Raw genomic sequence first — 72,089 nt, 5'->3', positions numbered from 1 at the left:
AATGGCTGATGTGGCAGCAAAGTGGTAAATACATGAAGTAAGAGAGCTCCATATTTCCACCCAAATTAATACAACTCCATTTCAATTTCCATAAGTTAACAAAAATTAAATGAGGTTTTAAATTATTATTTAATCTGATAACACTCTTTGTTACTATTCTCATTTACAAGAAAGCAAAACTATACCTATTAAATATTCAGATATCTACTGAATCCACAGAATCAAATATGAATTATAGTCTCTCCTCTGTAAGGCCCTGCATGGAGTGTTCCCTGGTTAACCTCCAGTCTCAAGGCTCACAAATCCTCAGTGCTCTCACACACTCCAGCCACACTCATCCAGTTCTTCCCTCTGAGCCCCTCTGATTCTTGCCCTTGGTGACCTATCATTGACAAGAACCAGCTTCCATGCCTATGATCACTTACTTTTAAATGCTCAATAAAGTACCCCCATTACTCTAAATCCCTTGACCCTCCTACACTTTCTTCATGGCCCCTATAATTACTTACAAATACTTACTCTATTTGATCTTTGTCCATTTATCTCTTTATTGTCTATTCTCCCACTAGCTTTTTCTTTTAAGCTTTCAGTTGTTTCAATAGCTTTTAGTTCCTTTAACAGCATGGGAATATCCTTGGCCGAAGGTGGCTATTCTCTTACCCCCTCTGGTTCCTAGTTCCTTTTAAAATCTCCAACAAAGAGAGATTGTGCAGTTTAAGCTAAGCACTATCTAAATAGATCTTTGCATGAGTTCATGTCCAGGGTACATACCTGTGCACTCCTGTATTTCTTCATGAATTTGAAAACAGGACAGTATTTTCATTTTGTGTCTAGGTTTGTGTGAGTAGCAAGAAATAAACTTGTTTCGTTTTTTAAAAAGGGCAAGAGGGTAGAGTTTTGGGTTTCTTGCACACAACTGTGTTCTTGGCACCTATAATAGTGCAGGCACACTAGGAACTCAATGAATACTCATAGAAAAAAATGAATGAACAGATCAATCTAGTAAGCAATTTGGTACATAAATTCATATGTGAAATACTGTGTGACAGTTTTTTGCTTGTTTGCTTTTGCTGCTATATGTTTGTGTTTTCATGTGTGTTTGTGTGTGTGTGTGTGTGTGTGTGTGTGAGAGAGAGTGAGCGAGTGACAGAGACAGAGAGAGAGAGAGAGAGAGAGAGATTGTAAATAGTTTGAGAGCAGTTAAAAACCAACCCAGCATATTATGAATCTGGGAAATGTGCATATTATGAATCTAGGAAATATGCTACAAAGAATAATGTATCAACCAGAAGGGACAATAAAATGACTTTAGACACAAGTACATGAAATATCACTGGCTCCTGCTCATCTCATAAAATCAGCTGGCAAAACCCACCCTTAATATTTTTCTGTTTTCTTTTAAAACAAATGAAACATAGACATAAACAAACCAAAGTTTTTTCCATGATACCCGGTCCCTTCAACACATTTCACTAACTTGCTTGTTTTTTTAACAACCAAGATTTTGGAAAGAAATTTTTACAATGGTTTCCTATTCTTAGTGTCATTTCTTTTTTCTTCTTCTTGTATTTTTTTAAATAGTCTTGTTAATTTTTTATTGTTTCTTAAGTTATTTGGACATAATAATTATAGTAAATGTCCAAGACCTCTTGCTTCTGTTCCTAAAATAACTCTTAAAAATATCTCTCCCTTTCTATTTGTATCACATCTCCAATAACCTTTTTCCTGGACATGTCAACAATTCCCTTGTCTTTTCACATCTAGTCCTTAAATGAAATAAGTCATCTCTAATAATCTTAAACCAATATATTACACTCTTGTATTACACTGGGGGAAATGTTTGTTAGCTGGTTTTACATGGTCCCTTGGTTTTTTGTCAGTTTATTATTTTTTATTTTATTACTTTACTATTTTATTGTAGTAAGAACACTTAACATGGTGTCTACCCTCTTACTAAACTTTTAAGAGTACAATATATTATTCTTGACTGTAGGAACACTGTTGTACAGAATACAATCTGGAGTTTACTCATTTTGCTTAACTGAAACTATGCCAGTGAATCAGTAATTTTCCATTTCCTCACCTCCACAACTCCTGGAAACCACCATTCCACTATGAATATCATTATTTTAGATACTTGAAGCAGTGTTTGACTGGCTTATTTCACTTAGCATAATGTCCTCAAGTTCATCTACATTGTTGTAAATTGCAGAATTTCCTTTTTTTAGCGTAGAAATGTAGTCCATTGTGTGTCTATACTTATCAATATATATATAAATATATAGATTATATTTTATTTATTCATTAATCTCTCAATGAACATTTAGGTTGTTTCCACATCTTGGCTTTTGGGAATAGGGTTACAATGAACATAGGAATGCTAAAATTTCTCTGAGTTCTTGATTTTTATTCTTTTGGTGAATACTCAGAAGAGGGATTGCTGGACTGTATGGTTGTTCTAGTTTTAGTTTTCTAAAGAATCTCCATACTGTTTTCTACAACGGCTGCACCATTTCACAATCCCATCAACAGTGTGCAAGGATTCCAATTTGGAGAGCATGGGAACATGCTATACATCTTTGCCAAAACTTGGTGGCTTTTGTTTTTTGGGTAATAGCCATCCTGATAGGTACAAGGTGAAATTTCATTGTGGTTTTTATTTGTATTTCCCTGATGAGTGGAGCTGAGCATTTTTTCATATACCTGTTAGCTATTTGTATGTCTTATTTGGAGAATGTCTGTTCAAGTGCTTATCTAATTTTTAATTGGAATATTAGATTTTTGCTACTGAGCTGTAGGGGTTCTTAATATTTTGGAGATTAACCCCTAATCACATATATGGTTCATCAATACTTTCTCCCACTCTGTAGATTGCCTTGTCACTCTGTTGATTATTTCTTTTGCTGTGCAGAAGCTGTTAGTTTTATGTAGTCTCCCTTGTTTATGTTTTGTTCCCGTGCTTTTGGTGTCATAGCCATAAAATCATTGCAAAGATCAGTTGACCATATATGCATGGATTTATTTCTGTACTTTCTATACCGTTACATTGGTCTATAAATTTGTCTTTATGCCAGTACCATACTTTCTTGATTACTGTAGCCTTATAGTATAGCTGGAAATCAGGAATTGTAATGCCTCCAGCTTTGTTCTTCTTTCTCCCTATTGCTTTGGCTATTCCTGGTTTTTGTGGTTTCATATGAATTGCGAATTGTTTGTTCTATTTCTGGAAAAATGCTATAGGGATTCTGACAGGGTTTGCATTGAATCTGTAGATTACTTTGGGCACTATGTACATTTTAGCAATATTATGTCTTCCAATCCATGAATATGGCACATCTTTCCATTTGTTTGGATCTTCTTTCACTTTTTTCATCAATGTTTTGTAGTTTTCAAAACACAATTTGGTAGTTTTCATCTCCATAGTGAAGTTTATTCCTCAGTAGTTTATTGTTTTGGGTGATATTATAAATGGGATTGTTTTCCTAATTTTCTTTTCAAGTAGTTTGTTAGTATACAGAAACACAACCAATTTTTGTATGTTGATTTTGTATTCTGCAACTTTACTGTATTTATTGATTAGTTTTAACAGTTTTTCTATGGAGTCTTTAGGATTTTCTCTATATAAGATCACGTCATCTGGAATGCTACTAAGAGGTTACGATGAGCACATAAAATTGACACTTGGGTTCTGAAAGATCTATACCTTGGTATCATTCTTATGATCATGAAGGCCACTTTTGTGGAGTTGTGGGGATTAAAACCTGATTGGGGAAGGCTTATGGTTAGACAAATATTGCAAGGAACAAAAATGAAATCTAAACTCTGTCAGAAGAGAAATATGAAATTGATATCTTTTCTCAAGATGGTTGTTCTTGTTAATTATTTTTCAGAATATTATACTGTCTCATATATGTATGTTATATATGTACAATATGTATACCAGGCAATATTTGTATTAATATTTATTATCAATAAGTCAATGTAAAAGAGCAAAACAACAGATCATCTTTACATATGCCAAAGAGTTTTTGTGGTATTTAATACATATTTTGTAATATGTAAGTCATTGTAGTAAACTGTTCTAGGAAACGTCTATATGAGTTGTCCACAGATTAATATTTAAATTCATATGTTTTAATTGAAAATCCCAATACCTTGCTGTAGCAGACCAAATGATATTTGAATTCATGTGAGAAAAATTTTCTATCAGAATTGTCAAGAAAATTATAAAGTGAATAGTAATGATGAGGGATTTGTATGATCTGGATATAAAACTATATTACATTGTGAAAAATACATAAGTTGATTTTTAAATAGAATTAAAATCTTCTTAAAAGACTCCGTGCGTGACAGTGTGTGCATGTGTGTGTACATAACTCTGTTTATGTTTGTTTATTTATCTGTACACAAAATGACAGTGTGTCAAGATTGTGTGAAAAGATAGAACACTGACCAAATGATACGTGAACATTTGGTTTGCTGTTTTAAATAAAATGAAATAAAAATTTATCTTTTAGAAACAAATGTTTTAAATGTAAAGGAACAATATCATAACTGGAAAATTAGCCAAAAATATAGGTGTGCATTAATCTTATATGATTAGACAGATATTTTGCATGATGCTTAAAAGAAAATTTTACAATATTTGATCATGTTGATATTTTAACGTGCACAAATACAGTGTATATAGAGATAGAAGGTAAAAGCAGCCATAAACTGAGCATTTACTTCATCTATACATATCTTGCTTAAGACACCTAATGGTAAAGAGAATTATAAATCAAAATGAAAAAGACAAAGAAACCAATAAATTTAGGAATTTGTAAAGTAGATGTATAGATGCCAAGATATTTCCCCAATACAATTTGCAAAAATGAAAACAGTTGTAAGTTCCAGTAACAGCAGGTGCAAGAAGAAATCAACAGTTCCCTACGCTACTGCTGCAAGTGCAGAATGGTATAATATTTCTGTTTTCCTTGAAATAAACTTGGCAGTTTACATCAAGCACAATTAAAGATAAGATTCTTTGTCCCAGCTATACTACATTTAGAAATTTTCTCTTTTATGGTAACCATAAATATACAAACATAATTACTACAAAGTTATTTTAGATAGGACAAGGATTAGATATAATTTAAACCTGAGCAATAGAAAACTGCTAAAATAAATTAGATTCATTTATAAGGTAAATTGCTAAACATAAATGTAAAATGCAGGGGATATCTGATCATGAACATGAAAAAATACCTATGATGGTAAACTTGGCAATTTCTAATTTACATTCACATTCATGTGCACATGTACATACCAGAGACAAACCTCATGTTTGGATTAAAGGCTGATTTTAATTTCTTCTGTGAGGTTTCCTGCATTATTTGAATTTATATCATGAATGTATACTGATTTTATGATCAGAAAACATTAAAAGTCCATATAAAACATTAAAATTAATGATAACTTTAAGAGAGACCTACTTTTCTTTTCTTAGCAAGCAAATCTGGCCTTTCATTACTTCTTTTATTTTCATTCCTTTATATAATATTTATTTCAGCATGTGTTCATGCCTGTGTGTGTGTATCTATATACCTCAAGTTAACTGCTGATGAAGGCAGGAACTGCCCTTCATAATCGATGTCCAGCATCCATGTTTATTGGGAATCATTCTATAGTCTGCAAACCAGCAAGGAGGTCCTTATAACAGCTATTCTCTGAGTATTTTATAATAAGACTTTTTATAATTATTACGTTGTTAAAGATATATAACAGATTTATATTTTTCTTTTATATGGAAATAGAGCTGGAATTTGAGAACATGTGAAGTTGGGCCTTCTCAGCTTCTAGAAGATGAAAGCAACATGTAGTCCATATTTCATGACTTACCTATGTATTGTCAAGTTCCTTGACAAACAACAAATCATTATGAATCCCATGTCCATATTGGCACATGACTAGTTTGAAAATGTTGTTAGAGTTGATTGCATACAACTCTTGCTCTCTCTTTCTTCTCTCTCTCTTTCTAGAAAGCTGGAACTTATAAAATTAGATGAATTTTTCAAGAGTCAATTCAGGGTTTTTCCAGGGAAAACCTCTGGAAATTCGTTCTCTGCTTATCTTAAATTACCTATACAAGAGATAACATAGTTGTATCTAGCAAATGGATTTTTAAAAATGCACTCTAACACCTAAAACTAACTTAAAAAAAAAAAGAAGAGAAAAGAAAAGAAAAGGATGGAAAGAAAACAAAAGATCTTACAGAACATAAAAGAACTACTTTGGATGTAAGCTAGAAATAAAATTTCTCTTATTCCAAGTGTTGTCAAATAAAGTCAAATTAACTCAGGTAGCAATTCAAAATATAGTGCTAAAAAGACCAAAATTAAAAACAAAGGAGAAAAATAATTGATAAAACATTATTAATACTCAAAATAGAAAGTGTTCTCAAACATCATAAAACAAGTTTTGAGGAATATATGCAGCATAGTTATCATTACTTGATATTTTCCATATATTATCTCATTTACTTGAACATTTTTCTATTCTCCCTCAATAGCATGGAAATTCTATGAGTCAGTGAACTTGCCAGACTTTTAGTGATTAGTAAAATTACATTAAATGGTATAATTTCCATATATGTATTCTAACTTGCTTTATTCTCAGTGCAAATTATTTTTTAAGTTTTATTCTTAGAGATTTTAAAAATTGTTTTCTGAGACCCTCTTTCCCTAACCTATAATTTCTTACAAAAGATCTATTTTCTCCTTTATAAATTGCTTGTTCATAGAAATGAAATGGTCAGGTTAAAATTAAACTTTTTAAAGCATGGTCTTAAGTTACTTATTCAAAACACTTTAATATATTAATTAATTATAACTGTTGCCTTACTAATATGCAAACTCCTTGCTGGACTGCAGATTCTGTGGCAAAGGTTCCCAAAAATATTTTTTGTGGACTTCCCATGTACTTCAAAGGAACATATGTCTGCTGGATGCTGTCACCTCAACCCCAGGTGCATCCTGGCACAGCTGCACAACTATTGTCATTTTTACCTGAGTTGAAAAGGTTAGGGAGCACTGGTAAATGACATTCTACTACCCTTATGAAGAAATGAAATAAGGTACATCTAGCATGGGTTTTTCTTAGATATTCCAAGCAGTAACCTTTTGACCATTTTAAAGGTAATTAGTCCCCCAAATCTTTTCTTTGACCAGTTGGGCCCAGGGCTCCTGCCATCGGTTGTGATACAGTAAGCCAATCCAAGGCTCTGAATGAGAAGCCAAAAAGAACCTCAAAATGTGTCTGGGGGGACAACAAAGCCAGGCAAAAAAAAAAAAACATGCAGAAAGTCTGAAGAAGGAGACAGTGTTAAAGGGCAGGAAGGAAAATAAGATTCAGGAGGAATTTGATTTCTAGGTATACCTTAAGCTTGGCTAGTTTTCTTGGAAGATCCTGAGTTTGAGGTCTTCTATTATGGTGGGTACATATCAGTAGCCTAGTTCTGATTCTTCTGACTTTTCCTGCAGGAATATACTCAGAAGGATAAGGAGGATGAAGTCTCTAGAGCTAAGCATTAACTCTAAATTGCATGTGACCAAAAGCAACTGAGGCAGAAATGAAGCAGAAAGAGGTGACAGTACAGCCACAAAGAAGGGGAAGGGGAAGACAGAAGTGCCTGATATAGGCAGAGGTCAGAAATACTTGAACACGCTCAATCTTAGAAAAGATAGAGTTCCATCCAGGGCCCAGGATGGGGCAGACAACGTTCCTCACTGTCTCATTTTGTTAGTGGACAATTTTTATTTTATTTTATTTTTCTATTTCATACTTTGACTGAAAGGATAGAACCTTAGCCTGGGTTAAAAACAGGGCTCAATTCCAACTCTCTTGTTTGTACAGCTGAAAACTTTGTCTCCCCTCCTTTTGTGTTCAGTTTATCACCTTTCATGTTCAATTCGTGTTTTATCCTAGTCAGCTGAGGTCATCTTTCACTTCCTCGCATTTGCAGGCTTTTATTTTAAAATATTATTATTATATTTAATTTCACATGTCTAATTGTCTTGCCTCAGCATTTTTTTTAAGAATTAAATGGGTTCACATTGTTCAAAAATCATAGATTCCATATAACTCATTATGAGAGAATCGTCTGGGCAAAATCCAGAGCAGAATGTTAGACAAATAAATGGCTTAGAAAGAAGGGAAAGAAAAATTTCAAAGAAGAAAGGCAAACAGTTCCAGCAAACAATACTGGATCTACATGTGGTAGAGAAGGAAAGGACTCAACTTGAAACAAAGGTAGTTGTTTAAAAAACTCAACTCAGCCTTCCTGAAAGTATAGGGGAATGCCAGAGACAAATTAAATACTAGAGGTATATCTTGTTAGAAAAAATATATATACATATAGCAGAAACAAATCCCTCTCAAAATCTGGAACCTTTAATATCTGAGGGAAGATAATCAATGTTTTGAGGGCAAATGGCAGATGCGTTGGTCTTCACCAGGCCAGTAGGACCACAGGGTGCAGGATCATCAGTAATAGATTAACTTTGGAGACCTGTCCAGGACAATTCTCCACTGGGAAAAAAAAGAGATGGTACTTTCCCAGGAGATGGGTTTCTCAGGCCTAAGCAATTCTACAGCAGGAGCTAATAGAAGGAATAAATATGTCCTGGGACCGAAAATGCCTATTCACAAGGACTAGTGGTGGCTATGCCATTAATATTGCCTGCTTTAAAGAACTGTAGAAGAAAAACAATAACAGGAAAAACAACAACAGCAGCTACCTGTTAGGCACGATATTTATATTTGATCCTTTTAACAACCTGATAAGTAGATGATATTACTAATACACTTGAAGAAGAAGAGAGTGACACAGAGGTTAAATAGTATGCCCCAGATCATAGCTAGTGAGGGAGAGTTGGTATGTAATCCCATACAGTCTGACTCCAGAATTAAGTCCTTAATGCAATGTATGGAGTGATATGCTATTAAGTCAACTACTGAGTGTGTATTTATATGAATCCACTTATCACCTTAAAGTTCAATTTAGTTACTTTAGTTAACTTAGATTAATTCTGTCTACACCAATCCTGACCTTCTTGTCTGACTTCATAGATTTATTTAAAATAAAAACATACAGAATGAACTATGCTTCCAGTAAATGCAAAGGCACTTCACAGGCAACACGATTAGTGTCAACTGCTCTTAATGCTTTTGACAAATGGCAAATTACTTGCAGACAAGCAAGCAGATGCTTCAAAATGGACCTGCGATAAATGAAAAGAAAGCTAAGTTCAAAGCATGCCGAATTTTACACCTGCTGTTGAGTCAGCCCTGAGTGAGTGAAGTTTTACAGAAAGCAAACAGAAGGCCAGTTCTCTGTCACTGTGTCACTCTATCAGTTTATCAATGGACACTGATTTGTGAATTCTCCTCACTTTCACCTACTTCTTCTAGGTTCCCTGGAAAAATATAATTAAGAGCAAACAAACAAACAAAAAACAGAACTCAATTCAATTGATTAGTGCACTAAACGTCCATTTGCTTCACTAAACTTCATCATTCTTTTCTGTAACCTGATACTTCTTCAATGCCTCTCTTCCTCACTATGGTTTTAAACTCCACAGCGGTAGAGACTATGTCTGTTTTTTAATTGCTTTCTTTTTTATGCCTAACACAACACTTAGCACATAGCAGGAGATCAATAAATGTTTGCCAAATGAAAGAATACATGACTCACAGGAGCACAATAAATATTTGCTGAATGACACATAAATATTTAGACAGAAAAGTTTCCACTACAAGTCAGAAAGATTTCCAATATTTTATAAAAATATTCTATTCATCATGAATTTATCTAAAATATGAATAACTGAAATAAGGGCTCATCATTATTAGTGTCTCTGGCCATTCTTCCAACCCATCATTTTCTTATTAGAGATGGTCTAGTTTCTTGTCCTCACACCTGGGGTAAACTGCTATTTCCCAGTTGCTCTGTGACTTGGCACTTGAAGACTTGTTTAGAATGCTTGTACTTGTTTTTGAGGCTAACCACAGTCTCATGAATGTGCTACGGTTACTGCAATAATAAGCAATTAAGTACACAAATATATAAAATGTCTAAAGTAACTCTTTTGGTGTTATACACAGCAAAGGAGCAACACAAAATTTCTGGTATAATTTGTTTTAGAGTGAAATAATGCATAGGAATTTTCTACATAAACTTTAATATAAGTGAATATATGTAAGAATTAATGAATGATTAAAAAAATAATTGATTATCTACCAGTACAGGACACTTGGTTGTAATTAAACGCTCTGCTCACACTCCTTTACAGCTTTACTGATCCCAGCTTTTAGAGCTTCCATTAAAGGAAAGTCATAGGAAATCAGAGGAAAAGATTAAAATAGAGAAGTATATAAATGAACTAGCAGCAATGAAATTGCAATCTGCATACATTTTTTGTCTAGAGATGCATAATATTTAAAATCATGTTAAATAATAGATCCTATAGACATATTCTCTCAAGAAATTGAGTAAATTAACTTCCCTAAATCTCAGTCTTCTTATCTGTAGAATGGGAACTATAATAAATATTTTACGTTTTGGGGGGGGTGGGGAGAGGATACTAGCATTATGGAATTTATCTGCCCCAAATTTTCAGCAGACTTCTGTGAATAGTTGTTTGAATTTGCCATTCCATTTTTTCTTCTATTTAGAATCATTCTAATGTTTTAGTTTTGTCAATTTTCACTATTTTTCTACTTTTATTTAATTGATTTCCACTCTAACCTTGATTATTTCCTTTCTTCTGCTTGCTTCAGAGTGGCTTTTTCAGTGAATTAAGGTGAAAACTTGTTATTTATTTAAGATGATTCCACACATTTAATATAGCTCTTACAGCTATAGATTTCCTTCTAAGCACTGTCTTTTGTTGCATCCCATAAATTTGTCTGCATTTTCATTCATCTCAAAGTAGTTCCTAATTTCCTTAGCAATTTCTTCTTTGACTCATTAGTTATTTATGTGTGGGTTGTTTATTTCCACATATTTGTTCATTTCCCACATTTCTGTATTGATTTCTAATTTTGTTTTCATTCTGTTCAAAGGACATAATTTGTATGATCTTAATAATTTAAAATTTATTGAAAGGTGCTTCATGGCCTTGCATATGGTCTATCCTGGAGAACGATTCATGCACAAGTATCCCTGGGAGATTGGTTCCAGGATGCACTTCATATACCAAAATGTGCAAATGCTCATGTTTCATCTATAAAATGGTGTAGTATTTGCATATAACCTACTCACATCCTCCAGTATACTTTAAATCATCTCTAGATTACTTATAATACCTAACACAATGTGATTGCCATGTAAATACAATATAACAATGACATGGCAAGAGACTCTGCAGATATGACTAAGCTAAAGATTTTGACATGAATACATTACTCTGGATTATCTGAATGATGTCAGTGTATTCCTAGGGATTCTCATAAAAGAAAGGAGAGAAGAGACATAGTCTGATAAAGATGTGATGATGAAAGCAGAGGTCTGAGGGATATGATTGTCTCTCAGAATCTAGCAGGATTCTCTAGAATCTGAAAAAGACAAGGAAACAGATTCTCTTGTAGTTCCTTCAGCCCAGCTAACACGTTGACTTTTGTCCCAAAAGACTCATTTTGGACTTCTAACCTTGAAAAATGTAAAATTATACATTTATATAAATATTTTTAAATCACTAACTTTGTGGTGATTTCTTACAGCTGCAATAGAAAACTTACACAGTGCATTTTTCTCTCTCCTCCCTTACAGGTACTCCTATTATGTGTATGTTAGTCTGCTTAATGACACACACAGTTCTCTGAGACTCCGTTCATTTTCCTTCATTTTTTTTTACCTCTTCCTTCTTTGGATTGTATATTCTCTATTAATCTGTCTTAAACTATGCTATTTTTTTTTGTTGATAGTGAAATCTACTGTTGAGTCTCTCTAGAGAATTTTTCCGTTTTAATGATTGTACAGTTGACCCTTAAACAACATGGGTTTGACCTGTGAGAATCCACTTATATGTGGATTTTTTTCATTAAATATGTACTACAGTACTACGTGATCCATGGTTGGTTGAAACTGCAGATGTGGAACTGTGAATATGGATGTCTAACTGTAGAGTTATACATAGATTTTCGACTAGGGAGACGGTCGGCACCCCAACCGCTGCATTGTTCAAGGTTCAATTATACTTGTAAAATCAAGAATTTCCATTTGGTTCTTTATGATAATTTCTGTCTCTTTGTTAATATCTTGTATTTGGATCAGACTTTGTCATTATATGTTCCTTTTCTTCTTTATGCATGGTTTATTTTCATTCTTTGAAGGTATTTCTCATGGCTACTTTTAAGATTCTTTTCTATTAAGTCAAACAGCAGTGCCATAGGTCAGTTCTGTTGGCTGCTTATTTTCCTGCGAATGCATCACATTTTCTTGTTTCTTTGCTTGTCTTGTCATCTTTCATGAAAACTAAAATTTTAGATAACATACTCTTTCAACTCTGGATAATGACCCACCGCCCCTTCCTGGGATTTTCATTGTTGTTTGCTTGTCTATTTCTTTAGTGATTTGGCTGGACTATTTTAATGAAATCTACCTCCCTTGCAGTGTAAATCCTCTATCATTGCTCCTCAGAAGGCGCAGCCTTAGGTATGCATTCAATCACCGTGGGATGACAACAGTTTCAGCAGGGCTCTTCTTGACTGTCTCTAATCTCTCTCAACATGTCTACCTCATCAGGTTTTACATCCAGCTGTTAGCCTCTGATACTTTTCTGCCAACCGTTCTATTGGTTTCAAAAATATCTTGGGACATAGGTTCATCCACAGTCCAATATACAGTCCGATACGAATTTTTTTTTTCATTCTTTTTTTTGTTTGTTTTTCAGGAGTAGCTTTCGACGACAGGCTTTGAAATTTGTTAGGACCCAAGAAGGGCTTTTCCTACCTGTCTCTTTCCCTGGTTTTCTCTGGTAAACTACCAAGCTTATGGCTTTCTTTATAGCTGTCATGGAGCTACTAGCCTCATCTCAATAGTTCACCACCCAAATCTCCATTGTTTTTGAGAACTCCCTTACTCTTGAATTCCTGCACACTCAGTTCCAAATAAAGTCAGTTTCCATGAGGAGAGCTTCAGATATCTCTATTCATATAGGCTGTCTCTTTCCCTTGGCAGCATCTCTGGAGCTGGTGGCTGAGACAGTGGCTTGCTTATCTCAGAGTGACACTTGCTTTATGAGCAGAGCACTGGGCAGGGGCAGTGGTCTCTGGTTTTCTTGGCTTTCATATCCCTATGTGTGAGTGTGATAAGGACAGTAGGGTCCCCAGTGTTCTTGGCTTGGCATCTCTGGGATAAAGTGTCTATACTATGACTGTGGACTGGGTAAAAGAGGGACCTCCTGATATCTTGAGATATTTGCCTGAAATTTAGCTTCTGCTCTGATGAGCTGGGGTGGGAGAAAGTATAAAAAATGCTGGTGACTCCCCATCTCAGAAGCTAGAGGAAGAGAAATCCTATCTTATTGGCTATACCCACCCCAAAGGAAGTTTCCATTATGTTGAACTGGGGAGGGGGAGGAGTAAGGGAGTGGGTTGTGGCTCAGATGTCACAGACGCTCACTGTGCTTACTGAGATTTAGTAGATTTTCTTTAATGAATGTTTATTTCCTGTATGTTCTTAGAATAAGTTCCAGAAACTGTGAATGCTTATTCTTAAATAATTTTTTAAAGTTATTTTTGTTTACTGAGGAACTCTTCACACCACCATCCTGTTAAGTAAATCCCCAAAAGATTATTTTTAAGTTCCACATTAAGTTGGATTTGCCTAAAAATTTACCTAACTTAAGACAGTATTGCATATTCAAATACTTCATTATCTGATGAGCAATTTAATTCCTAAATGATTCTGACTTTTTTATTCTTACATATTTAATATATTTGAAAATTAAGGATTTCCCTTTTATTTTATTTAACTCTGAGAAATAAATGGTTTTATTAAAAAGATTCCTTATTTATCTATTCTTGAATTTTAATAATATATAATGTTTTCACAAGTATAAGAAAGTAGAAACAAAAAACATGTTACTTATGAAGAACTATTTGTAGAAGCAGATATGTAATAATTATTTTCAAACTGTTTGTTAGAGTACACAACTACAAATAATAATAATTTGAAAAACTGTGTATGATAAGTCAATTATTTTCACAGAGCCATAACATGTGTTTGCCTCTAAATGCCAGTGCTTTTTAAAATACAGTTTCCAATATTTTATTATTTCAGCTGATTTAGGACTAAGCAATATTTTACTGATGAGTTATAATTAGATAAAAGAACAGAAATTATGGTTGATAAAATAATTGCTTCCCTGAAAGAAAAATAAAGTTTTTTACATTGTAGAACAGTACAATCAATTAGTATATACATTAGTGGCACTTTTCATCTATTTTAAAATCTCATTATTTTATTTCCTAATGCTTTTCAATAGTAAATTGTAGAAGAACTGTTGAAAATTTTTTAATGGAATTATAGATTTTTTTGAGAAATGTGAGCTAAAACTTATTATTTTGCTTGAAGGTCGCTTTTTAATAAAAAATGCTCAAAGTATATTCAGGTTAAAATTTAAAAACGCAGATAAATCAACCTAGCATCATTTATATTCTTAATTTGAAAGAGCTAGAAGTCTATGAGGATTTCTAGTATTGCCACTAATGAATGATGGACATTCTTTTTCATGGTTAAACAAAATATTGATTATGGTTGTTGCCTTTATTTACTTATTTATTTTTTTTGTGGTACGCGGGCCTCTCCCTGTTGTGGCCTCTCCCGTTGCGGAGCACAGGCTCTGGACGCGCAGGCTCAGCGGCCATGGCTCACGGGCCCAGCCGCTCCACGGCATGTGGGATCTTCCCGGACCGGGGCACGAACCCGTGTCCCCTGCATCTGCAGGCGGACTCTCAACCACTGCGCCACCAGGGAAGCCCTGGTTGTTGCTTTTAAAGTAATTATGCCAGGCAGAAAAACAAAGGTATGTGAGTACAGGCTTCCACCAAGTTTCATACCGTTAAATTACCCACCAGAGAGAAACTGACTTAATTGTCTCTCTGACCCCAAACTCTAAGATGCCAAGGAAATATCCCCTGGCAATATTTACTAAAATCTGGCTTATGGAAGACGTACATATAGGATGCACTTAAGTCTAAGAAATTGTTTTAGCCATCTGTCCCAGTTTCAGTGCATCCTGCAAGTCGATTTGTGAGAGATTATCCAATGCCAGGAAACCTTTCATTGTCTTAAACATGGGGCATTACCTTAGAAGCTATGGCCCGGATTGGGATTTGAGCCAGATGAAAGGAGACTGCAGTAGGAGTATAATGAGAGGACCAGGTACTCAAGAAAGCATTAAGTGGCAAGAGAGTGGAAGTGAGCCTTCTGAATAAAAGACTAACTTTTCCTCTGTCCCTCTCTTGATGCCTGTTTCTCATAAGTTTAATTATAAACCAAATCAGATCAAAAGTTCTTCCTTTATTCCCTTTTCATTCAATTTAAAAATTTTAATGTTCTAGTTTTATAACTAGTTTGGTGTGCCTTCATCAACATTTTCTAAAACCTCTCTTCAGTGTTAATAATACATCTATGACCCTGAGGCACACTGATAGGTACTGAAGTTGGCGGGAGAGTTTGGTGTGTGAATATGTCTATGATTTTGTGTATGTGACAGAAGAGAGAGAGGTGAGTGGGAATATACACTAAATCAATAATTTGAAACATGGCATACTAAAAAAGTCACTTCTCACAATTATATCACTCACAGACACATACCACCCCTTTACTCTCCTCTTATCACCAAGGTAAAATCTCCTTATCAAAGAAGACTATCTTCAGAGAAAAACACATTATACTATACTGATTTTGGAATAGTAGGTTCTCAATCTTTTTAATATATAGATAATCTTCTTCCTTAGAAAATAATTAAATTTTTAATCATTCACTTTACAGTGGTTATGCTTTTATTTCTGCTAATTGGGAAGATATCCATTGAACAAAAGCTCCATACATAAATATTTTCTATTAAACATAATATTATCTACAAAATTTTGAAAAAATATATTCTCACATGGAGGTGGGTGTGTTAATTAGACGGGAAGAATCCTTTCACTGTGTATATCAAATCATCACGATGTATACTTTAAATATCTTATAATTTTATTTGTCAATCATACTTCAATAAAGATTAAAAGTATATTACACATATGTAGACCACATGATTTTTCTTTTAGTCTTCAGGTAATCCTTGGTGTGCACAAAGATTTAACACTTCTAAAAATAAATTCTTGCTCCTAGGTGTCCTAGTGCGTAGGATGGGGACCACTGGTTTAAAGAGTGGTTTTAAAGCGATTTTGGTGCACGAACATTTCTTTAAAGGAAATTCTCACTTGAGAGGTCAATGGACTCAACAAATGGAGCTAAGTTGCTCTGCCTGGATTTTTGGATTTCTGTCCAGTTCACCTGTCCCTCTCCCTTGTACACCACTCCTCCTATCTCCTCCCCTGAGTTCCTCTTTGCACTCTATGGGATGAGCATTGAACCAACTTCAATGATTTATAAGAGAATTTATCCACGTAGGCAAAATCAGATCAAAGGACTCTTTCTAAAGCATAAAGTTTTAAATGACTAGATGTGGAGTTACAACTTTAAACATAAAGTTTAAAGAACTTGAATTTCTCTGTTAAATCCTACTTGGAATTCTTTTTTTTATTGAAGTATAACTGACCTACACTATGTCAGTTCCAGGTGCACAAGATAGTGATTTGATATTTCTATAATCATAAAATGATCACCAAGATAAGTATGGTTACCGTCTATCATCATACAAAATTATTACAATATTATTGACTACATTCCCCATGCTGTACATTTCATCCGTGTGACTCACATATTTTGTAACTGGTAGTTTGTACCTCTTACTACTTGAAATTCTTAAACCAGAATTTTTCTCAAAAGTAACCACAGGATTAGAAATTTACGGAAAAGAACTGTTGTATGTTTCACTGAGCTACATTTCATGGTAGAACATATTGCAGTTGGTTATCTGACCTAGAATGGTGAACTCTGAGTTATTTTCAATTATTATTATTCTATTATTCATTTTTTAACTAAGATGGATACTTAGATTTTCTAATAACAATGGCTCTTCTGTTTATTCACTTTTCATTAAGTCTAAAATGTAAGGAGTTGCATATTTGTTTCTCTTTAGGTTAAAAATTGGATTCAGGAAGTTTATGTTTTTCATCCTGTTGAAAGCATAATTATGATTATTTATTAACATCTTTGACTTATTGACTACTTTACTGCCAAGTGTTTTTGTTTTGACACAACTTAATGCTGCGTTCTGTGCTTTAAATACATTATCTCATTTAGAACTTTCAATAATCCTATAAATTAGACATTATTATAACAGGCATTTTCAGATGAGGAAACTAACATCCAGCAGGTAAAATAATTTACCCAAAGTCTCAGAGTGTTTGGAGAAGCCAGGTTCAAACTCAGACCTCACATCATAGCACTGATTCTTATTCATATATCAAAATGTCTAACAAAATGTTTTTAAATCTGCATTTCTCCTAAGAGGATATAAGGTTGAATAACATTTAATGCACATTTTCCATAAAAGAATAATGAATACTTAGTATAAAAATACAAAACAGCAGAAAGAGAAATTAGACCACCCATTTTTATAATGCCTACCTTAAAAACACTATTGCACGTTGTTGGCTTTTCCTTAATCTCATACAATATTTGCATAACTGTGAACATGATATCTGTGAAATTTTATATGCTTCTTTCTTAATTTCACATAACATAAGCATTTTTCATATGATTATGCCATCTTTTAAAAATCATATTAAAAACTTCATAATATTTTATTAAAACAGTAAGTATTCAAGAATAGTTAGGCATTTAGTTATTATAACATGGTCTCTATTATAAATCTGTTCATAATAGAACACATTTTATTTTTCAAAATTGTAATTATTTTCTTAAAAGAAGGTTATAAAAGTGGAGTTATCATTTCAAGTGACTATAAACACAGCTGTTTCTTTTTGCAGAATGCAAAACACATTTCCAAAGGCTACTATTACAAGTTAACCACTTCAACAGACATGCATAAACGTGCACACTTTACTACATGTCACAAGTCTGCATAACATTATATCATTACATCAAGCAACAAACTGTCTGGAAGGTACTACAGATGAAAGCTACATCTTATACCTACCCACCTCTCTCCCTTTTAAAATACCAGTGAAACAGCAGGGGGAGGAAATGGATTCGTATCTTTAAAGACTTAAGGAAAATATTCAAAGCACCAATGACAGTGAAAGAAGGTACACAAGCATTCCTCCAATGATTCCCCCATGAGTGATTTCAAATGATTCAGTGATGCCATTACCATGCCTAGATCCAAGATCCACACAATTCCCTTCAGACAACTGTCACCTTGGCAGAAGCAGGCTAGAATATTTAAATGGAATTTTTATAAAAAATGGATAAACATACAACCATAGTTTCCTCAAACTAAAGAAATGGACTTCATCCTTTTGCACATTGCTCTGTCATCCTTTCACTGACCCTTCAGTCAGTGGTTTTTCCATACGTCATCAAAATTTCTTTTGTTTAAAACTGTGATGATTAATTTTATGTATCAACTTGATTGAGTCACAGGATACACAGATATCTAGGTAAACATTATTTCTGGGTGTGTTTGACAGGGTGTTTGGGAAGAGATTAGCATTTGAATCAGTGAACTGAGTAAAGCAGATGGTTCTCCCCAGTGTAGATGGGCAGTATCCAAACTGTTGAGGGCCTGAATAGAACACAAAGGTAGAGGAAGAATGAATTTACTTTCCACCTAACTCCCTGAGCTCAGACATCAGTTTTATCCTGCACTCAGACTGGGAAGTATACCATTGGCTCCCCTTGTTCTCAGGTCTTAAGACTCAGACTGGAACTACAGTATATACCATATACTATATGCTTTCCTGCTTGACTGCAGCTTGCAGATGACAGATTATGCAGTTCCTCAATCTCTGTCATCACATAAGCCAATTCTCTATAGTCTATGAAATGACTACCTCTCTCCCCCCCTCTCTCCTGCATAAAGAAAATAACATATCTATATCAGTATCTGTATCTGTATCTATAGCTACAGCTATATCTGCTTTTGGTTCTGTTTCTCTAGAGAACTTATACACAAATATCTATGTTCATTTTTTTTTCTCTCCTTACTGCCTGAATTATGTTTTTATTATTTCCTATTAACTATTATTTTAATGTCATCCTAGAGAATCCAACAGTATCCTCCACTTACCAAAGTTTACCATAAATTAATAATTTGAAAACTTCCTGTTAAAACACTTTAACTCCATTTATTCATACTTTAATGCAACAGTTGCTGGATATTTACTTCTATATATGTTATACACCCGCACAACATTAGCATTGCCATTTTAATTCAGTCAATATTACCTTCAAGGAGATATACATAATTACATATTTCCTTCTTTTTTCATTTCTACTTCTCTGACCTTCCATCTGGGATTCCTTTCTTTCTCATAAAATAAAATCATTTATTATTTTCTTTAGTGATGGTAACAAATCCCCTTTTTTTCTGAAAGTGTTATAATTGTACCATTGTATTTGAAGAATATTTTATTTGGGTAGAATTCTGAGTTGGCAGCAATTGTTGTTTTTCTCTCCTCAGCTTCTTGAAGGCATCATTTCATTTTCTACTGGACTCCAGTGTTTATTTTAATAAGTCTTCTGTCAGTACTTTATCACTATTTTGAAAGTAATCAGTTGTTTTCTCTAGCTATATTTAATTTTTCTTTCCTTTTTTAAAAAAATTTTTCTCTTGGGGCAGTAGGTATCAATTTTTTTTACAGTATGCTATGGTGTGTTTTCTTTGTTTTTATCTTACATAGAGTAAACAATCTTCTTGAATGTGTGGTTGAATACTCAGTTTTGAAAAATCTTTGTCAGTATCTCTTTTAAAATGTCCCTCTTCCACTCTCTTTCTTGACGGGACTCCAATCTTAAAAATTTTTTATTTGACCAGGTGGTGGTCTCTCTTTCAGATCACAACTAATCTCTTCAGCCTTGTCTAATCAGCTGTTAAACTCAGTCACTGAATTCTTAATTTTATTTATTGGGTTTTCAGTTCCAGACTTTGAATTGAGTCATTTCAAAAACATATATGTATGGTTATCTTCTGAAACATTCTTCCTTGTCTTCCGCATTTTAAAGCACAATTATTTTATAGACATGTTAGACAAAATTTGAAGGAGCTCACCAAATATACATGTATATATAAATCTCAAAAGCCCTTAATTTCAAAATTGAGCAAAGAACTTTATTTTCTAGCAAAATGCTAAATTTCTGCATTAAATAAAATGATTTTATTAAGAAGTTTAAATTTTATTGTCAGAGTTATTTCTATAAAGCACATTTACAATTGACAACCTCACTATTGTACAACATCACGATTGACTTATTTCACCCTTTTTAAAAAATATTCAGCAACTGCTTATTGCTGTTTAATAAATTCTATGCTATATCAGGGTATGGGAAATAATTCAAAATAAGTATTCTAGGGTTCAGAGATTAGATTTCCCTGGATATTTTCATAAATGATTTGAATAACTGATAGATACTGAAATTATGATTGCCACTGCAACTATGGGGCAAGTAAATTAGATATATACTTCCAAAAGCAGTCTCAGTTTTCACTCTCTTTCTGATTACACTAACTTTAGGGCTGGATGGGCATCAAGTCACAGAGGCCTGAAGGACTGTGGTGCTTGGGGCCAAGGACGTAATGGGATGTACACTTTAAGAAAAAAAAAAAAAACCTAAACAGCTGAGTCAAAGGATGTACCATTATGAAAGGTTAGACAGAAAGAAGAATAGAAATAATCACAAAAAATACAAAGAAATGAAGCGAAAGTTGAAGTTCAATTTACGTGATGGGTTTGAGATACCGTCAGGCACTGGTTTAGTCCTTTTCCCGCATCTCTTCTGGGTCAGGAAAAAGAAACAAAACCCAAATAATTGCTAATGTGCTTTCCCAGCTTAGAAAATTTAACACCTCTAGACTAGATTGCCAGCCTTCAAACTCACCAAGTGGTATTTTACCATTATACCAATGGTATACCACCAATGGTATTTTACCATTATGATTTTTCCAGCTGATCTCTACCTAGAATGCTTTTTCTCTTTCATGTATGTACAATAGCCATCATTAAAGAGCTAGTTTAACTTTCATACTTAACAGAAATCTTCCGTTTCAACTACTGTTCCTATGAAAGTGACCTTGTGTTTCTGTTAACTCAGTACTTTGATTTTACTTCTTTTATCATTAAAAGAATTTCTAACCATTATTCTTGGGGTTATATCTGTGGTCATATCATTGTAAGTACATCTGGTTTTAAATAATCTGGGATGAATCTGGTTACTTTATAAATTTTGCACCTACGCTGTTGTCTGCTAAATAATATGCTCTGAATAGTCAAGAGTATGCTTTTTTTTTTTTTTGGCCGCGAGGAGTGAAATGCGGGATCTTAGTTCGCTGGCCAGTTTGTTTCTATAAATAGTGAAAGTGAAGTTCACCATGATATTTGTGTGAAAGTTCTGCAACTAGACTTAACTAATTTACATAAGAAGATAATAATGAATTTTTATTTCAGCAATGTCAATGCCACTCTTCACATTCATGTCAGTACCTTCCATTACAAAATTACCTTCCTACATACAGCTATCAGAAGTTAGATCAAATTTATATTTGATTTGAAGTTTAAAAAAATACACAAGAACAATTTGTTGCCCTATATACCAAAGGCCCAGACATGCTGCAGAAGAATTTTAAAAATCTACAGTTTGCTAATTGATGTATAGATTTTTTTCTGTGATTTATTTAAAACTTTCTTTATCCAAAGGAACAAAAATGATCATTACTGTCTACAGCAATATTCATAATACTTAAAGTTCTGTTCTATAGAAGCAAGTTGGAACTTGAACAAAAATTTACAAACACACACCTCACTCACACAATACAAAGTCAATTTCAGTCTGTCCTAACCATTTTGCTTTGTGGAAAACTTATAGATTTATACATACTAAGGAAAATCTCCACAAAATTGAGTAAACTGGGTTGGAAGTGAGTAGAGTACTTAGGTTTATACCGGAATTAGGAGAATACTCAAAAAACGGGGTGGCAGAGATAGGGGAAATATAAATGAAAAAAATACATAGCACCTATGAGTTTGATATAAAATAGACTGAGATGATCCTTGTGAAACACTATTCCACACTCATGCTTCCAGAACACCGGATGAAAAACCAGTCAATTATGTATGTAACTCAAAATATGGCTCAAAATACACTTTTTTTTCTCTAAAGATAGCCGTGTTTGGTAGAACACGTGGCTAGTGATTCATCAGAAACACTTAGGGAACTTTATAAAAATATAAGAACACAAACTTTCCACAAGTTAACGTACATTTATTGAGTGCTTACTATACTACAGCCACTTTTTCAAAAGCTAAATAATTCAATTCTCTTTATATCTTCTTGAAGTAGTTTCTATTTTATACATGAGAAATTTGAGTCTCAGTAGGGTTAAAAAACTATATAACTCACTGGAATGCATTTCCATCGTCTTTACTGAAATATCTTCTCCTTTCTTATCTTTAAATTTTGAAGTGATTTAGGCTTGTTTCTATCTGCACCACTATGATCTATGTGATTTCCTCAATCCACACAGACTTTAATACCATATACATGCTGGGCACACTCAAATGCATATTTCTGGCAAAAATCACACACAACTCTACAAATATCTCAATGGTCCCAGCTACTATTCCTTTGTCAAAGATATACTATCAATTCAACCAATCATCTAGGCAATAGAGATAAATAAAAAGACCTCTCAGTTCAAGGCCCTATCAAGTTTTGATAAAGATGATATATCCATAAGGTGGGTATCTCTCCCACAATTTCAGGATCCATTTGGTCCATTGACATGGGTGTTCTCTATGAATATCTCTATTCAAAACACCCTCCATCTTCAGTGTGGCATTAAGATAACTTCGCTCAGACATGTGGTAAAAGTGTACTTAAAGCCAAAGGTATTCAATACAAGTAACCCTTCCTGCAATATGTTTTCCTTCACTTTGAAGAATTCTAAATCATCTTCAAATACTCTCTTGACAACAACCAAGTGCTTGAACTATTTCTGAATAGAATTCTCTGCCCTCTGGATCCCCTAAAATTTTTTATCTCTTTGATGGTACTTTTACTGTTCCTCATGTTTCACTAATGAATACACAATGCCAGGTGAGTTTATTCTTTTGTATTTAAACAGAATCTACTCAAATCATCCTGTTGGAATAACCATGCCTTTTCCACTTATAGCCACCAAATACCTGATTTCATACATGTCTCAAAGTCTGCAGATGTTCTTGTCTCTTTATTCAGTGCCATTTTAGAGGTGGAATATAGCCTACCTTGCTTGATCTTCCCCCACTAAAATTTTTTTAAAATAAGATAAAAATGTGCACCCATGAAATTTGTGGACACGGAACTTAGTTATATTTGGGGGAAGATGGAGGAAGAGCAAGTTTATATCACAGCAAAACAGTTTAAAATACTAAGAAAGTCTCTATTTATAAAGTCATTTGCCCACTTGTCATGGGAGATTTCTTTCTTGACCATGTTCCCCCACCACTCCAATCTCCAAAAATCCAGTCTTATCCTATGGTTTTAATTTGTCCATACCAATTTCCTTTCCTCCTTTCTCCATATCTTCCAACCTCAAATTTATAGTCCTTAGGCTATCTTTGGATTTTACTATTTCTTTCCAAATAATATCTTCTGGTTCTCAATGTCTAGATTCAAAGTGGTTTGGCAAGACATTTTACTTAATAAAAAAGACTATCTCTAACCTAAGAAAATTCTGATGCCAGGTGAGATGGCAATATATTTACCCTGTTAAGATTATTTATTTGAGCTTCTCTCTTAAGTCCTTTATTGGAGATGACCAATGATTTCTTAATTGTAAGACTTGCTCTTTATGTATCTTTCAGTGAATAGCATACATTTATTTATATAGAATGTACAAACATATGTGAATATATATGTGTGTGAACATACATAATTATATTGTAAGTTTCTTAACTACCATCTTTTAAAAAAACTCCCTAACTCAAGCTGACCTTTACTTTTTAAAATAAGAACTATTATTTAAACACAGCCAACTATGCCTTATTGCCAACATAGGTTATGATTTATAGATCACATCTGTCCCAATTCCAGGCAGATGCCTAACTGCATTTGGGATTAACAATCTGTGCTTAGGGAGTCAAGTAAAAATAGAATAAATAAGTGGCAAATTAAAATGTATTAGCATAAAATTACCATTATTAGTTACTAAAGTCATCTGAGAAATGGAAAGAAAATAAAACAATGGAAATAACAGTGAAGTAGAAATTTAAAATTATACTTTGAGGATACTTTTGATTTTCAATAGGGTGATGGTTAAATAGAAATAAACCCATATTTTGGTACACAGAACTTGGAGTTTAATATCAGTCCCAATTTATAGAACCTTATGAAAAAGATAATTTACATTATTTATTTATATTTCTGCCATGTAGAACAGATTTGTAGCCGTTTATAGTGACATGCATGATAAATGAATAAGAGATAACTGAAAAATCAAGACCAGAGATCATAAGAAAAAACAAATGTGTTAATAGTAAAGGTTAATTTTTCATTTGAATCTAAGCTTCCTGGAAGCTAAGACCAAAACAGGAAAACTCCCTGTTATGTACTTCCTGGAGGTTACCTAATGTGCCAGTTGCTTTCAAGAGACAAATCTGATAAATTCCCTACCACCAGTCTCTGAACCTGTTTTCTCACTTACATAGTGGACATAATAAAAATATTTCCTGGGAATTTCCTGGTGTTCCAGGGGTTAGGACTCCTTGCTTCCACTGCAGGGGGCATGGGTTGAGTCCCTGGTTGGGGAACTAAGATCCTACAAGCCATGCAGTGTGGCCAAAAGAAGAAAAAAATAATTTCCTGGTCACTTTCGGAAGAAATTTTCCTCTACCCTTCTAGGTTCTTCTGGCTGGTCTAAGAATTAAATTGACATGAAACAGACTGACAGGAGAAAATCAAACAAAGTTTAATAACATGGATCCATGGGAGAGACCCAGGAAATTGAGTAACTCAGCAAAATGGCCAAAACCCTCACCTTCAAAACTGTCTTCAGCTAAAGACAAAAGAGGGAGTTGGGGGTAGTGGTTTGGGACTTCAAAGGGGAGGAAGGCAATTCACATGAAGACGGAAAAGCAAATGTTTGGTAAATAAATGTTTGCTGGGCCAAGCACAGACAATGGGACACAGAGTGTACCCTGATCTCTACTGTTTCTCCCACCACATCCAGCCCATATTCTTTGCAGATATCTCTGGTGATAGTTCTATTCCAGTAACAGGGCCTCTGTCTAAATTCTTACAGGCAGTTACGGGGAAGGTCAAAGTTTCTTTCTGAGTCTTTTGGGCCTTGATTCTTTTCGTTCCAAATGATCTGCATGCCAAAGAGACATTCCGGGTAACAAATTTTGCTCCCCTACAGTCCCCAATGACTAGTGTGCTTAAAATTTTTGTACCTGGATCACAGATAGCCTAACTGGATACTCATTATTGGGTATGTAAAATTTGGACTGGGAAACAGCAAAAACAGGAAATCACTGGAACTGGGTGTATTAATGGCAGCTGGCTGAAGAGGTCAACAGACTTCTCCAAAATTGTTTGTTCAGCTCTTTCTTCAACTCTCCGAGTTACTCCATCTCCTTCTTACGAATTCAATCTGTGACTGAACCTTAACTAATACAGAAACACCAATTAGATACAACGTAAGATTTGGTGTGGTGGGGAAAATGATATAAATATGAGCCTTTCTTTTTCTTATTAGTGGTAGATCAAGCACGGTTCTCAACACTGTCAGCAAAGTGTTAGCTGATTTAATTTCCCTATAATGTTTTTGAGATATGTTTTCTTTCACTGTAGTTGAACAGGCACTAGGAATTCTAAATAAATAGACCTTCTAAAGAAAATGTAATTAACAGTGTGTACAGAGCCAGAGCAGTTCCATGGACATAATAAGTTTAGTAACCTTGAGGGAAAAATCAGCATTAATGAAGAGTAATCATGAAAATCTTATCAACTGGAGCATTTAAAACAAAACAATTAAGAGACTTTCATTTCACAATTGTTCTTAATATCATTTTGGGACTTTAAAGAGTTCTCTCTTTAACCTCAATTTAAATGAAAAGCTATAAGTGACCTGAAAGTGTTAATAGTTTTAAAAGATAATTTCACTCATGGGAATCTGTGATAAGAAATTGAACTCAACTAGGAAAAAAGATTTATCCTCAGTAATATTAATCACATCATGATTTATTGGCAGAAAAAAAGGAGAAATCTCCATTGTTAAAGGCAGAATGATGTAATAGGTAAATTATGATGACTACATACAATGAGCCTCCATGAAATCTTTAAAATTAGAGTGTCATGGGGCTTCCCTGGTGGCGCAGTGGTTGAGAGTCCGCCTGCCGATGCGGGGGACGCGGGTTCGTGTCCCCGTCCGGGAGGATCCCACATGCCGCGGAGCGGCTGGGCCCGTGAGCCATGGCCGCTGAGCCTGCGCGTCCGGAGCCTGTGCTCCGCAACGGGAGAGGCCACAACAGTGAGAGGCCCGCGTACCGCAAAAAAAAAAAAAAAAAAAAAAAAAATTAGAGTGTCATGATATGGGAAAACTGGTGATACAATGTTGAACAAAAAGGCTGTTTATAAATATTTATAAATAGTTCTATAATTTTCCAGCATTTTAAAATTTAATTAGCAATTTAATTAGTGTAGAAAAATTAAGGGGTTTCCTACCTGATGTCAGGACCTTGGATGATTAACAAACTACTGCTATTGGTACTGACAGAAGAACTGCCCAAAGGTTCAGTTCTTTTTTTCCATCCTGTGGCTTACCTGGTCTCCTTCAAGAAATTGCTCCAAATCAAAATGTTAAGTTAAAAAATCAAATTGCACAAAACAAAACAAAAACAAGGCTTAATGCAATCTGAATAAAAATTCTAAATCTATGTATGTACAGTATAGGCAAGACAATGAATAGGACAAGAAGTGGAAAAATTCACAGCAAGCCACAACCTACTAATTTGGAGAAGGGAGAGTATAAAAAGGAGATGGAATCTTTCATGTTTTACTTTGTACACATCTCTACAGCTTGAGTATTTTGTAATACAGCTAGTGAGAATACAAAGAACAACAAAAATTTTAAAAATATGAAATTACAGCAAAATTTATGATACATCTATTTTCAAAAGGTTATATATATTAATGTAATTTTAATTTTCCTTTACTTTCTGTATGTATCTGTGTGTCTGTGTGTGTGTTTTAAAGGTATAACATATTTTGTTTCCTATAGGAACTATCAACTTTTATGTTATTTTCAGTCTCAAAAGGCCAAAGGATGCTTGAAAATACATTTGAATTGCTGAAATGTGCTGAGTGTTATAGTGGAATTTTAGGTTTAATTTATGTCTTAATAACACTAGAGTTATATGTTGAGCATCAAAATGTCACTGAAAACTCTTCAATAAATTACTGCAGCAAGTAGCTTTCTAATGTTTTGATTGGCCTGCAATTCTCAGCAATTTCATCTGTGTTTTTTTGCAAGATATATGTGCAAGCTGAGATTTGAGGTATTCTACTTTGTTTATTCAGGCCCTGGGAGGTAATCCCAACTGGAATTTTATCAAAGATATCTGCATGGCAATAATGATAATCCTTCAGCATCTAGATTAGTTCTCTGTTTTATCTCACTAATGTATACTCTGGAGAAATACGTGTAATTTTACAGAACAAATTAACCCTAGAGCAGAGCTATTTACAGTGTTCATTTTACTGGACACCTACAAAGCAGAATAAATTTAAATACAGTTTAATCGACCCTTCCAGGCCTGGTCGAGATCAAACAGCTAGGACATAAATATAATGGTAATTAACATAAATTGATGCTAAGATTTTTTTTACATAAGTACTGATAAATATCACATTTGGGATCCTACTTTCAAGCAAATAGAATACAGGAATCAGGCAGTAGCACTATGTATCACTTGTGTCAAAGTAGTTCAGAAGTGGCTTTTGCTGGCAAGGAAATCTGATTTTTAATTACCGTGTTATTTCCAGCATATAATGGCCATGCCTTGTTCAACAGGAACACCACCATGTGAGCTGCATTTTGTTTCCCTCCTGCCTTCATTTCACTGCAGAACTGACAAAATGTAACTCTATGTCCGACTAGTAGGGCAGCATGAAAACGAATTGGCATTCTCCATTTTCAAATATTTGTATCCTCAAGCCTCCTTGCCTAAAAAAGCCTGACAGTCTCTTCATTATCTCATCATGCTATAATTATTGCACACTCAATTGCCAGGGCCTGAGAGTAATTCACTTATGCTCCGCATCAATATAAACTTGGGCCTCTAGAACTAGATTTAACCAACTTTAAAAAATTCTAATTTAGATTCACAGAGTATTATTTGTCTCCTGGTGATTCAAGACATGAATCATCTTTTCTTTTTATTAAAAGAAGAAAAATCTAAATCAGTATACTAACTATTCTAGCTCTTAAAGCATTGTTGATATTTTTCCTTTTCTTACACCATACTCAAAAAGGACCAAAAAGCACCTTTTGATACTTTTGCGCACTCCTGATGACCACTGCCACATCCAGGCTGGCATTATGTTCTCATTTTAACAATCTCCTCTGAAATTTACACATCCTTCTCCTATCTGTGGTATAGTGATGATCACATTAGGTATTCCTTATTCTACAATCGTACTCAATTAAATTCAATGTATTCAATTTAAAAAGACAAGCATCTATTTCATAATGCCCAGCAGAATTATTTGTAAATGGTACATATTAAATATATACCTACAGAATTGGCTTTTTCAGTGAGTTAAGTAACTGTGGTTAAGTAACTTCCCATTTTCATGTGTGAGTAGTTTTACATTCTTTTCAATTTCTTCATTTGTATCACTTATTTTTCCTGTACACATAGATAATCAATGAAACATCTTTATCATAGATCTCTTAAACACATAGATATAACTATTTTAAGATCTAGAAACCGGACATTCCCACTAGAGAATCAATGTCTTTTCCTTGTACCACATAAACCCACTTCCTTTTCTGTCTTTATTGTATTCAAATCTTCAGTTTTATTGTGCCCATTGTTGGTCTATCCAATTTTATACATTTTTAAATTTCTTCAGACATTCAAGCCAAGTACTTCCCAATTCCATAGAGGTATATTCCACAAATAAATAAAAATAGCAATAATCAGAAATAAACAAAAAACAACAACATTAAAAGAGGCCTCCCAAAAGAAAATCAAGCCAGTCTCAGACTTCCTCATGAAACTCTTGTCCATTCCTATTATTACCACCTTAGTCCCAAGCACCATTCTTTCTTAATGGCTTCTCTGCTTCTAATGTACCCCCTAATAATTCATTCTCCACACAACAATCCTTTAAAATATAAATCAGCTCATAACACCTTCTTACTCAAAAAATTCCAATAGTTTCCATCATATTAGCATACTATTCGAACTCCTTGTCCTGGCCTTTGAAGCCAGTATCCAGCACCTGCCTACCTCTAGAGCTGTGTATCCCACCAGTTTCCTCCTTGCCCACTGAACTTCAGTAATGTTGGCCTTCCTCCCATTATTTTAATGGGAGTTAAAATATTCCAGTAACCTATTTAATTCCCTCAATATTCCAGCAACTTATTTAATTCTCAGAGTTGAATTTATTACTGGCTAATATTTTGTTTACTTGCATCTTTGTTAACCCATTTAAGTTAACCTTGCCTGACACGCTGTTGTCTCCCAAAATGCCAGGAAAATTGCTAGGCAATCTACAAACAGTTGCTTAATGAACAAATGTATGGCTGATTGCTATACTGATACTACATTCTAACTGGCACTGCGGTAGTATCTACAAGTACTTGGTAACAAAATGTTGGGACCAAGAATATTGGAACAAGTAACTGTCATTCCTTTGTAACTAATGATATACTAATAGCTTATATTTAAGGAACTTATGTGCTGGTCACTGTGGTTAAGTGCTGAATAATATATATTTAATGTAATCTTTAAAATAATCTAATGAGTTAATGACTATTATAATGGCTATTTTTTAAAAAGAGACTGAGCATACAGTGGGAAAGACAACTTCCAAAAATTATGTATTGAGAACTAAGAATCTCATACTTCAACATGACTTCAGAGCCTTTATGTGTAACACTTTGCTTAATATCTTAATGAATCTGAAAATCTTGAGAAAATGTAATGCACATCACCAGCTATCATAACGCCATTCATGCAATAACCAATCTGTTTTCTAACAAATTTTAATGCCATCTTTATCACATGCAAAATTCCTACCTAAATATTGAAATTTTTTGTTCTGTTCCATTTATCTGTCTCCAGGTTTACATAAATATTATAATCACAGAAACTTTATTTCAAAACTGATAGAACAAAGTAAATTTTCATTATCCTCTCATTCAAAATATGTTTCGTTCATTTTACCCCTTTATTTTTCTCCAAATGAACATTTGTATTATTAAGTCAAATACCAAGCTAAAATCCCATTGAATTTTTAATTTTGATTCTATTATTTATTAATTACTTTTTAGTTTTGTACTTTATGTAGTCTACATGATGTTGAGTCTTTTCATCTATGGATTTAGGAGAAATTATGGAAGTCTAATTTGAAATTCTTTAGTAAAATTTTCTGTCTTTTTATATAGTTTCTATACAGTTCTCTTTGATTTATTCTAAAGTTTTGTCTTCTGTTATAATGAAAGAAAACTTTTTCTATTGTATTATTATATTTTCTATTTTATCGAATATGTACATCATTTATATTTATAGTATATACATTCCTATATGGAGTAACCAAGATGGCTTCAGCATTTCCCTCAGCCTGACTAGACTTCTTCCTATGTCCTGACCTGCCTTTTCTGAAAACATTTTCCTTGGAAGACTTGTAAATTCTTTATCCCCTTCCCTTTGAGATATGTTTTTAAAAACTTCTTACCAGTGTCGCAACCCAGGAGTGTCTTTCTTAAGAACCTGGAAACCATTCCTTTGAAATACAATCATCAAGCAAGATAGCATCCCCCTATGGCCCTTATCTTCTACTTTCTGTGGAAAGGTAGAAGCTCTCTTCCCCCCCGCGCACCCCAAAATCTGTAAAACAACCTCCCATCAGGAAGACGTGAGAAAGTTTACTTTTCCTTTGGGTAAGGCCAATTTTCAAACACAGGTGGTCTAAGATCCCCCAACCCCAGCTCTCAAAAATTCTCCATCACTTTCTTTACAGCAGAGTTGAGATTAGACTGAGTTCTGGCCTTTCTCCCCCATTGCAATAGTCATGAATAAAGTCTTCCTTGCCTGTTTTACTTTGTTTAGTGCAACTTTTCCTTTGACAGGGGTCAAAAATTTTTACTAAATTCCTGTGTTTTTCCAGGTAAATAAGAACTTCCAAAGAAATGATGATGATGCTCTTTACTATTTTATATTTAAAAGCTTTTGCTTTTCAATTGCTAAGAACTGCTTTTCAGTACAGTTGGCCCTTGAACAACACAGGTGTGAACTGCATGGGTTAACTTACATGCAGGTTTTGTTTTAATAAACACATATGACAAACTACACCATTTACTGTTGGTTGAATCTGTGGATTTGGACCCATGGATACAGAGGAGGGCTGACTGTAAAGTTATATGCAGATTTTTCAACTGCATGAAGGGCAACACCCTTAACCCCATGTTGTTCAAGGGTCAACTGTATTATTAATAACTTACAAAATAATTTTCAATATTAAGTTCTACCATACACTATTAACTTTTATTGGTGACTGACTCAACAGGGATTTTGTCATGTATTTGTATTAGAATATTCTATGTTAGCTTTATAAAGTGAATTTAGAAGCTTTTCTTCTAACATAATTATTGTACATATCCTCAGTTTTATAGAATTTATCCACAAAATCTATTCAGTCCCATACCAATTTTTACATCTAGAAATCTGGTTACTATAAAAATTAATTCATTGTTTTATTCTAGCTGTCTCTTCTTATGTCACTTTATGTAAAATTTCTGATATATTTATAAAAATATTCAAATTAATTAGTGTCAATTTATATATATTACTCTGTTACATCTTTTTTTTTTTTTTTTGTGGTACGTGGGCCTCTTCACTGTTGTGGCCTCTCCCGTTGTGGAGCACAGGCTCCAGACGTGCAGGCTCAGTGGCCATGGCTCACGGGCCCAGCCGCTCCGCGGCATGTGGGATCTTCCCGGACCGGGGCACGAACCCTTGTCCCCTGCATCGGCAAGCGGACTCTCAACCACTGTGCCACCAGGGAAGCCCTGTTACATCTTTAAGTTGTCTCATAATGAATATGCTTATTATGTAGCACAATATTTGCCAATTTTTATTTTTTCTTCTTGTTTTTGTCAAATTTGGATCTACGTCATTATTTTATAACATTGTCCTGGAAAAATTAGCCACAGTAATAACACATGATAAAGAAAATTAAGCTATAAACTTTGAAGAAAGGGGAAATACAATGTTAAGACTAAATATGTAGAAAATTTAATTAATTTAGAATTGGCAATTTATTAAGAAATATACAAAAGTCAATAGTTTTCCTATATTTCCTCCTATAACCACTTAGCAGATATGATGACTATTTCTAACAAAAGTGACTATTTCTAACAAAAGTGACAAATATTAATATCCCTAACTTTAAAAGATCATTATATCTAAAAGTCTTATTATGGGAACAGTGATAATAGCTTTTATTACTATGACCAACATTTAATAAAATGCCTACAAAATGTTAGACATATGATCAACCTGTTTTTACAATAATTTGTTTAATCCTCTTTAAAATCATGTTGATTGTGGTGCTATCACTTGCCCCATTTGATGGATAAAGATCTAAGATTAAAGAGATAAAGCCACTTGCACAAAAATAAACAGCTGGTAAATGCCAGAGCTGAGATATGAACTTGTTTTGTCTGGTGGCTACCCAATACTGACCTCCACAGCAGAAACAGAAAGTTGCTAACTCAATGTCCAATCTCCTTTTTTCTTTATGTTCAGAAACAGAATTTTGTTGGGGATAAGAAGGTACCTACTAGAAAAAAATATATACACTATGGGCAGAGAAAATATAATTCACAAATTTTCTCTTTACCTTTCTCCTTCTAACTGCCCAAAATATAAACAGGATTTTAAAAGTGAAGCAGGGTTTCCCTGGTGGCGCAGTGGTTGGGGGTCCGCCTGCCGGTGCAGGGGACGCGGGTTCGTGCCCCGGTCTGGGAGGGTCCCGCGTGCCGTGGAGTGGCTGGGCCCGTGGGCCGTGGCCGCTGGGCCTGTGCGTCCGGGGCCTGTGCTCCGCGGCGGGAGAGGCCACAGCAGTGAGAGGCCCGTGTACCGCATAAAGAAAAAAAAAAAAAAGTGAAGCAACTTTCTTGCAGCCATCAAATATGAGGATCAAAGCCAGCTGCAATGACAATGTGTGATCCTAGAGGCAAGGATATAGTGAGATAAGAATTCTCAGACTTTATTCAGGAGGGTGAGTAGTTATAAACTATATTTTGAAGCAATTTGGGAATGAATATATAATATTCAAAATATTTTGCTCACTATTAATATCTTTTCAAAATTTCCAATAAATCCTTAATTAAATCACTTGTACATCCAAACTATGGGATATTATTCCAATTTAAAAAAGATGATGTTCTCATAAACTAATAAATTTACTTAGGAAAATACTTATGATATATTTGGTGGAAAAAAACAAAATGCAAAAAAACTATTAATTAAGATTTCAAATGTGTGTATTTGCGTATGTGTGTGTGTTATGTGCACATACACATGCATTATGTGAACATTCTAATGTAATCATTTTCATGGTGATGGGAGAAATTTTTATTTCTGAATATTTCAAGTAGTTGCTAATAATCATACATGGCTCTCATAAATTTTTTAAAAACCTATGCTCTAAACTCATTATTCAATCAAAGCATCTTTTGAAAGCTGTCAGAGAAAGTAAGTCTAATGTTAAAGCAGCCAGTTCACCAAACATTCCAAGAAGGGAATAAAAAAAATTGCCAGTTGTGCAAGGGTGTTGGAACTTGGAAAAGTGCTCCATATGAGTGGCCACTTGATATGCCCACTTGAGTGTGGGGCCCAGAATTAAGGGTGTGTTATGGGCCGACTTCCTTTATTCTGAAGTCAGGAGCTATGAGAACAAGGGTGAATAGAAATTGTTTTTTTAATCTATCTGGTTTAGACAGGATCATTAATGTTATTTTCCATTGAACTCATGACAATCAGAGGAACTATTATTCTTTTTCCTCACAAAGAATTTTTATATTGAAAAAAAAAGATAAAGTTGAATCTCAACAAAATTCCATCAGCCTTAATGGCTGCTAACTCAGTGCATAAGAATTTCTAGAAAGCAAAGCTTTCAAAGTGTGAATTAATTAAACAAGGAGGCCATTAGACTGAGGGGTGTCTAATGCCATGGTGACCTGTGTAAGCAAACCAAAATCTAAGCCTTTAAGTGCCTCAAAGTTATGAAATTGAAACCTAAGGACAACCAATCACAAACAGCCAACTAGGCTTTAAACTATAGTCAATCAACAATTTCCTTACTTTGCTTCTCCCTTTTTTCTATAGAACTGTCTCCCCCAGATCCTGTTGGTGGAGTACTCCTAACCACTTCTGGTTTGGTGCTGGCCAACTGGAATCAACTTTTGCTCACATAAACTCTTAAAAATTTCAATATGCCTCAGCTTATCTTTTAACAGACAATGAATCAAAAATAAAATGAAAATTGACTTAATTTCAAGACAGTAAATATAAAGATATAATGACATTATCCACATTGAAAAAACAAATATGGCAGCAGGGTGTAGTGGAAATTCTTTCTAGATCAGGAGGCACAGCATTTGGCTCTGTGTCCAAGTTCTGCTATTAATAAGGTGTTTAATTTTTTATAAGTAGCATATGTTTCCTGAGCTTTACCTCTTCCTCATACAAAGGGGAATGATATCTGCCTTATCTACATATCTCATTTTTTATTGTAAATACTAAATGAAACAACATACATAATAGTACTACATGATGAACAAATTATTTCAAATATAGTTTTTAATGTTATATAGCACAATATGGCAGACACTTTTCAAGCTCCTCCAACCCTTTCCGCCCACCTCAATAATTTACCATTTTATAGGAAAGGACAAACATATAACAATGTCTTAAAAAGCCCTGCTTTACATCTCTGACCATGTCTCCTGTTTTCGTAACTCTAGCTCACTCTTCTCTGCTCACCTTCATCCCATGATGATCACTGGACATCACTGGACATGATGATAACCTCAGAATTCTGATTTACCATTTCCTTTAACTGAAACACTACTAACTCAAATCCAAATGGCTTCATCTTTCAACACTTCTAAGTCTCCATCCAGATGCTTTCTTATTATGGAGGTCTACTTTCACCATAGTCTTTAAAGTGGCATCCTTCCTCTTGGTCATCTCAATCCCATGTTTAACTATTTTACCTGTTTCCTTAATAGCCTGTCTCACAGAACTACAATGTAAGCTTTATAATGATGAGGATAATTTTGTGCCTCAAACACAGTAGGCACTCCCCGTAAGTAAGAATAAATGAATAATGAGCTGTCTGCTTAATCACTTTCTCTTTTGCTTTCCTTTACCAGAGGAACTAGAAAATGAACACTCTCTTCTCCCTGCTACCTTCCAGTGAGGTGTGTTCTTATCATGTGTTTCTGGGCAGTGAGATAGGAATGGATGTTTGGTGACAAAGAAATCCTTTGCAAATAAAAGATAAACCTTCTCACAGAAATGGCTTTTGAAATGTCTGACTTTTTCCTTGCCTGGAATGAGAAAGTGAAATGTGAAGGCTAAGCAGTTATCTTGTGACTTTACGGATAAAAATCACACACCAAGGGTGGAGGAAAAGTAACATAAACAGAGTCAAATGACATCAACTATTTGATGATATCTCTGAATTCATAAAAGTAAATTATGATCACTAATTATTAACTCCTTCAAACTCCACTTCATGGACATCTATATTTTAATGGAAAAACACTCCAATCGTCAGGGATTGATATCCAGTGGTGGCACTGAAAGTTTGTAGAACCAGTCACAAAGGAAGATATTTTGAGGAAGAGTGTCACTGAAATTAGACTAAGAGATATGACCATGTATTCTGTTTCCTCGATGTTCACTGTTCTCATGCCCATCAAAAAGGGAGTTACCCAGTCTTTTTAATTGAGAAAAGTATACCCCTGTAACAGTATCTTCTAAGGCACGGTATTAGGAAGAGTCAGGATTTTGTAATAATCAATCCTGTGGGAGACTGGGGATGCAAGTAGAGAGAGATACTGATGATACTCCTTGTTGATAAAGAAGAAGAAAAGCTCATTTCTAACTTCTTCACGCATATGATATCTCCAATGAAATAAGGCACGTATATTGAAGAATATCTAAAAACTAAGGGTAGAAATAGTTTAGCGCTCACCGAAGACTAATTATTACCCATATAGTGTAGCTTAAGTATTCTTTTGAAAACAACACTGAAAAAAATTACAAGAAACAACAACACTGGTAAAAGATAAAAGGCATACAGGCAGTGGAACTCAAATATTACATAAGAAAAGTCATATGAAAGTTAAACCACATCAACTGACAGTTGAAACTATTCCCTTCTCAATTCCTACCAGTCGATGCTGCTGAAGAACAGAATTTCCCTTAGGATGGTATAGTGGAAAGAGCTTGGTCTTTGAAATCAAACAGACATGATCCAAATTTCTGCTTCTCACATAAATTGTGGCTTTAGACATGTTCCTCTGTGTGTCTCCAGCTTAGCAGTTAAAATCTGGGCATTATCATACCCATCTTATTTATAAGGTAGTGTGATTACTAAGTGATAAAATACATATACATTTTTTATAACACTGTTGTTCTTTTTTCTGAACCAATTATCAGGGGATAGGGTTCAAGGGAATCAGTCCATGGTTCTCCATTGCCTATTTCTGTTGAGAAAAATGCTCTAAAGTTCAGTGTGGTCCCTGGAGCCCTTGGGGGTCCTCAAGACCCTTTCAGGGTCCACAAGGTTCTGCATTTCCAGTTGCATTATCTTTGTAAGGCCAGATTTGCTTCACATAGTTCAACTAACACAGTATGTACACTGCGGATTGAATGGAGAAGTACAAATGAGAGTTCAAGTGTCTTTTATCAAGCCAGAGATCAAGAAGATTTGCAAAAATATAAAGGAATGTCACTGTTCTCATTAATTTATTCACTCTTGTTTTGTGAAATACATTTTCCTCAGAATATTATAGGTATTAATATATAGGTTTATCATCATTTTAAAATAAGTAAATAAATGAATGTTTTAAAATGTTCTCAATTTTAATTTCTAATGTAAAATATTAATAGCTGTAACCTGCATAAGCGAAAACACTCTGGGGATGTTCAATAATTTCTAGGAGTATAAAGGGTGACTGTGACCAAAAAGTACTGCAGACCTAAACAGATACTCCTTGGCATTTATCACAACATGTAAGATAAGCTTAGGCTGTTATCTTCTTCCTTAGGAAATACAATTCAGATTGAATATATACACACCTATACAGACATATTCTATACATATATACACACGTATATATGTGTGTGTGTATATGTTTATATAATATGATAAATCACTAATTTATTTGGATAACGGTATTCCCTTAATTATTAGAATTCTATGTTTTCATGATCTCAAATTGGCTTTGGCGTGGAATCCAAAGAAAAATTATGTGAATTTGATGATCTCATAGTACCATTAAAATTGTGCAAGATAACCATGAAAACGTGTCATTATTTGCTACCTGCTGTCCTAACTGTACTGGACCTAAACATTGATAGTCCTAAGTCTCAACTAATAATGAAAATGTTTCGCAAGCCTGAACAATAAAGGACAATACTGTACATAATTATAGCATAAGCTTCTGTAATAAATACTACTATGTTAAAACCAAAAGACCAGGGAAGAAAATGCTTATCAGCATAAGGGAAACATAAACACTCAAAGATAGCGAGCGGCCTGCCAAGGTAATATAGAAAGTATGTTTAAAATCTTAATGTGACTAGAAAATAACTGAATTCCATTTGTAAGTAGTTTTCATTTACTAGGGAATAAAAGTATTCCTGCGTTATTTTTATTCACAAAAGCTGAGCCATACAAGTTGTGTCATACACGTGTAGATGTTTTCTTCCTATTCACATTGATTGATTACACAAATTTTATTATAAGCAGAGAAATAACTGAATTCACTTAATATAAGATAAAAGTACCTTAAAATTATGAAATTGTCCAGAAGGTTGTTGGGCTGACTTACCTCCATTTTCCCAACAGATGCTTCCTCTGGGCTCCCATCTACGCCTTCTCTGGGTTGCAGGGGGTTGACTTCCATGGGCTGCATCATCCCCTGTATCCCAACTCCTCTATCCTCAGTTTTGGTTTGGCCAGCAGAGGCAGCAGCAGAGAATTGGTGCTCTGGAGAGGAAGAGTGAGAGGGAGAGGGAGACAGAGAGATTCAATCCTTCCTCTCCTTATTGCCAAGCTGCAGTTTTTTACGGTGATTGATTTCCTCTGCCTCAGGGATCAAATTCCCACAGCTGCCACTCTCACCAAGTGCTAGGTTCCCCTCATTTCCCTATATCACATTGCTCCTTTGGGCAAACAGGTAATAAAGGCGTCCAACATTTGCTGGTGCCAGAATGCTTCACCGTCCCTTCTTGGATCCTTTTATCCTACCTCCATCTCTGTAAATAGACCTTACATTAACACTTTATTAGACGTTTTTGAATTAACATTTTGGGTATGTCCTGCTGATTGGTACAGCTGTTGTTGCAAAATCTTTCACAATCCAGTGTGATTTTCAGATACCACGGGAGGGGGTTGTCCATCTATTAGGTTGCTATTTGGTAAACCGAACTGTTACTGAAAGCTCCTTATGGGACTAACTTATTCACACTATAAGGAATCAAGTTTAGTATTTGCTGTCCTAGCCAATAAAACCAACCAGACTATTTCATATAGTTTCATCTACAATACGTAAAGGGCAAAACTTTTGCTGAGTTTTAAATTTTCCTATATTTCAAGCAAATATAGGAAATTTTTGTGCAATATATGTGCAATGTTGAAACTACCATGAACAAATTAGTTACTAAAAAGTGAATGCTAACTCATTTAATATGTATTTTTACTAAACAGAGAGGTGAAATGGCAAGACACATGGGTTCCTTGATGGTATAAGTGTCATATCTAAGAAATTTTAGAGGTATAGTGTCAAATACTATAGGATTTTTTTAACTAACAGCAATTATAATAGTCTAAGTACTTTACATATATTGAATCATTTTAACCTCTTAAAAACTCTATGAGGTAGGTTCAATTCTTCCTCCATTTTGTAGGCAAGAAATTAATTACTTGCCCCAAATCACACAGTAGAGGCTGAGCTGGAAATATAACAAAAGTTAAAAGTAATTAAATTGGCTTTTGCAGATGTCATTTTCTTTACTTCTTTTAATAAAAGTAATAATCAAATTTCCAAAGAGATTAAGAAATTGACCTTTGGAGATAAATCTAAAATTCTCCGACCCATATTAGTAAATTTTATCTTACATTTACTCAATTATGTTTTAGCTGAAATAATTTTTACTAGACTATTATCTTAAGCTTCTCTTTTATTGTTTGGTTTTATTTTATGAGAAGAGAAAAATGATAGCAATGCAACTGGATCACAAAGATAAGTGGAAAAATAAATGAAAGAATCACACAACACAAGTAATAGATACATCACTGGCATTCCTAGCTCATCCTTTCTCTATTTCTGTGCTGGTGTTATAAAGGGGAAAACACACAAACTCTCCTGACTCTCATGGACATACCATGAGGGAGAAAAAATGTGAAGAAAATAATTACATCTGTGATCATTATCATGAAACAGAAACCTAAGATAAAATAGAAGTGAATTTTTCAAATTAAGAAAACAAGGTTGAGTTGAACTTAGACCTGAAGGAAGAAAAGGTCTTGTCTAAATGGGAAACAGGTTGGTGAAAAAAGAAAATATTCCAAGGACAGGGTAAACTTGCGGAAAGTAAAGCATGGAGGGAAAGGGAGCTCAGATTTTTCTGAGAAGTAAAATTCATCATTGTCTCTGGAATTCAGAATATTCTAGATACTGAGGCCTAGAGCTTACATTTTTAGAAAGAAAATAGAATATTTTCTATATTCAGTTTAGGAGACAGAATTTTAAGAAACTCTCCTTCAAGTTGCTAATACCAGTCTATTTAAAGTCAATGACTCTCTTTTTTTTGTAGTTTTCCAGCCTGGAGGGAGAATGCAAGACAAAGGGAAGGAACTGAGTAAAGCTGAAACAACCGGGGAATTTACCTTGAAACTAGTCTATGAAAGAATTGTCTTGATAATTGCTCCTAAGGGATTTTATCCATGGAAAAATCTGAGTAACAAACGGAGAACAGGGTATATTTTAACATGAAATTAGAGTTATGAGAGCTATAATTTAATTAGTACCTGTTAGGAATTTCACACGTATTATATGTAATCCTTATAGAACTTTACAGTAGTGGTACTTTTACCCACTTTTTATAGAAAAGAAAACTGAGAAGTCCCATGACTTGCCCAAGTTTTATATCTTTACCTGGCAGTGCTGGAATTATAAACATGGCTAGTCTGACTCCAAATTCCTTGCTCTTTCTATGCTACCTCTTTGAGATGAAAAAGCTGTCTTCTTAAAGCAAAGTTCAGTACTAACATGGGAGAAAACTAAGAAGGATGGGAGTTGCAGATGAAAGGTTGAAAATATATAGAAATGTTCATATTTTAAATTACTCTCAATTCTTCTTTCATTCATTGGAATTTTTTTAATTTAAGATTTACTGTTTAGAGATGTTTCTTATAAAAATAGATAAATGTCTATAAGGGGCTTGTAGGGAGGATTCAGTGCAATGTAGGAGATGAGAGAAACAAGAATACTTATCTACCGACTTCTAGTTTCAGAGAGTGAATGTTCCTTGAAAGCTAATTCTACACAGCTTTGACCATCTGCTTTGTGAGAATATTTTTGACTCAATTTTGAATTTGACAAGTTGGACTCAATTTTATGGCTGGTGCTACATGTCAAGTAATGTTTAAGTACTATACAATACAGACATTATTCAAATTTAATACTCGTGAAAGCCTAGAAATAGGCATTGTAATCTGCATGTTACAAATGGGGAATCTGAGACTTAGCAACATTATACAACTTTCACTTAAGAATCCATGAAGAACGCTTGTGTTTGGTTATTACCTACCAGGGGATATGCTTAATGGTTTATAACTGTTATCTCAATAAACCCAACACTATTAATAGGGATGATGATGATAATAGTGAAGGTGATGGTGATGGTGATGATGAGGATGATGATGTTGATGAAGAATATGATAATATCCATTTTACAGGTGAGGACCTTGGGTAAACCGCTCCACCCACTGCATCCTGCATACTGAACTTAAAGATTTGAGGGATCACTTTAAAACTCAGAATTCCCAGAATATTCCCTCAGTAAATTGTAAATTTATCACTTTTCAGCATGGGGATATTTTTTTTTACTCCACTTGGGTGATCATTCAAAGAACATAGTGTTAAATTCATATTTGAGGTTTAAAAGACTACTCCAAGTACCAGAGCTTTGAGACCTGATTATCATCCATCTGTGGCAATTAAACTAATGGTCTCTATTCTAAGAAAAACTATTGGTTTGGATCTCATTTATTTCATTACTCAAGCTCATTTTTCCAGCTGTGATCATATGCTGATTGGGATATGCATAAATGAAAATCAGAGAGCCCTAACTACCATAATATATGTATTGGCTTAAAATTTAACACCTTGGAGACTTCATGGGAAATAGATTCTTGTTTAGAAATATGTTAATAACCTTGGCTCTGAAATGCTCTTAGATGGCCAATTGAAGCAAGAGCTGATGGCATTAAAAGAGAGCAAAAAATTAGTTGACTTTGAGCATGAAAACGTAATTATAAATTTATAAGTGGAATCTAACGTTTTCAGGACGTTAATATAGAATGACAATTTAGAACTCCTATGCTATTTCAACTTTATGTTTCATTTGATCCAATCAAACTGTATTTATCTCCTCCTCTCTCCTATTAATTATGTCACATGCACATAGATAGCATGGGCTCCATCCTCCACATGCCTGTCTACACCAGAAAGCACTGTGGATAATACATTTGCTCCTGCTCAGTCAGTCTACTACTTTCACTTTACCACTCAGTTAATATAATTTTTAAAAACTTGCACTATAATGAAAGTAATATAATTAAATTGATTATATATACAGATAAAATGATTACATTAATAAAAAGCTACATTGATAAAAATGTATATATATGTTAATATAAATAGAATCAGTAAGGAGAAAAAATCGATTCATTTCTGAAAAGAAAATGAAATGATTGATTTTTTCCTTGTTTGCCACCCCTAAAGATTAAAAAATTTGAATTTCACAAATGTATCTGGAGGCCATCAATTAGTTACTATGTATATAGGAAGCTATTTCAACCAAAACTTTTAAAGACAATACCTTATATTATAAATTATATAAAAACACAGTTAGTCCTGTTTTGAGGATGACCAAATGGATAAATTAGGAACATGTTAATTTTCCTAATATTTAACATATCAGAACAGCTATTCTCAATAAGGAACATGTACTCTCAAGGATTTGTCAACAAATTATGACCCATAAAGAATTCAAATATGCCACTCCCTGTCCATCTTCTATTGCAGATCACTGCTACTACTGTTGGGAGAATACCATGTGTTCAGAAAGCTATACCTGGGGAAGTGGAGGGTTAAGTGCAGAACCACTCAACCTAAATCACATTTGAAAGAAATAAACATTGCCAGCATCTTCCGTAGGCTTTGGGGAATATTAATGAACAAAATACTGTGAAACTGAAATGTAATGATATACATAAGGAGTAGTAAAGGTTCCTGCAGCATCCTCACTCCCACTGAGGACCAAATTAGCTAATCCAATTACCATGCTAAAGGATGTGTTTTTGTTTTGAGGTAAACAAAAATGTTATGAACGTCATTGGGGAAAAGGGGAGTTGACATTTATATGAACTCATGTTTGGTATTTATGGGGATTCTGTTGTTATATTGGTTATTTTTAAATTATTTAAGTTATAATGTAAGAACTGCTGTTTGCAAAATACTCAAAAATAAAAAGATTATTCTAAAAATTCCCTTTCTCCATATTATATCTACTTCTAGGGTAATTTGCTCTTTATATATATTCATAAGTAAGGAAATGAACAACACTGGAGAACAAATATCTATGTGTATATATATATATATATGTATATGTGCATGAATTTTTAAAATAATATCATGCTATAGAACTTGTTCTGTAATTTTTTAAACTTCATAACATGACAGGGATGTCTCTTCATATCTATTCACATACAGTCCCCTTATTTTTTTTAATTTCAAAATAAATATTATTCTGTATTATTCATATACAATGGGACAGTTGCAGTATGGTTCTCAAGAGTGCTAACATGAGTACTTAATTGTTGATTCTAGAAGTAGACTTTTTATATTCAAATTCAAGCTCAGTCACTTACTAGCTGTATTAATTTAAATATTTTTAAGCTCTTTGTGCCTAGGCTTCCTTATCTATGAAATGGAAATAATAACAATACATAGACATCATTAAGATTATTTTGCGATTAAATAGTTAATTCATTTATTCAATTCATTCAACAAATATTCACTAAGCACCTTCTAGACGCGATGCCAGACAGATCAAAGCACTTTTGATTCTTCACTGAACAAAGCTGACAAGGGTTTTTGTTTTTTTGTTTGTTTTTTGGTTTTGTTCTGTTTTGTTTCATTTTCTCTCATGGAGCTTAAATTCTAGCAAGGAGGTACAGAAAAATTTACAAATAATAATAAATCAAATCTGTAAATTATATAGTATGTTACAGTAAGTACTATGCACAATAGAAAAAGGAGAACAAGGAGGGCAGTTGGCCAGAACAGAGTGAGTGAAGGATAAAGCTGTAGAATATTAGGTTATAGAAATAAGGAGAACAGGGAGGAAGCATAAGGTAAGTCTTCGCAGAACACTGAAGGAACTCAGGAACCACTGCAGGACCCAGACTGGAGGAGTGACATCACCAGATTTACACTGTACAAGATTCCTTTGGCTGCTATCTGGATAATAAAATGTAGCTGCAGAAAAAGCTTAGAAACACAAATTAGGAAGCTTCTGCAGTAAAATCTAGCTTAGAATTGATGGTGACTCAGGCAGGATATTGCCAGTAGAAGTGGTGGAAAGTCATTGGATCTGGATATAACTTAAAGGTCAAGAAAACAGGATATGCTGGTGAATTGAATTTGAGGTGTTGGAAAAAGCAAGCATTCAGAGATGACTTCAAGTACTTTACCCTTAATACCTAGAAGGATGGAGTTGTCATCAAATGGAACTGGGGAAACTCCAGGAGAAGTAGGCTTAGCAGAGAAAACCAGGAGTTAAACTTAGGTCATGTTAAGTTTTCAGTCTCCTAACATCCAAATGGAGATATTGAGAAGCCAGTTGTCAAATAATGTAATTCACACCAAATAGGTCTTAAAGATACTCTGATGTAAACTAACTTTTTGGATTATAACAACAGGTTTCTAAAGAAGATGATTATGATGTTTCACTCACAGTGAGTACTAGGTTAGAGGATGTAAAATTTGCTACCACGTTTCTAGCTTCAAGCTGCATGTGCATGGCTTAAAGAATAATAAACAAGTGACTGAGTGCTGGCGATTGTAATGAGTACCCACACAAATGCCATATGCTGCTTTATTAAATCCAATCATATTGGTTAGATTCCTATCATGTCAATGTGCTAGGCCTAGTTAGCCAGAAAAATTAAAAATAGAAGGAATCATGACCACCACTCACTCTGATTCTGGGAGAGGTTTTGTGCTCTGATGGAATCCACATTGATCAAGGAAAAGAATCAGGTCGAGTCAGAAATAGCAAAGACCCCTTTCTGAGCTTAGTGACCTTGATGTGACAAAGCTACCCTGCAGTGTCTGTGAAAAGGTATTCTAGAAAAGAAAAGCAATTCTACTGACTCCTCCCCATCTGAAGAGACTTTCATTCTCACTACTCCACGTAAGGTTACCAGAGATGCTGTGTTGCTTAACGACAAGGTCGTGCCTTACTCTACACCTTTCTTGACTTAACATTATTTGGCAGAGTTGATATTTTTATGCTTGAAATATCTTCTCATTTGGCATCTGGAACATCATTCTTTCTTGGTTGTTGGTCCTTCGTGGTATCTTTTACCGATTCACCAGTCCCACCTCCACCATTGCCAAATTGCTCTGCCCTCAATTTCCCCCAAAGCAGTTGCAACCTTCTGCATTTCTCTACCCAAAGCACTTGGCACTTAACTCTCACTTCTATGATATAATCAATTCATAAACAAATCTTTTTATGAAAGTACACTCAGAATCCAGTCCCTTTGCAATACTTCCACTCCTACCATGGTGCTTTTGCTTAGGTTCATATAACAGATTTCTAAAGGTTTTCTCCCAGTGTCCTTACTCTCCTTCCTAATAGTCAATTCTTAACATAGCACCAGAGAGCTCCTTTTCAGATTTCTTTCCTTTGCTCAAAATCTGTCAGCAGTTTTTCACTTAACTCCTGAAAGGTCCTACATACACTGACACTATCTCCTATTGCTTTAAGACTTGTTCATTCAGATTAACCCATACGGGTTTATTATTATTTCTGAAATACCCTAAAGTGTCATCACATCTTAACTGCCTTAGAACATTTGACTTGATGTTGTCTCTACCTGGAATGCTCTTCCTGACGATGCTTTGTGACTCATTTCTCCCTTCCTCCAATTATCTGGTTGTCTAGTCTCTTCTCAATGATTCCTTCTTTAAGACCCAACAAAAGATGACAATTCCATTTGTCTCAGTACCACTTATCGCTATGAGAAATACCATGCATGCAGATTTTTGTGGCTTGTCATTTTCCTCCCACTAGAACTTTGTTCCCAATAAATAACTGTTAAACTAATTAATAAATTTTTCTTTGAAATCGTGCTTGTGTTTATTTTAATTACTCAACAGGGAATTTCTCTCTCCTAATTTTTTCTTTAGGAAAATGTTCCTAAGCCTGTTATTAGATCCACTCTTCAGATGGCCAGGTAGGCTATGTGATTTTTGCCCCCTCTGCCTAACTGCATAAGATTCAATGCAGTGTCATATCTGCCTGAGTCTCCTTGAAGACTATATTTTCCTCTTGATTAGTGAGAAGTTGAAAATTATATTTTAATATGGAAAGAGTCTGGTAGTGTTTTGAATTATTACAAACCAGCAGAGACCTGAATATTAAAGGTTACATAATATAGCTATCATTTCATCACCCTTATCTTCTCCATCATCATTGTTATTTTTGTGGTCATGGCTAACATTTACGAATAATTTACTACATAACATAAACAGTTCTCAATTCTCCATGTGTACTGACTTGCTTTATCCTTTCAACAACTCTATATGGTAGGTATCACTACCTATTTTATGGATTGCTTTCTCTATTTTACAGATGATGTAACTGAGACAAAGTAATTTGGCTCAGGATTTTTGTAACATAAATATCCAACTTGAAAGTGGCTGATGGTTAAAAGAAATTCAAACAATGAGCAGTAACTTATACTACAAATCTACAGCTATTAGAAGAGGTGGGTTCTGGTTCAAGATGGTAAAACAGGAATATTCTGAACTCACCTCCTTCTGTGAACATAACAAATCTAAAGCTACATATGGAATAATTTCTTCTAAAAAATACCTAAAAACTAGCAGAACAGCTTCTTTACATCAGGCAAAGAAGGGAAACAAAACACATCAAAGCAAGTAGGATAGGCTGAGGTACAATCTTAGCATAAACCTCACCTTCCAACCTCCCACCCCACATGGTGACCCGCAATTGGGAAGGAATTCAAAACCTGGCTCTTCTGCCTGAGGAGTGAAGGGTTCATATTCCATATTGGGAGCCCCAACTTTTAAGACCTACACCTGAGAGATGAGTCCCCCAATTATCTAGCTTTGAAAACCAACTAGACTCACAGCCACAAGACATATGGGGCTGTGGTGAACTGAGAAACAGCTCTTAAAGGGCTCACAAGCAAAACAATAAATGCTGGAGAGGGTGTGGAGAAAAGGGAACCCTGTTGCTGTTGGGAATGTAAATTGATACAGCCACTATGGAGAACAGTATGGAGGTTCCTTAAAAAACTAAAAATAGAATTACCATATGACCCGGCAATCCCACTACCGGGCATATACCCTGAGGTAAACCACAATTCAAAAAGAGTCATGTCCCACAATGTTCACTGCAGCTCTATTTACAATAGCCAGGACACGGAAGCAACTTAAGTGTCCATCGACAGATGAATGGATAAAGAAGATGTGGCACATATATACAACAGAATATTACTCAGCCATAAAAAGAAATGAAACTGAGTTATTTGTAGTGAGGTAGATGGACTTAGAGTCTGTCATACAGAGTGAAGTAAGTCAGAAAGGAAAAACAAATACCATATGCTAATACATGTATATGGAATCTAAAAAAAAAAAAATGGTCATGAAGAATCTAGGGGCAGGACGGGAACAAAGATACAGACCTACTAGAGAATGGACTTGAAGACAGGGGGAGGGGGAAGGGTAAGCTGGGATGAAGTGAGAGAGTGGCATGTACACACATACACTACCAAATGTAAAACCGATAGCTAGTGGGAAGCAGCTGCATAGCACAGGAAGATTACCACCTAGAGGGATGGGATAGGAAGGGTGGGAGGGAGGGAGATGCGGGGAGTGAGGAGATGTGGGGATATATGTATATGTATAGCTGATTCACTTTGTTATAAAGCAGACACTAACACACCATTGTAAAGCAATTATGCTCCAATAAAGATGTTAAAAAAAAAGGCGGGGGCAGGGGGTGGGTCACAAGCAAACTCACTCACCCCACGGCCCAGAGCTGAAACAGCCTTTAAAAAGTCCTCAGGCTTCATGTGAAAGAGGCTTATTTGCTAATTTTAAAGCATTAGAATGAGGATCAGGGTTGTGCTGGGATATTGTCAGGACATAGAGTCTGGTGGGCACTATTTTTTTAACTCTAGCCTTTTATTTAATTGATTTATTTATTTACTTATTTATCTCTAGACTTTATTTCTCCCTGGTAGCCCACCTTTTTTTTTTTTAGGTTTTTCTTTTTGTTCTTTATTTTCTTTTCGTGGCAGGTGCCAGCCATCTTGGCACTCCCCCTTTGCCTTGCTGCAGAGTGTATCTCCCAGAGGGGAGTTTCTATGTATATCTGGTGACCCAGTTTTTGCGGATGTAGCCCAGAGGACACCCCTTCATCACCTGGTCTTGAAGGCCAGGGGACTTGCATTCCTGTGTCCCATGGAACTTAAACAGTTGGAGAAATAGTTCTTGGCAGATTACCGCCTCCAGGGCATTTGCATAGACAACAGGCTGAAACCCCCAGTCTTTTGGAGAAAGAGGCCTATTTGCATGTCCAGGAGTTTTGGCCTGAGGGGCAGGCTCTGGTTTGGCACATTTCAAGGAGCCTATGGAGGTGTTCTCAAGGGAACTAAGGCTGGTGGGTGCAATCTTTGAGTTCTCTCTCTGCTTTGCTCCAGCTCACTGGTGTCTTCCAAAGGGGACTTATACCCTTGTCTAGCACCCTGATTTTTGTGTCTCCTGCCAGGGGACACCTCCAGATTGCCTGGCTCTGGAGGTCAGTGGGGCTTACGCTTGTGGTCCCACAGGACTGTATGTATTTGAGTTCTTTAAAAGCTGCTGCCGGAGGGACTGGCTTCCAACAGCCTGAATCTAGGTGCTGACTGAGGTCCTTTCCTTTGGGACCCTGGCGGGTCTTGGTACACTCTCAAATACTAGGCGTTATTGCAAATAAAATCGGTTGCTTGGACAATAACAAAGGTTCAAAAGACAACCAAGAGCTCGGAAACAGTTGAACAATAAGGTTCCTTTCCTATACAGGCTAATACTTCTTCAAGACTGGGAGAGGCAGCTGTTTCATATAATGCATAGAAACCAACACAGAGGGTCAAGCAAAGTGAAGAAACGGAGGAATATGTTCCAAACGAAAGAACAAGATAAAAAGTTTACTGAAATGGAGATAAGTAATTTACCTGAAAAAATAGAGGAGGAGACACACTGCCCTGCTGTGGGGATGAGGAATGGCCAACTCACAGCTAGGCACATGCTCAGCAGACTGGGGACCAATTAACACAGCAAGAGAAGCACCTTTCACTTGAACTTCATAACTACCAGTTCTGTATTGTTAATCGTGTCTCAACAGTCTTATGCCAGTCCCAGACAAAAAGCCCTGAGTGTTATTCAATTGTGTAATTTTGAATATTAGGTCACCAAATATCTGTTTAGACAGACCCACTGGGAAACAAACTAGTCATTTCAATCTTCTAAATACTGAATACTAAATACTGAATCGGCTTACCTAATCACTCATTTTATCACTGAATGGTTACTGGCCTGTAAATCAGTTCACTGGGGGACCAGGTGTCACCATCTAAAATATGCCTCCATTTCATTTGTCTTTTCACCTGCTGCCTTGCTTTGCAAAACACACAGGTGCTAGGTCCATAAGCCATACTTAAATGGCTAACAGTCAGCAATACCAAGAAACGCTGAATGACATCTAAGATACAATTTCAAAAGGTATTCACTATGAACAATGAAATCAATCATCAGCATTCCACAAATAACACAAGGCTGAAGCTTCTGCTAATGAAAGCAACCCATATAATACACAAGGTTAAATCTCTCTTGAAAGAGGAAATAATGACTCACCTTACCAATTTGCGGAAGAACAGAAATGATGATTAGGTCAGCAGCTGGCATTATTCTTATAGATCCTCTTTCAAGAAATTAGTTATTGCCTATGGGCAAAACCAAATGGGCACAGTAAGAAAATCAACAGAAAAATGTATTCAAGATATTTGCTCCATCTATCCATAGAATTCTGATATTATTATAGTTGAATATATCATCCTTTTGATAAAAAGTGGGGTTTACAAACCTTAATAGTCTAAAGCTACTTTTATTTGTTCCAAAGTCTGGTGTCTGTTTGGGTCTGTGCAACTCAAATATAAGTGTCTAAAGTATCTTAAAAGTATTTTAAGCCTTCTCCTCTACTGAAAATTTCAAGTTCCTCCAATGGACAAACAAAAGCCAAATGTCTTGATTTCACTGACTTATTCATCAAATCTACTCACTTTCTGATTAGTAGTTTCGGCTTCCTAGAGACATCTGTGTGATCTGAAGATTTTGCATCTTGATGCTTTGCATGTGATTAAGGCTAGAGGTGGTCTCTGGTCCCATTACAACACAAAGCCACAATTTGGTCACAGTCAGCAGCTGACTGCCTGTAAGAGAAAGGCTGTTATAGTTTTTTATGTAATGTCACAGTGATCATAGGTTAGGTTAAGTGACAACACCTCATATCACAGATGAGAGCAGGAAGCCTCATGAGTGATACTACACTTGCATAAATCACAAGGAACTAGACTTGCACCCTCCGTTCTGGAAGTTAAGAACTTGATTTTGTTGGCATGTATCTTTCAGGGATATGTCATCTTAACAAAACTCATTAAGACTGAAAAAAAATCAGAAATCTCAATTATTGAAATTAGAGGAAGAATCAAAATGTCAAATGGAATGGACATTTGCATTTGAAAATCAGCCTATTGTCTCTAAGCAAGAAAAGTATGTAGGGATCCAAATTATCAGAAGGTTTATTGATTAACTGACCACAGGAGTTAATTTTATGATTCAAATGTCAGAATGCTAAATTCTAATAGCCTGATGCAGCCTTCTCACCCAATAGATGGGGTGAGTGGGCAGACAGTCATGCCAACCCAACGAACAGTGCACTCAGTCAGCTTAGCACTGCCACCTTTGGTATTTCGAATTGCCTTTTTCTATGTTACCTGGCCTGACTATTGCCTTCTGCTTATACAATCTTTCTCCTAGCAAGATGAACAAAACTATTGATCCAATTATGATACCATCTGCTCCTTCAACACTGATAATATTCCTCAGTAATCTTAGTTGGATCTCTTGGATTCTGTTCTATAGCTATTTGGTTGTACAATTACTGATCATTTGTTCAGCATATTTTCATTCGAGAAGTATTTACTAAGTAATTATTATGTGAAAATAACTATTTTAGTCCCTAGGAGGACAACGTTATCCCTAGGTAATACAGAAACAGTCTTTGTCATCATAAACTTCAAAGTTTAAAAGGGAAAATAGAAACAAAACACATTATTAAAGTAAAATACACCAAATAGTATGATTGGCAAAATTCCTGGCACTATTGAAACATCAGGAAATCTCTCTCAAAAGAAATGATGTTAACATTGACACTGAGAAATGAGAATTAATTCTTATTTTTCTATTACAGATGATCTGCTTGCTTATTATGTATAGACTTCATTGGTTAAGTTTTCACAGGATTTCTTTATTTCTTTTATTCATAAATTCATTTAGGGTATCTCATAGTTGCATCTCCACTGGACTGAACAAAATTAAGTCAAAGCTGACAATCTATATTATAAAAATAAAAGATATATATATTTAAATTACCTATACAGCATCTAGCATAAATGATCTCTTAAAAAGCCATTATTATCGATGTTCAGTTGTTTAAAAATGAGAATTATTACACAATACTAGATCTAACTTGCCCTAATTCCTGTACAGAAACAAAATATTTCCTCAGTTCCCTCTCTCCATTCAAGACCATTAATACAAAACCTATATTTCTACTTTTAAAGGGGGAGGTTGGGGAATCTTTTGAAAGATGCTTTGAATTTAAGCCCAAGTCTTTAATATTTCAATAATCAGAAGTTTTCCTTGAACTTTATTAATATTAAAGGCTTGTAAGGCATACAAGTTCAAATTAGTGATGATACAAGCTCCTATTTCACCAAGGAGCCCCGAGGGGAAGCAGGGCATATCTGGGATCAATTTATAGTCACGCTCAATCCCAGCAGCTGCCTCATGATTCTAGCTTTTGTTGCCAACTCCTCTCACCCCTAGCCATGCATCACTGTTGCTTGCCCAAACACTGTGCAAGCTGCATGCACTTCTAGGAACCCGGACATTCACGAGCCAGCTTCTTCATAATGTGATATTCATCACAATTACCAGGCAACATGAAAACTATGAATATGACTGTCAAAATGAGAATTAGAGAGCAAGAATATACGCTGGCATTTAAAACCTGGTCAATACAGTTTAATATCTTAACTCTTACGTAAAGGTTTTGTTACAATTCAGTGTAACTTATAAGTTGGTAACTATGACAGAATTCCAGGTTCCTCCTACAATCTTTTTGATTTTTAAGACCCTCTACTCTCTGTCTGCACTCTTTCTATTTCTCACTCTTTGATGTCATCACGTCTTGATATTCATGAAGACATATGTGGAGGCCTTTGTACATTTTCCTGAGCTCCAAATTCTCTTTCAAAGCTTACTTCTGCCTAGTGGCATACAAACGGATTATATTACACCTTAAGCTTTTTTCAAATTTCACTAACACTTTCTAATTTGATGAGAAAATTTTGACCCAGCTGAGGCTTTTTCTTAAAATACCTTCACTTTAATGTCATAGCATGTATGGAGGTCTTGCTCCCTTCTAATATCTTAGCTTTCATAAAATCTGGCTTTCTTCAGATTTTATAAAACGTAAATTTTGCCTTAAAAATCACTCTCTTAGACATCTTTTAACTTTCATCTCCATTATAACCTTTCATTTTGTTCTTACTGTGAGTGTGTTTGTTGTGCTTATTTTGCACAAGGATACCGGTATCATTCTTTTCTTCCTCTTTTTTTTTAAAATCATATCATATTTAGTGAGAATTTTAATCACAAAATAGTGAGAATTGTGATCAAAAATGTGTATACTAAATGTAGGCCCTAAACTTTTTCATTGATAAATGATGTGATACTAAACAAGAAGCACACAAAATGAAACTAAGTTTGTGTCTCATGTCATGGAACATTGAAGATATTCAATGTATACGAATGTATAGTATATATGTAAAAATATATACACACATATATATATAATGTGTGCATATATATGAATAGCTTCAACGTTCATATTTGTATATAAATCTATAAAACACATATACATGCATACAACTACACATTACCTAATATAAGGAAATCTAGCACAAAGAACTTTTGATATCTGATATATTTTAGGCTCACTTTAATCAAGTTTCCTCATTACTCCAGACTGCATCCTTCTCTCTAAGTTCTCACAATCTCTTTTATTTCATCTTCAAGTTTCCCCATGCATTTATCCTATTTCTCTAACTTGGTAATATGCTCCTTAAAGACAGGAACCTACTAATTTACTTTTAAGTTCCTTCATGGTATACAGTATACTGTAAGCACTTGATAAAGATCTTGCTAGTTAGTACATTTTACTCCATAGAAATAATAGATTAAAAAAATAAAAACCAGACAAATGTATAGAGGAAAAAAATTAGACACATTTCTTGTCTTCATATTAAGATAAAAATGCATTTTTTTCTTTAAGGTTGAAACAGCTTTGCCCAATTCAATGAATGTTTTATTTATGTTTCAATTTTCTGGCCCCCATGTTCCTATGGATTCTGCCCTGAGTTCAGCATAATAATTAGGATGTAAACACGTGAATAAAACACTTGTTAACTTTACTGGAGTGTATTAACATTTCCTGCTAGAGGTCAGGAAGAACTGTGAGGAAGCCGTGGTAACCCCAAAAATGAATCGCATTGCAGACGCTGACCAGGTGGAACTGGAAGATCCTCCCCAAGGAAAAATATGCATGGATGATAATAGGGCTATGGTAAGAAAGGTAGAGAGAAGTATGTGCTTTTATGTTTCTTGGCTTTACGATCATTTCAAAGGAAGGAACCACTGTGATTGTGCCTGCTGGTGACTCAGCTGGCAATTAGCCCCTTGTGCTCATGTGACACAGATAGCTGTTAAAATTACGTTGTTATAAAAACAGACCATGACTACATTAGAAAGTTAAAATATAATACCTAAGGTCTGATTTGGTGACAATTTGAAATACCACTTCCTTCCTCACCTTCTTGAAAAGTAACCATTTTATTAGTTTATTTTGTATCCTTCCAGATGCAAATACACACACGTTATATATATACACGCATACAAATATATATCATACACATACATGTATATATATTATATATGAGTGCACATATAGAGACAAAGATATAAATCTGAAATATGAAGTATTATCTTGCATGTTAGTGTTCATTTATTTTTTGACCATTTGAAACTTGTTCAGCTTTTCCTTCCTCTAGCTGGCATAGTTCTTGGTGAGGACAATGAATAGGTTCAATTAAAGTGTGGTTAAAACCTGTTGGCTGGTTTGAGGGTTCTGCAGGCAGGTAAGACAGCTCCTATTCTGTCCCAGGAATCATTTTAATTCTCTGCATTCCAGGTTGTACCCTCTGGGTATGATAAGAGACTCTTGCATCCACTTTTTTTTTTTAAACATCTTTATTAGAGTATAATTGCTTTAAAATGGTGTTAGTTCCTGCTTTTAAAAAAAGTGAATCAGTTATACATATACATATGTCCCTATATCTCTTCCCTCTTGCATCTCCCTCCCTCCCACCCTCTCTATCCCACCCCTCTAGGTGGTCACAAAGCACCCAGCTGTTCTCCCTGTGCTATGCAGCTGCTTCCCACTAGCTATCTATTTTACGTTTGGTAGTGTATATATGTCCATGCCACTCTCTCACTTTGTCCCAGCTTATCCTTCCCCTCCCTGTATAATCAAGTCCATTCTCTAGTAGATCTGCATCTTTATTCACGTCTTGCCCCTAGGTTCTTCTGACCATTTTTATTTGCTTTTTTTAGATTCCACATATATATGTGTTAGCATACGGCTTTATATTCTCTTTCTGACTTACTTCACTCTGTGTGACAGTCTCTACGTCCATCCACCTCACTACAAATGACTCAGTTTCATTCCTTTTCATGGCTAAGTAATATTCCATTGTATATATGTGCCACATCTTCTTTATCCATTCATGTGTTGATGGACACTTAGGTTGCTTCCACATCCTGACTATTGTAAATAGAACTGCAATGAACATTTTGGTACATGACTCATTTTGAATTATCGTCCTCTCAGGGTATATGCCCAGTAGTGGGATTGCCGGGTCGTATGGTAGTTCTATTTTTAGTTTTTAAAGGAACCTCCATACTGTTCTCCATAGTGGCTATATCAATTTACATTCCCACCGACAGTGCAAGAGGGTTCCCTTTTCTCCACACCCTCTCCAGTATTTATTGTTTGTAGAATTTTTGATGATGGCCGTTCTGACCTGTGTGAGATGATATCTCATTGTAGTTTTGATTTGCAATTCTCTAATGATTAATGATGTTGAGCATTCTTTCATGTGTTTGTTGGCAATCTGTATATCTTCTTTGGAGAAATGTCTATTTAGGACTTCTGCCCATTTTTGGATTGGGTTGTTTGTTTTTTTGATATTGAGCTGCATGAGTTGTTTGTATATTTTGGAGATTCATCTTTGTCACTTGCTTCATTTGCAAATATTTGCTCCCATTTTGAGGGTTGTCTTTTCATCTTTGTTTATGGCATCCTTTGCTGTGCAAAACCTTTTAAGTTTCATTAGGTCCCATTTGTTTATTCTTGTTTAATTTCCATTTCTCTAGGAGGTGGGTCAAAAAGGATCTTGCTGTGATTTATGTCATAGAGTGTTCTGCCTATGTTTTCCTCTAAGAGTTTGATGGTGTCTGGCCTTACATTTAGGTCTTTAATCCATTTTGAGTTTATTTTTGTGTATGGTGTTAGGGAGTGTTCTAATTTCATTCTTTTACATGTAGCTGTCCAGTTTTCCCAGCACCACTTATTGAAGAGGCTGTCTTTCCTCCACTGTATATTCTTGCCTCCTTTATCAAAGATAAGGTGACCATATGTGCGTGGGTTTAATTCTGGGCTTTCTGTCCTATTCCATTCATCTATATTTCTGTTTTGGTGCCAGTACCATACTGCCTTGATTACTGTAGCTTTGTAGTATAGTCTGAAGTCAGGGAGACTGATTCCTCCTGCTCTGTTTTTCTTCTTCTCAAGATTGCTTTGGCTCTTTGGAGTCCTCTGTGTTTCCGTACAAATTGTGAAATTTTTTGTTATAGTTCTGTGATAAATGCCAGTGGTAGTTTGATAGGGATTGCATTGAATCTGTAGATTGCTTTGGGTAGTAGAGTCATTTGCACAATGTTGATTCTTCCAGTCCAAGAACATGGTATATCTCTCCATCTATTTGTATCATCTTAATTTCTTTCATTGGTGTCTTATAATTTTCTGCATACAGGTCTTTTGTCTCCTTAGGTAGGCTTATTCCTAGATATTTTATTCTTTTTGTTGCAATGGTAAATGGGAATGTTTTCTTAATTTAACTTTCAGATTTTTCATCATTAGTGTATAGGAATGCAAGAGATTTCTGTGCATTAATTTTGTATCCTGCTACTTTACCAAATTCATTGATTAGCTCTAGTAGTTTTCTGGTAGCATCTTTAGGATTCTCTATATATAGTATCATGTCATCTGTGAACAGTGACAGCTTTACTTCTTGTTTTCCAATTTGGATTCTTTTATTTATTTTTCTTCTCTGATTGCTGTGGCTAAAACTTCCAAAACTATGTTGAATAACAGTGGTGAGAGTGGACACCCTTATCTTCTTCCTGAACTCAGTGGAAATGGTTTCAGTTTTTCACCATTGTGGACGATGTTGGCTGTGGGTTTGTCATATATGGCCTTTATTATGTTGAGGAAAGTTCCCTCTATGCCTACTATCTGCAGGGTTTTTATCATAAATGGGTGTTGAATTTTGTTGAACTTTCTCTGCATCTATTGAGATAATCATAGGGTTTTTCTCCTTCAATTTGTTAATATGGTGTATCACGTTGATTGATTTGCGTATATTGAAGCATCCTTGCATTCCTGGGATAAACCCCACGTGATCATAGTGTATGAACCTTTTAATGTGCTGTTGGGTTCTGTTTGCTAGTATTTTGTTGTGGATTTTTGCATCTATTTTCATCAGTGATATTGCCCTGTAGTTTTCTTCCTTTGTGATATCTTTGTCTGCTTTTGGCATCAGAGTGATGGTGGCCCCATAGAATGAGTTTTGGTGTGTTCCTCCCTCTGCTATATTTTGGAAGAGTTTGAGAACGATAGGTGTTAGCTCTTCTCTAAATGTTTGATAGAATTCGCCTGTGAAGCCATCTGGTCCTGGGCTTTAGTTTGAAGATTTTTAATTACAGTTTCAATTTCAGTGCTTGTGACTGGTCTGTTCATATTTTCTATTTCTTACTGGTTCAGTCTCAGAAGGTTGTGCATTTCTAAGAATTTGTCCATTTCTTCCAGGTTGTCCATTTTATTGGCATAGAGTTGCTTGTAGTAATCTCTCCTGATCATTTTTATTTCTGCAGTGTCAGTTGTTATTTCTACTTTTTCATTTCTAATTCTATTGAGTCTTCTCCCTTTTTTTCTTGATAAGTCTGGCTAATGGTTTATCAATTTTATCTTCTCATAGAACCAGCTTTTAGCTTTATTGATCTTTGCAATCGTTTCCTTCATTTCTTTTTCATTTATTTGTCATCTGATCTTTTATTTCTTTCCTTCTGCTAACGTTGGGGTTTTTTGGTTCTTCTTTCTCTAATTGCTTTAAGTGTAAGGTTAGGTTGTTTATTTGAGATGTTTCTTGTTTCTTAAGGTAGGCTTGTATAGCTATAAACTTCCCTCTTAGAACTGCTTTTGCTGCAATCCATAGGCTTTGGGTCGTTCTTTGATTTCTTCAGTGATCTTTTGATTATTAAGTAGTGTGTTGTTTAGCCTCCATGTGTTTGTATTTCTTACAGATTTTTTCCTGTAATTGATATCTAGTCTCCTAGCGTTGTGGTGGGAAAAGATACTTGATATGATTTCAATTTCCTTAAATTCACCAAGGCTTGATTTGGAACCCAAGATAGGATCTATCCTGGAGAATGTTCCATGAGCACTTGAGAAGAATGTGTATTCTGTTGTTTTTGGATGGAATGTCCTATAAATATCAATTAAGCCCATCTTGTTTAACGTATCATTTAAAGCTTGTGTTTCCTTATTTATTTTCATTTTGGATGATCTGTCCATTGGTGAACCTGGGGTGTTAAAGTCTCCTACTATGATTGTGTTACTGTCGATTTCCCCTTTCATGGCTGTTAGTATTTGCCTTATGTATTGAGGTGCTCCTATGTTGGGTGCATAAATATTTACAGTTGTTGTATCTTCTTCTTGGATTGATCGCTTGATCCTTATATAGTGTCTTTCTTTGTCTCTTGTAATAGTCTTTGTTTTAAAGTCTATTTTGTCTGATATGAGAACTGCTACTCCAGCTTTCTTCTGATTTCCATTTGTATGGAATATCTTTTTCCATCCCCTCACTTTCACTCTGTATGTGTCCCTAGGTCTGAAGTGGGTCTCTTGTAGACTGCATATGTACAGGTCTTGTTTTTGTTTCCATTCAGCCAGTCTATGTCTTTTGGTTGGAGCATTTACTCCATTTACATTTAAGGTGATTATCAATATGTATGTTCCTATTACCATTTTCTTAATTGTTTTGGGTTTATTATTGTAGGTCTTTTCCTTCTCTTGTATTTCCTGCGTAGAGAAGTTCCTTTAGCATTTGTTGTAAAGCTGATTTGGTGGTGCTGAATCCTCTTATCTTTTTCGTGTTTGTAAAGCTTTTAATTCCTCTGTCAAATCTGAATGAGATCCTTGCTGGGTAGAGTAATCTCAGTTATAGGTTTTTCCCTTTCATCACTTTAATTATGTCTTGCCACTCCCTTCTGGCTTGCAGAGTCTCTGCTGAAATATCAGCTGTTCACCTTATGGGGATTCCTTTGTGTGTTATTTGTTGTTTTTCCCTTGTTGCTTTTAATATGTTTTCTTTGTATTTAATTTTTGATAGTTTGATTAATGTGTCTTGGCGTGTTTCTCCTTGGATTTACCCTGTATGAGACTCTATGTGCTTCCTGGACTTGATTAACTATTTCCTTTCCCATATTAGGGAAGTTTTCAACTATAATCTCTTCAAATATTTTCTCAGTCCCTTTCTTTTTCTCTTCTTCTTCTGGGACCCCTATAATTCGAACATTGGTGCATTTAATGTTGTCCCAGAGGTCTCTGAGACTGTCCTCACTTCTTTTCATTCTTTTTTCTTTATTCTGCTCTGCATTAATTACTTCCACTATTTTATCTTCCAGGTCACTTATCCGTTCTTCTGCCTCAGTTATTCTGCTATTGATCTCTTCTATAGAATTTTTAATTTCATTTGTTGTGTTGTTCATCACTGTTTGTTTGCTCTTTAGTTCTTCTAGGTCCTTGTTAAATGTTTCTTGTATTTTCTCCATTCTATTTCCAAGATTTTGGAGCATCTTTACTATCATTATTCTGATTCTTTTTCAGGTAGACCACCTATTTCCTCTTCATTTGTTAAGTCTGGTGGGTTTTTGCCTTGCTCCTTCATCTGCTGTGTGTTTCTCTGTCTTCTCATTTTGCTTAACTTACTGTGTTTGGGGTCTCCTTTTTGCAGGCTGCAGGTTCATAGTTCCCGTTGTTTTTGGTGTCTGTCCCCAGTGGCTAAGGTTAGTTCAGTGGGTTGTGTAGGCTTCCTGGTGGAGGGGACTAGTGCCTGTGTTCTGGTGGATGAGGCTGGATCTTGTGTTTCTGGCGGGCAGGTCCACATCTGGTGGTGTGTTTTGGGGTGTCTGTGGCCTTATGATTTTAGGCAGCCCTTGTGCTAATGGATGGGGTTGTGTTCCTGTTTTGCTAGTTGTTTGGCATAGGGTGTCCAGCACTGTAGCTTGCTGGTCATTGAGTGAAGCTGCGTCTTGGCTTTGAGATGGAGATCTCTGGGAGATTTTCACCTTTTGATATTATGTGGAGCTGGAGGTCTCTTGTGGACCAGTGTCCTGTACTTGGCTCTCCCACCTCAGAGGCACAGCCCTGATGCCTGGCTGGAGCACCAACAGCCTGTCCTCCACATGGCTCAGAATAAAAGGGAGATAAAAAAGAAAGAGAGAGAGAAGAAGATAAAATAAAATAAAGTAAACTAAATTAAAATAAAGTTATTAAAATAAAAAATTATTAAGAAAAAAAATTTTTTTAAGTATTAAAAAAAAAAAGAAACACAGAGCCCTAGGACAAATGGGAAAAGCAAAGCTATAGAGACAAAATCACACACAGAAGTATACAATTACACACTCACAAAAAGAGAAAAAGGGGGAAAAAACTATATATCATTGTTCCCAAAGTCCACCTCCTCAATTTGGGATGATTCGTTGTCTATTCATGTATTCCACAGATGAAGGGTACATCAAGTTGATTGTGGAGATTTAATCCGCTGCTCCTGAGGCTGCTGGGAGAAATTTCCTTTATCTTCTTTGTTCACATAGCTCCTGGGGTCTAGCTTTGGATTTGGACCCGCCTCTGCGTGTTGGTCGCCTGAGGGCATCTGTTCTTCGCTCAGACAGGACGGGGTTAAAGGAGCAGCTGATTCGGGGACTCTGGCTCACTCAGGCGGGGGGAGAGGGAGGGGCACGATGCGGGGCGAGCCTGCGGCGGCAGAGGCCAGCATGACGTTGCACCAGCCTGAGGCGCGCCGTGCGTTTTCCTGGGGAAGCTGTCCCTGGATCACGGGACCCTGGCAGTGGTGGGCTGCACAGGCTCCCGGGAGGGGAGTGTGGATAGTGACCTGTGTTCGCACACAGGCTTCTTGGTGTCTGCAAAAGCAGCCTTAGCGTTTCATGCACGTCTCTGGGGTCCGTGCTGATAGCTGCAGCTCGTGCCCGTCTCTGGAGCTCCTTTAAGTGGCACTCTTAATCCCCTGTTCCGGCGCACCAGGACACAAAGGAACAAGAAAAAGTCTCTTGCCTCTTCGGCAGCTCCAGACTTTTCCCCGTACTCCCTCCCAGCTAGACATGGCGCACTAGCCCCCTTCAGGGTGTGTTCACGCCTCCAACCCCAGTCCTCTCCCTGCGCTCCGACCGAAGCCCAAGCCTCAGCTCCCAGCCCCTGCCCGCTCACCCGGCGGGTGAGCATACAAGCCTCTTGGGCTGGTGAGTGCTGGTCGGCACTGATCCTCTGTATGGCAATCTCTCCGCTTTGCCCTCTGCACCCCTGTGGCTGCGCTCTCCTCCGCGGCTCCAAAGCTTCTCCCCTCCGCCACCCGCAGTCTTCCCCGGCGAAGGAGCTTCCTAAGTGTGTGGAAAGCTTTCCTCCTTCACAGCTCCCTCCCACTGGTGCAGGTCCCGTCCCTAATCTTTGTCTCTGTTTTTCCTTTTACCCTACCAAGGTACGTGGGGAGTTTCTTGCCTTTTGGGAGGTCTGAGGTCTTCTGCCAGCGTTCAGTACGTGTTCTGTAGGAGTTGTTCCACATGTAGATGTATTTCTGATGTATTTGTGGGGACGAAGATGATCTCTGCGTCTTACTCTCCCACCACCTTGAAGCTCCACTTGCATCCACTTTGGTTGCAGCAAAGTAGACAGAGGTAGCAGGTGCAATGAAGACTTTACCTCAGTGTAGACTCAGCACCTTTTAAGGGGGAGATATGAGGCTGTTACTAAATTTATAATTTTATTTTCAGAAGTGAAAAGTTTCCTGTAATAAATAAGAGATTGTTTTCCCTTTATTCCTCAATTTAAGCTGGGAAGTAATCAAAGTTTCATTTGGGAGGCTTTGCTCATGGACTCACTTGACAAATTGAATTTTTCAGTTGAAATGTACAAATATCACAATAGAGAAATAATACATTTATATAATAATGTGTAATGTACTTAACATAAATATATAAAATTTATTTGGCAAATAATTTAGCGATACATATATTTGTATATAAGTTACCTAGTAATATGTTATAAAAGATCATCAAACTTCTGAAACCCATTTTGAGCTGTTTTATATTCTAATAGCCTTAGTTTTCAAGTAATGAAGATTAATCTATAGTAACTAAACTGTTTAATAATAAAAGCTTCCAGAACATGAAGTTTATCATATGGACACTTCAGTGATTTAATCTTCACATGACAATCTTGCCATAGTAGTATGGAAAAGAGAATATTTCTCTCCACATTTTTCCCGCTATTTAATAACTTGCTATTTCCCATTGAATGAAGCTCTTCAGCATTATCTGGCTTTCAAAGAAATCTGCAGTTTGAGTCCAACTAACTCTCCCAGCTTCAATTACCTGACTTCACTTCAACTACTCACTCTACATCATAGACCAGGCTCTGTGCATGTGATCATAATCTCTCTGCTCTGTGACAATGTTATGCATTAAAAAACCCCCAAAATTTATGAATTCTGTTTATCAGGTTATCTCTACCATCATTTACAACTTGTATAAAATAACAAAGTAATAATATAATTCCATCAAAGCTCCCTCAACATAAAACAATAATTAGCTTTATCAATATTATGTTTTGCTATTTTGAAAAAAAATACTTTCTAAAATAAACTTTTTTTAAATAATAAAAACCAACTATTTTAGTAAAGTGTAACTCACTTGAGACTTCTTTCATAAAGAAACATACATTTCAGATGAATCTGTGGCGTCTGCATTTTATGTTTTTCTAGTCTGACTAGCATTCATCAGTATAACATCTCAGTACTGATAAGAAAAGGGACTCATTATTTTAAAGACAGTATGTTTTTCATTAATAAGTTCATTAGACATTTTGAAATAGGATAAAAGTAATAACTGGAATGCTCATTACTACTTAATCATCCTAAATACCTGACTATTCTTTCAGTGGAGTTCTGTCAATACAATTATTGAAAACCTCCATTTACTGTTCCTGTCACTCCATTTCTGTGTGCTCATGTGAAAGTTCTTATTAAAACTAATTTGTTTTATGCACTGACAGTCATGTTTAAAAGTCAGTAGAAAATATAAATCACCCAATTATTCCTATTGAGGAAACAGCATGAAGTGTTGATAGATTTAGAATGATGGTTTGTACAGCTTTGCATCACTGTGCCATGTGAGGGGCTTTGACGACTTGATCCAGATTTGAATCTGCTATTATAGCCTTTGTTCTGTTGAAGATTATTTATTCCTACACACTCCAGAATACATGGGATGATGGGTATAAAATACAGGAATAAAAAAGAAGATAAATATGGTGTGGGCATTCTTATAGAAAGGTATCTGTTGTAGAAACAGATGAGGTTTATCAATGAGGTTTTATCAATGCCTTTTAAAAATCAATGTCAACTAAGCCACTTTCTGTGCCAGAATTTCCCCAATCGGATTTATTGGAGATGTTAGAGTACACAAAATAATGATCATCTCCTTAACTGAAACAGCCAGAAACCAAAAACCATACCTCTCCACCCTCTGACACAGACATCAGGGGAAAAACTGCTCATTAAAAATCTGGGGAAGTGGATAAAAATTGGTGTCATTCCCTGCAAAGTTGAAAACTCAATGTGGTATACAACTTAGAGACTCTTAATAAAGCACTGTCGAAGACAGCCCAGCTGTTGCTTTGAAACGCAACACTATTTTCTGTGTTGTCGTAATGTTAGGCTTTGATAATGAATAAAGAAAACAGCCAATTTAAAACTCAGAGACATCCTTCGAGAACAGAGAAAGTTGAATGGCACACTGAGAGCAATTTAGAGGAAAGTAAATGTCACCGTAACACTCCAGATAGTTTAGAGAACTTTCTCAATTGAACTATGCCATTCCCACTGGGAAGAGGTGTTAAGCTGGCCCAAAATTCCACCGAAGGAGCTGGGCACCAACACATTTACTTCTCAAATAAACTATATTCTATGCTCTAGTTTTAGTTAAAGCTCTTGAATAGAGGAGAAGGAAGATTCTATTCACTGACTAAATTCTGTTCTTAGGAAAGCAGAGAAAAACACCAGTATAGGTCTTAGTTGAATGCTGGCAAACATACTCAGGCTACCCATAGATTAAGACAAGAAAATCTCCCTCTAGGAGACTTTCAGAGGAACTCAGTCTGGACAATTCTAGCCATGACCCGTGCTCACCACAGAGCCAACCATGGAACCAAGAGGCCATACCCATTCAGAGCCTACAGGCCTCCCTTTCTTGTCCCAGATACCCAGGAACTTGCATGTCCTGTCTAAAAGCCTTAAGCTTTCTTCCAGTAAGCCTGCGGGCATCTTTCCCAGCTCCATCCTCCCAAGGGTGCATCACGTAACTGGTAGCCACATGGTGTCTAGTGGCTGTTTCTCTGGGGCTATGGCTGAAGCTTGGGTGCAAGGGATGGAGTATCTACATGGGCGCATACAATACCTTACACAGTGTAGGAACTGAGAATAAGAAAAGAGAGGTGGAATCTCAAGTCAGAAGATAGGGACCAGCTCTTCTTGCATTGCCATTTTCTGTGTGGATATCTATCTAAACTTGCAACTGGGTTTTAAGATTGTTCTTGACATATATTTGTCAGGATAAGAAGATGAAACATTTGTTTTAATAGCTGCTTACCTTGATGTATAACTTTAAGTAATTTAGACTTATGGTATGTGGACCCCATTTATAATCTTTCTGTCAGATACACAAATGTTAACATTGGACGTATTTAGGCTTGAATTTCCCCCTACTTCCATTTCAAAGACAATTATCTTCCATGGTTAATCTGATCATTTGAGAGGAATCTTCATTTTTAAATACAAAAGTTTTTATTATTTTTCTTCTTCTCTGTAACATTAACATTTTTGGAGATGGATTTTGTCATGAAATTTTTCAACTGGATCCATCATTTTGCATGTGCTCTCTCTCTCTCTCTCTGTTGTATCATTGTCTTATGCACAGGTTCTTTCTCCATCACCAAGGAATGACTAGGTCTTGCTAACTTACTTTGGCCTTCTCTATTGTAGTTCTCTCACAAAACGAAAAGAAGAAGGAAAAGAAGGGGGAGGAAGAGGGAGAGGAGAAGGAGAAGGGGGAGAAGAAGGAGAGGAATAAGAAGAACAAGAAGAAGATGAAGAAGAAGGAGAAGGAGCAGGAGAAGGAGAAGGAGGAGGAAGAAGACGAAATAAAAAAAAGTCTCAAAGGAAATTGAAAAAATATATAGAATTGAAATGAAAACACAACATATCAAAATATGTGAGATACAGCTAAATAAGTTCCAAGAAGAAAATAAGAAAATTTATACCATGAAATACTTAAACTAGAAATGAAGAAAAGACTCAAATCAATAACCTAAGTTATTCCCAAAGAAACTAGAAGAGTAAAACAAAACCAAAGGAAGCAGAATAAAGGAAATACTAAAGATGGGCAAAAATCAATGTAATTAAAAATAGTAAAACAGCAAAACCAATTCAACAAACGTTGTTGCTTTAAAAAATTCAATAAAATTGATAAAACTCTAAGAAGATTGACAAAAACATTGAAAAATGGGGAAGACACTAATACATAAATCACCGATATCAGAAATGATATATTACTAGGCCCTGCACCCATTAAAAGAATAATAAGGAAATACTATGAATACATGTGTGCTCATAAATTCAACAACTGAGAAGAAAAAAATTCTTTCAAAACTATAAAATCCAGTCACTCAATTTCAGCCTATGAAATCAATAGTCTGAATTCTTACAACCATTAAAGTAATTGCGTATGTATTTTAAAAGTTATAGAAGAACAAATCTCCATACTGTGATGGCTTTACTGGAGAACTCTACCTAATAAATAAGAAAGAACTGACACCAATTCTACACAAACTCTTCCAGAAAACAGAATGGAAAAGATGATTCCCTGATTCACTGTATGAAGCTCAGATTACACTGATATAAAAAAAGTCAAATAAATATAAAAACAAACAAACAAAAAAAAACAAGTACAGACAAATATTTATCAAGACTTTAAAAACAACAATTGTTATCAAAATATTAGCAAATATAATTCAGCAATAAATAAAATTAATTTTATATCATAACTAACTGGGATTTATTCCAGAAATATAAAGATGATTCAACATTTGTAAATCAATCTGTTCAATCCATAATATCAACAAGCTAAAGAACAAAAATCATACAATCTTATAAATTAATCCAGCAAAGGCATATAACAAAATTTATGATAAAGTTTCTCAGCATTATTATTTTTTTTTTTGTCAGATTTTGATGATGAAGATTTTAATGCCTATATCTGCACATGAAAATGCTTAGAAGCAGTGAAAATATATGTATCAACAATTTTTTGGAGGAATACATTTAAAAGTCTTTATATTCAAATGCTATTGTATATAACCTCACATCCAGGAGAACTTTTAATATCTCTCTAGATTCTTGAAATGACATGATTTTCAGTTAAAAAAGACTCTGACAGTATCTTTTTCTCTGTCATCACTATCATAGAAACTATATTGTTTATAAAACTGTTAGAGCATTATTTATTTTACCATTATAAGGACGTTTTCTTAACTTGATAAAAAGCATCTACAATTAACCTACAGCTAACATTACATACACTTAATGGTAAAAGACTGAATATGTTCCTTTTAAGATCAAGAATAAAGCAAGGATGTCTGTTCTTACCACTCTTATTCGCATAATACTAGAAGCTCTAACCACTGCAATAAGGCAAGAGGAAATAGAAGAAATATTGATTAGAAAGGAGTAAATCATCTCTGTTTTATTTATGTAAAAATCCAAAGAAATCCAAAACAAAACAAATAAACAAACAAAAACTCCAAAAATAATAATGAGCACAGAAAGTTTGCAGGATACAATGTCAGTACACTAAAATTTACTGCACTTCTACTTAGTAACAATGAACATGTGGAAAATGAAATTAAACACAAAATCATTTATAATCACTCTAAAGATAATGAAATACATAGGTATGCACATAACAAAACAAGTATAGAATCTACATGTTGAAAATAGAATATGCCAGTGAAAGAAATTAAAAAAAAAAAAGAGATGAAAAACTAAGTAAACTGAAAGACATAGTATGGTCATGGATGGGAAAACCTAACGTAAAAAAATGTCAGTTCCCTGAAAACTGGTCTGTGATTTAAAGCAATTCCTATCAATATCCCAGAGAGATTATTTTGTAGACATAAAAAAGCTCATTCTAAAATTTACTTGGAAACGCACAAGCCTTAGAATATTACTCCACCCAATCTTAAGGCAGAGACTGTTTACAAAGTGTGTGTCAGTAAAGTGTACATGAGATTACTCTGTATTATTTTTACAGTTGCATGTGAATCTACCATTATCTCAATAAAACTTTCCATTAAACGTCAAATAATTACAAGTTTTCAGATGGTTTCCATGTGCATTTTCATTACCACACTTCTGATTATGAAGGGATATGAAGTTCTGATTATGGAGGAATATGAAGTTATGAGAAATAACCATATTATTCCTTAGCCTGTGGAAGACTAAACAAAGGAGTCAATTTAAAGTGAGGAGAGTATATGTAAATTCATGAGATGAGCTAGCAAGTAGTCATACAAGACCTCTATCTATGAGGTCTGCCAGGAGAGCCTAGAGAACTCTCTCTCCTAAGTGGTTACGTTAGTATTTCTTAACAGGTATGAAATGGAATACTACTAATACAAAATATAAATAGGTGTTAAGAGAAAAAACTTTTTCATTGCACAATTAGATGCTGAGTTACTAAAAGTTAAGATTTCTTTAATCCAGGCATTTACAGAGACTAAATTTAGTGTTCATTTTTAAGTCCTTAAGAAGGAGAGATAAAATATAAATCCTAAAAAATTCTGTGTGTCTGTGTGTGTGTGTCTGTGTGTGTGTGTGTGTGTGTCTGTGTGTGTGTTCATGCAGCACTTTTTTAGGACTGGTATTCTTTGGAATATATTTTTGCAAGGGCTGGTTTAAATCAGAGCTGACCAGCACAGTCTTTTACCATACATTATACTTCAATTATCCAAGCAATTGCCTTTACTTTTTGCCAGATACATAAAATATTTGCAGTTGTTCTTTTTTATATGTTTGTTTTATGAAGACCTACAGAAAAAAATCAAGCTTTTCTCAATTAAAAAATCACGTAAAAAAAATAGAGCGGTGAAATTAAAAAAAATCATGTACAAGTAATGTTATATTATAAGTACATTTTAATTTATTTTTCCTCTCAATAAATAGATATTGTACTTAGTTGGATTTCTGATATGATAATATGTAGGTCAACAATTAAATTCAAATATAATTTTACTTTTGACAAAATCTCGAAAAGGGTAACTCACAGTGATCTATGTATGAGGTATGATTTTTCTACTTCTGCAGGCTCTTATATTTTTATTTAAATTTGAGAATTCATGATATTAAAATGCCTTTGTGAGCTGGAGCAATTCACTAAAACCGTGATTCCCTGAGGTCATCCTGTTCCAAGCACATAGTTATTTATTCTCATTTCACTGCAGTGATTTGACTTAGCATAATGCTGATCGGCCTCTATTTTTGACTGTGAATTTTATTGCGGGCATGTGTCAGCTTATTCCTGAAGTGGTTATACATAAGCTTTTCTCAAATATTCAGTCCTATTTTGTGGTCTCTTTTCAGGCAACACTTCCAGTGAGAGCAATGGCCCTGACTTAGCTCTTCAGGTGTCTCACCAGTCAGGATGTAAGTTACATTTCTGGTGGGATGAACCACTCCAGCAAACACATTCCCATAAAGAGAACAAGGCTGAAGGTTCATTAATATTCAAGCCTGCTGCAGATGAGAGGCTTCTCTTAGGTAAGCACATTAATCTTATCTTTTCTTAGGAGCACGCTTTACCAGTGACCCAAGCCAAGTGTTTTCATGTGGCTCTCTTTGTTTCAGGGCTCTAAGTTGCAATGCAGAGACAAATGTTCTTTTGCACCTCCAAATCAAGTGATCTCCATTGCTTCTTTATCTTGAACATTCAATCAGCATACACACACAAGTTAACATATTGACATGGCACAGAATTCAGGGATAACTGTGTAACTTGTGTATATGCTGAAGTTTATCTTTCTCCCCAAAAAACTAATATATTTTTCATCAGACTTACTAGGAATAGTCTCAGAATTTCTTCTTCTGGAAGGTGCCATCTGTATCACTTTATAAAGAAATATCAAGGAAGGATTCTATTATTAAGCTACATTATTTTATTTCTTCTCCCCATTAATCCCTTATGCTTTAAAACTTAATATCTTTTTTCTTTAAAATTATCAATATTAATAAATTAGAATGTTTATTCCTACATCAGGTAAAAATGCCTAGCTGAACGACCATCAAATTTTCATGGTATGCTTGGAGTAATTCATCTAAGTTAATGTAGATTCTTGCAGTATATGCAAAATTCACTTCGGGATTTCCTGGGCAACACCTCCAGGAGTAGGTAATAATCATATGAATTGAAACCAAGCTATAGTGTGAGGCTATGTGGCTTTGTATTGATGAAATAGGCCATACATCAAGGTTATTGCAAAGAAAGTATGATATTAAATATGAATCTCAAATTGAAAGTCACAAGAGCAGATGCACTAAATTTCAGGCATTGATTTGTCAATAAGCTATTTTTCACCTCCTAGGTGAGTAACTCTATGTTGATTGTTCCAGAGTGACTACCAGTAAAGTTTTATGTCACCATTCTCTGAAACAAATCTACCGAATCCTTCACGCACCTATCATTTCTATTGGGGTCCTAATGTTTGCAACACACTTCTATAGCTTAGTTATTTTAGCCCTCAAAACAATCCATGAGAAAATCAGTAAATGCATTGCAGCCCTTATTTTTAAAATGAAGAAATTTAAATGTTCTATCACTGTCACATACCCTATTAAACTGGAGAGACAACCTAACCTCATGCCTCACCCATAGTTTGCATTTAATAATTTTGTTTTTCAATCTTGATTTAACTATAAATTTAACAGTTTTTTTCCCCCTCTGTAAATCTGCTTTCCTCCTCCTATCATTTAAATTAGAAGAGGACAGGGGTAATGGATTCTTCGAGCAGTGTTTGAAAATTTTAGGTGGGCAGAGCTTTCAAGATGGGAAAAACTGGAATACAGTTATGCATAAAAACGCTGATAAAATGGAGGAGTGGGGCCATTAGACATTGATTGGATGAGAAAGACCAGGAACTTCAATGTAAGGTGGAAATTAGGAGTAAGGGAGTGATTTAAAGCAACCTGGAAAACTCCAGGAGGAACAGAGATGCTTTTAATGTCAGAGAGAAATTAACAGACCAGCTGAGAAAAATAAATTATAACTGCAGCGTGCTACCTATTGTCTTACAGCTTCAAATTCAAGTTTTAATTACATTTGCCATTACTATGTGATTCTGTGGCTGTAAACTGTGGTGCTTTTTTAGCTGCCACCTCATTATATCCACCCATTAGGAGACATAGAGGAGATTAAAAAGAAGGCAAAGGATTTTGCTTATTTTGTATGCTGTTCCCGGCAGAATCCCTCAGGAGCAGCAACACATCATCCCAGCAGCAGCAATTTGCTAAAGCATCATCAGTTGGTTCCAACCTCTGGCATCCTTCGCTCATCTAGAATCAGCTATGTGACATACCCTCAGAGATACCAGTGGCAACCAGATAACAACCCCTCATCAGTTCTGAGCCCCAGCTCTGCGGAGCCCCTCCTCTAAGCTTCTATGTTCTGTTAATCCCATTTTAATACCTTTATTCTCCATCACTAGTGATGATAGCTTTTTCATGCAGTTATTATCTCTGAGTTACTCAGTGTTCCCTCTGTGTATTCAGGTCTCTTATACCTGTGTGACAAGTTCCCTATATTCAATTATCTCTGTTGAAATAACTCTGTTGAATAATGGTTTTCATTTGCCTGTGAAATCCTGACAAAAACTAGGCTATTTTAAGAAAAGCCAATACAAATATAAATGTATAATTCTGTGGTGTATAAAATTTTTTCTCACTTGGTATACCCCTATTTCTAGGCATTTTTGAGTCAAGTTTGTCATTATCTCAGATTGAGAATATATCCTCTTTTCTAAGCATGTCAGTAAGAGAATTGGAATTTATAAATTAGGCCAAAGCCACCTGTTTGGTTGTTGGTTTTACTCTTCCATTTGGATGTATAGGAATAGTACAATATTCCCAGAAAACATACTCTGAATGTTTGGAAATGGGGATCATTTGGGCCTGATAGCTAGTTGGCAAGTGTGTGCCTGTGTCTGTGTCTCCTTGTATACCTAATGTTATTTTTGTAAAACCATATATTATCATGTAGGTGTGCATTAGCAAAAAAAAAAATGCCCCAAATTTGGAATATAAAAGGAAACCTTATAATGCAGTGCTGTTTTTTTCAAAGTTGCTAATATTAAAATCATTGCTACAGTGATGCTAAAATTGCACTACATGGTTCCAGAAAATTGAGTTAAATGCTCTTAGGTAATTAATTTTAGTCATATTCTGAAACATCAAGATTTCAACAATTTAAAAACCATTTGTTGGCATGGAAACATGAACTTAATTAAAACTAGATTAAAATAATTAACCTAAAACACATTGTACTACTGAGTGTTTGATTTGAATACTCTGGAAA

The 72,089-nt window shown here is 35.2% G+C and overlaps 1 long non-coding RNA gene across 1 annotated transcript; it reads right to left on the bottom strand.

Annotated features, from left to right (window-relative positions):
• Window positions 1–38,685: 38,685 nt before the first annotated feature.
• LOC307185572 lies at window positions 38,686–62,128 on the bottom strand. Its single transcript, XR_013828098.1, has 4 exons — window positions 61,915–62,128; window positions 50,717–50,866; window positions 50,292–50,380; window positions 38,686–38,839 (listed from the first exon to the last, which is right to left on the bottom strand). It is a non-coding gene; the product is annotated as an uncharacterized lncRNA (long non-coding RNA).
• Between the last annotated feature and the right edge of the window lie 9,961 nt (window positions 62,129–72,089).

Source organism: Stenella coeruleoalba (genome assembly GCF_951394435.1).
Source record: "Stenella coeruleoalba genome assembly, chromosome: 4".
Classification (NCBI taxonomy): Eukaryota; Metazoa; Chordata; class Mammalia; order Artiodactyla; family Delphinidae; genus Stenella; species Stenella coeruleoalba.
This window is presented reverse-complemented; position numbering and strand designations above follow the sequence as displayed.